General features: G+C 45.4%; 4 protein-coding genes and 1 long non-coding RNA gene across 9 annotated transcripts; 3 read left to right on the forward strand and 2 right to left on the reverse strand.

Annotated features, from left to right (window-relative positions):
- Window positions 1-4866: 4866 nt before the first annotated feature.
- LOC107136548 lies at window positions 4867-7728 on the reverse strand. Its single transcript, XR_001502723.2, has 2 exons — window positions 7322-7728; window positions 4867-5007 (listed from the first exon to the last, which is right to left on the reverse strand). It is a non-coding gene; the product is annotated as an uncharacterized LOC107136548 (long non-coding RNA).
- Window positions 7729-7744: 16 nt separating this feature from the next.
- On the forward strand, window positions 7745-12029 carry Sys1 (SYS1 golgi trafficking protein). Its single transcript, XM_015478851.1, is given in 5 exon segments — window positions 7745-7925; window positions 7927-7962; window positions 7964-7984; window positions 9550-9617; window positions 10801-12029. Coding segments are annotated over 5 exon segments (471 nt in total). The 5' UTR covers window positions 7745-7820; the 3' UTR covers window positions 11042-12029.
- On the forward strand, window positions 11121-50886 carry Dbndd2 (dysbindin domain containing 2). Of its 5 annotated transcripts, none has more exons than XM_048810732.1 (4): window positions 11121-11796; window positions 48477-48623; window positions 48818-48955; window positions 50215-50886. In XM_048810732.1, the coding sequence occupies exons 2-4, from the start codon at window positions 48485-48487 to the stop codon at window positions 50418-50420; spliced, it is 483 nt and encodes a 160-aa protein (XP_048666689.1). In that variant the 5' UTR covers window positions 11121-11796; window positions 48477-48484; the 3' UTR covers window positions 50421-50886. The 5 variants fall into 5 exon arrangements, with proteins under 5 accessions (XP_048666689.1, XP_048666688.1, XP_015334356.1 ...); XM_048810731.1 differs by lacking the exon at window positions 11121-11796 and adding an exon at window positions 46139-46264; XM_015478870.2 differs by lacking the exon at window positions 11121-11796 and adding an exon at window positions 46504-46866.
- On the reverse strand, window positions 18293-21554 carry Tp53tg5 (TP53 target 5). The gene is made up of 4 exons (XM_048811928.1): window positions 21510-21554; window positions 21150-21224; window positions 20827-20957; window positions 18293-18993 (listed from the first exon to the last, which is right to left on the reverse strand). The coding sequence occupies exons 1-4, from the start codon at window positions 21552-21554 to the stop codon at window positions 18459-18461; spliced, it is 786 nt and encodes a 261-aa protein (XP_048667885.1). The 3' UTR covers window positions 18293-18458.
- A 7576-nt stretch (window positions 50887-58462) lies between the features above and the next one.
- Pigt (phosphatidylinositol glycan anchor biosynthesis class T) lies at window positions 58463-68251 on the forward strand. Its single transcript, XM_015478893.2, has 12 exons — window positions 58463-58695; window positions 58873-59050; window positions 61233-61360; window positions 61659-61759; window positions 61925-62011; window positions 62555-62642; window positions 62751-62848; window positions 62939-63104; window positions 64075-64275; window positions 66261-66426; window positions 66539-66622; window positions 67393-68251. The coding sequence occupies exons 1-12, from the start codon at window positions 58509-58511 to the stop codon at window positions 67643-67645; spliced, it is 1737 nt and encodes a 578-aa protein (XP_015334379.1). The 5' UTR covers window positions 58463-58508; the 3' UTR covers window positions 67646-68251.
- The last annotated feature ends 1298 nt before the right edge of the window (window positions 68252-69549 follow it).

Below are 69549 nucleotides of genomic sequence, written 5' to 3' on the forward strand. Positions count from 1 at the left end.
TCTAGATGGGGAACATCTAGAACATACCATATCCTGAGAAGAGGGTATGATCAGTTAGAAGGGAATATCCAACATCATTCTCACCTTGGCGGTGCAAAATCAGCAGTATTATCCCTAAATTACAGATGAGAAAATAGTCTAAGAAATGATAATAAAGTGGTAATAAAGCTACCCTAGCTGTCCTGCTAACCCACTGGGGTTCTGGGGATGTTTGTTATGTAGTAAAAGCTAACTAGTACAGGATTCAATCCCAGGTCTCTTTGGTTTTTATGCCTTTCCATGTTGTCCCACTGAACTTACAGCCCAGATTCCCTTTGCATTTATATACCCCAAACAATCCTGGCAGGGAGTGGGGAAGGTAGGAAAGGGGCCTGTTGCAAACAGCTTATTTACAGTTGAGGAGACTAAATTTGGGAAAGGTGCAGGGAGTTGTCCAGACGAACAAGGCTTCATAGAAACTCAGTTCCCTTGGTTTCTAGCCCTGGGCTCTTTCCACAGAGTCTTTGATGGAGGCCATCATCTACTTACCATGTGGTAGACACGGTGCCACATGATTCACGAGCCATAACTCGTGGAGCTGCATTGCAGGGAGAACCAGAGGACACTCTGAACCAGACATTCAGCTGAACTTTCCTTTTCTTTGCAGTTTTCTCTGATCCCTAGTTGCTCTTCCCTAATCCAACATCTGATCAAGGTGGAGGCAGTGGACCTCTGGTCCAGGTGCCACAGAAGTTGGAACCTGCTCTTTGCAAACAGTAAGAATTATTGTTGCTGTGAAAAGGTAGCAGGGCAGCAAGATAAAGAGCACAGACTGAGCTGTGTGTAACCATGCCTGTAATCCCAGTTACCCAGGAGGTCGAAGCAGGAGGGTGGCAAGTTTGAGGCCAGCCTCTGTAACTTAACAAAACCCTGTCTCAAAATAAAGGGCTGGGGATGTAGCTCAGTGGTAAAATGGCCCTGGATTTAACCCCAGCCAAAAATAAAGAGAGAATGAAAGAATACACACAGAAGCCTGGTCCTACCATTTGACTTAGGTGCGTCCATAGTGAGTCACCTCCCATATCACCTCTTTGTTTCCTCCTCCTAAGAGAGCCATCATGTTATGACCCAAGGCTTCAAACAGGATGTCTCCCTAGCACCTTACATTCTTGCCCTGGCTCAGTTTACTAATCTTTCAGGACTTTGTCGAAATGCTACTTTCTCAGAGATGTTTCCCCCTGAGGCCAAGTTATTTTCCTGTCCAAATTCTTTTCTATAGCATCCTTCGCAGCATTCACTAAAATTCTTATGCACACAATTCACTGATTTCTTGCTGATTGTGTATATTCTCTACTAGACCATGAAGTTCTCCACAGGGAGGGACTGTTTCTGTTGCCATCACTGAGCCCAGCACCAGGGCCAGCTTCAAAGTAAACACTCAGTAACTATTTGCAGGACCCGGTGAATGATGAGTGAACCAACTTGCTTCCTCACGTTCCCTTCTCGAGAACTCCCTCCACACCTCCCCTCCGCTTGCCTCTCAGGAGTGTTATAAGCTGGTGATTGTTAAGGTGGCCACTGGTGAGTGTGGGTTGATGACCTCAGCCCTCCCCTTTCCCTCTGCCCACTCAGTTCCTGCCCCATTGACCTCCTTGCTCTTCCATGAATCTACCAATCTCATTCTTGCCTCAGAGTTTTGCACTTGAGTTCTTTGTATCTGGAATGTTCTCCCCAGATGTCCTATGGCTCCACCCTTCACTTCAGTCAGGTCTCTACGTAAGACCTTTTCAGAGAGCTCTTGCCATTTCTAAAGGAATCCCTCTCCCTCCGTCCTCCCTTCTCCTCCACCTCCCTGCCCACAGCTTGCTTCCTTGTACTGTTCATTACAAGATGGAAAATGTTACCTTGTTTATTGATTTGTTTATTGAGCATTTCCTCCTGAGGCCAGAGTTTTTCTCTTTATTCCGGTTATTCATTTATATTCACACCACCTGGATCAGCTCCTGGCACATAGTAAAAATGCTCAATGAATATTTATCAAATGGCTGACGGAATGAATAAGTGATTATGAAAAATGAAGGTGAAGAAAACAATTTGTCTTCGTAAAACTAAGCTCTGAGTCCTTCAAGGTCAGAGTAAAGAATAATTTCTAGGTAGGGACAGTGAATTTAGCACATGATGGGGTCAAAAATCAAGCTAAGGAAACTTGAAGGGTGAGGCCACTATTCAGACTTTGCCCCTCTCCTTCCTCTTCAGAGGGCCTCAGCCCAGGGTAGCCTACCCACGCATGGTTTGGAGAGCTTCTTAAGAGCAGCAATACCAGCGACTCAGAGATCCAGCCTCCTACTCCCATGTCTGGCATCATCCACCTCCAGGGAGTGATAATTAAGCCTGGAACACAAAACACCCATCTCTTGACCTGCTCCGGGTGTAAAGGAAAGAACAGGAGGTTGGAGTGGAAAGCCAGTACTCCAGGTGTTCCTTAATTTCTTTTCTTTTTTTTTTTTTTTTCTTTTTTGCTTGTTTGTTTTGCAGGGCTGGGGAGCAAACTGAGGGCCTTGTACCTATTAGGCAAGTGCTCTTCCCAGCCTTGGCCCTGGTGTTTCTTAATTTGAATGATTCCTGCTGACAAGATCCACCACACCCCAGTTGGGTATGGCTTGTGAGTCACTTCCTCTTCTGAGCCTCAGTTACCTTATCTGTAAAATGGGAAAAATGTTTATGCCTACGTTCCTGGGGCTGTGGGAACAAGATGAGGTCATGCAAGTGAAAGCTGTGTGTAAACTGCAACGTTTGGTGCACTTCACCAGGAAGAGGGAGAGCGTGGAGTCAGACAGGCCTTGGTTGGCAGCGTGGCCCTGGGTAAACAATGCCTCTTCTCTGAGCACCAGAGGGTGTCTCTTCTGTGAAGGGCAACTATTAATAGTATCTACAACTCCCAGGCTTATTTTGGAAATTAAATAAGGATTAAATGAGATAACATAAGTGTCTACAATAAGTGCTCAGCACAGGTTACTACTCAAACACACACACACTCTCACAGTCCTTAAAACAGACTGAATAACAAATTGTTCTCAGTCTGGAGAAGAAAACAGGCAGCCAATGAGCTCTTTCTCTAGTTTCCATTCTAAGAAAGGAACTCACTGGCCGGCATCCAGATGGTCACTGATGTGGAGGACTGCAGCCAAAGGCCAGCCTTCCACAGGGAGTTTCCAAAAAGTGTGAGTGCAGAGTTGTATAACCTGCCCCTGAGACGTGTCTCTGCTTAAGTATTTTCAAAAAATATCCCTGAAAGGAGACCTGTGAGGGGACCGTAGCGCCTAAGGGCAGAGAAAGGGAGGGAGGAAGGGAGCTGGTGAATCTTGAGAGGGGGGCAGTGGGATTGGGAAGAAAGAGATCACCTTTATTGAGCTCCTACTATGTGCCAGGCTTAGGCTCAGTCTGTCTGATACCTAGTAAGATCCTTGCCATATATCTGAGAGCTTAGGTATTTCCACTCCCACATTCTTGGGGAAGAAATAATAACAATATTACTAATGTTTATTTAGTACCAACTGCTTGTCAGGAAGTGGACTAAGCACATATTTGATCTTCAGGGCAGCCCTTGAGGGTGCTATTTTGATCCCTACTTTATAGAAGAGAAAACCGTCTGAGACTGACAAGGTGAAATGACTTCCCTAAGGTCACCCAGCAGGAAGTAATAGAGCCAGAATTTGAATTTAAGCTGGGATCCAAAGCCTGTGGTCCTACGTGAGAATATTTCCCAAGGGATTTATGGGGGTGGATCAGAAAATGACCCTAGTAGGAGTTGTCCTTACATGCTCACAGTGGGGCCCCAATGTGGGAGTGACGTCAGTGACCAAGTGACCAAATCATTCTCCTCCCTCCACCTGGAGGACAGTGTGTCCCGGCTTGTGACTGTCTGTCACTCTGCCTCTGACCTGAAGTTTAAAACTTCATTCATGAGTTTGGAACAACAGACTTGGCAGCTTGGGAAGGGCCCTTGAGACGCACCATGTTAGTCTAACCCCCTTATATTACAGAAAAAAAAAAGAAAGAAAAAAACAAAACAAAAAAACCCTGAAGCCCTGTGAGAGCCATGTACATGCCAAGGTCATAGAGAAATTTTCTGTTCAACGGAGGAATTGGTTTAAGGTTGACCACAGCTCATCTTGCTCTGCAGTTACCAATGTGGTCACACTTCTGATTCATTTAAGGAGCTCTTTAAATATACAGATGTTTGGCTTGGGATGAGGCTCAGTAGTAGAATGCTGGCCTGGCATATGCCAGGTGGTGGGTATGATCTCCAGCACTGTGAGGGGGCACGTGCACGAGTGCGCGTGCGCGCGCGCACCCACACCCACACCCACACCCAGTTTTCTCCATTTGGCTTTTGGAGGTTCAGACTTAAGTTCGCAATGAAGCTTGGGAATCTGAATGTACAGGGCTCCAATATGTTCTGGGGAAACTCAGATGGCCATGGGCTGCTTTAGGAAGTTGGAATCCAAAGTCCCTCTTTCATTTTATAGTTTGGGACCTAGCAAGTGTGACCCAGCACATTAGGACCTAGCAAGTGTGACCCCAAGGTCACAGAGCAAGTTGGTGGGACTCAGGTTTTGTGGTCTGAACCAGGATGTCTGTGGTCACAGTTTGCAGATAGGCCAAAAAGTTTTCCCAAAGGAACTGCTCTGGTTTTCCCCAGTTCTCAGTTTCCTCGTTGGGTTCAAATTAAGACATAGTATGGTAGACATTTCCCGGGGTTCAGAAAGGCGGGACTCCAAGGGAAGTGGAAACAAGATCCTGCCGGGTCCTGTCATGGGGTTTTCCCAGAGGCAAGCTCAAAGCTCCAGGATGACATCAGACACAAGCTTTCCAAACAGCCCTAACTTCAAGGTCTAGGCTGTGTATTTTCATTGTAGGAGAATTGGGTAGGGAGAGCCTTCCCTGTGGGGGAGGAAATAGGGGTGGAGTGTGCCCAGCTGTGCCGTGAAGGGGATGGACTCCAAGACAGGCCACACATTCCAGCACCTGGAAGGAAGATGGAACCGCCCTTAGAAATTAAGTTAGACCTCTCCAGCACACTCCCTGAACCCCACTTCTTATCTTCCTGATCCTTCACCCCAGGGCGACCTGAGTGAAGGATTCCTGTTCCTTTTCTACTTCCCACCATTCCACCACCTATTTCATGGTCTCCTTCTTTCCACTGCTTTTCTTCTGGAGTGGATGTTGGTGTTTGGAGTCAGATGTCCTGAGTTTGAATCCAGCTGAGTTTCCTATAAGCTCTCTGACTTAGGTAGCCATGCCCCTTCTCTAAGCATTGGTTTCCTCACCTATAAAAAGGGGGATAATATTATACCTTTTTGGATTATGAAGATTAAACAAGATCATGTAGGCACTTAATAAACAGATGTTTTCTCACAAACACTAGATAGTGTGAGTAATCCGAGGACTAGAGGAATTTGAATATGTCTTTTGTGAAACAAATTGTGAAGAGAATGGTTCACCTGGAAACCAGGTCAGACATCTTTGGGCCTTAATAACTCCAAAACTGAAAACCAAGTGAATTTCCAAATGATAAGGGAAACCACATACTTACACCCTTTGTCTTCCTTGTCTCCACTATTGGGGATTGAACCCAGGGCCTCCTGCATGCTAGGCAGTTGCTCCCCGACTGAGCTACATTTACAACCCTTTTTATTTTTGAGACATGATCTAGCTAAGTTGCCTAGGCTGGCCTCAAACTCCCACTCCTCCTGCCTCACCCCAGTAGCCAGGATTACAGGTGTATACCACTGCACCCGGCACATACTCACTCTTGATAAAGTCTCAAGTTTCTTTACTTTTGTCTGGAATTGTATCAACTCAAGGTGATAACATGGCTATCACATGCTGTTCAGAAATTCTGATTGGCAGTTACATGTGTCTCTGATAAATTTTTTAAATGAGAAAATAATTAGTGGAGGGTAGATAAAATGTTGGAAAAACGTTAATCTTGTCTAACTCCTAATTGCATAAACAGGGAAACTGAAGTTTAAAGAAGGTCACACAGCTAAGAAGTGATAGAGCTGGCTTTGAAACCCTGGTTCTTTTCCTACAAACCAGTTACTTCCCTTCTTTCCAACTCCAGAGAAAGGGAACCTAGGATCAATGAAGTTGAAGAGTTTTGGTCAGCTGGGGTGGAAATAAAGTGAGTCACCAATTTGCTATTGCCCTTTCTCTATACTTGACTCATTTGACAAATATTTACTGACTGTCCACTATTCAGACTCAGAGAAAGCAGAGATAAAATAATCATGGCGGCAGGCAAGGTCAGGATTTGATTCTAGATATGACATTAGTACTTGTGCTTTCTGCCTCTGGGTATCACATTATAAAACACCCACTACTCTGTCATCTAAAACAGTCACAGTGTGTCTGAGAGCAGACTAACCTTTTCCCCAGCATCAGGAAATCAACGTTGTAATGTTTGGAAACTCTTGAATTTTAATCTTAACTTTGCCCTTGGGCTTCTCCTGTCCTCTCTCCCAACCCCCCCCGCCCCCCTGCCTGTCACCCACCCCCAGCATGTGTGTGTCTGGTACTGGGGACTGAACCCAGCGATGCTCTACCACTGAGCTACACTTCCAGCCCTTTTTATTTTATTTTGAGACAGGGTCTTTTTAGATCGTGGAGGGTCTTGATGACTTGCTGAAGCTGGCCTTAAACTTGTCATCCTTCTGCCTCAGTCTCCGAGTAGCAGCGTGCGCCACAGTGCCCGGTGCCACTCAGTTTTTGAGGCAATATCTTGCTACCCTTCTGTGGCCCCTGATCACTTGTAAAACGGGAACATTGGCAAAATGATATATAGAACGTGCAGCTCCCCTCTCCCAACGCCAGTGCTTGGGATTAAACCCAAAGGTGCTCTACAATTGAGCATGAGCTACATCCCCAGCCCTTTTATTTTATTTATTTTTTGACAAGATCTCTTAAACTGCTCAGGCTGGCCTCGAACTTGAGAAACTCCTGCCCTCGCCTTCCTAATGGCTGGGATTACAGGCGTGTGCCCCGCTCTGCAAACTGTTTTCAATTTATCCTTGACTTTAAATCGAAGAAAACATTGAAAACCTAAGATAAAAATAGTTAACTGTTTATCATTTCGCTAGCACACACACCTTCTCCCCGCTCTCGGCCGTCCCGTTTCCCTTTCCCCAGTCGCTCTCCTTTTTCTCTAGCTTCCCCTCAAGAGGGCACGCAAGCTCCACAGCTTGGGTGCCTCACTTCCGTTCGCCTTCAACCTTCCTTCTGCGCATGTGCCCCGCTCCTCCTTTACCCTCTAGGTGGTTTAGGGAAAGGTTGCACATACTGCGCCTGCGCACTCTTAGTCCGGCCCTCTCCGCCGTCATCCCCGGAAACGCTTCTTTCCCACGCAGCATCTACAGCCCCTCGGGTCGCTGGGTCTTTGCCTCTCTAGGCCGTAGGGCCTCTCCTCCATGGTTCTGTCTGTCAGTCGGGTTTCGGGAGCCTGCCGATGAGGTCACGCCACGCGCGGATGCTTCATCCTTGAGTCCGTCACCGGTGAGTGAACCCCAGAAGAGTGTGTGTGCGGCGGAGGCCGAGCGGCCGGCAGGGGCAGGACCTCCCCTCACTCTGGGAATGGGTCTGTCCGCCCCGCCCTCCCCCCAACTCCCGGAATGGGCTCGCCGCTCGGTCCCAGTCCCTCCTCCTGGCCCGGCGGCGTTGCCAGGGCGACGGCCTGCCGGCTGAGGCCCGGCGTGTGTCCCCGCAGGTGGTGGGGCGGCCCGGGGCCCATGGCGCGGCGGTGCTGACAGAGGCGCGGGCGGCGGCCGGGCCGGAGGGCCGGCATGGCGGGCCAGTTCCGCAGCTACGTGTGGGACCCGTTGCTGATCCTGTCGCAGATCGTCCTCATGCAGACTGTCTATTACGGCTCGCTGGGCCTGTGGCTGGCGGCTGGTGGACGCGCTAGTGCGAAGCAGCCCCTCGCTCGGACCAGATGTTCGACGCCGAGGTAGGGTCCCCGGGCGGCGCGGGTGGGGTCTCGCCACACCGAGTAGCTCTGTGGACCGCGTTCCCGCTTCGTGGCCCTCGGGAAGGGCTTTTACCCTTCAAAGTCTCAGCTGCCCCATAGGTGACATGGAATGACAGACGACAGGCAGAGAGGTGAAAAGGAAAGGGCCTGGATAGCATCGTAAATAGGCCTGCGTCCCAGGCCACTCCATGGGTCTCCTCTCTGAGTCTCTGAATCCAGATTCTCGGGGCCCATCCTGGGGAGAGGAGTGGATGAAAAGGCATTCTTGGGGTTTCAGTGGAAACTGCCTAGCCTTTGGGTCATAGCTTCCATTTAAGTTCCACTTTACTTGCTGTGTGATGTGGGGCCAGTGTTACCTCTCTGAACTTGCTTTCATGTCTGCAAAATCATGAAACTGTTATCGGAGAGCATGAATTTCAGTACAGAGATCCTGTACTTAAAAGTCCAATCTAGGCCCAGACATGTCAGCTCTGGGAACTTGGGGAACTTGCTTCACTTTTTAGAGCCTTTTTGTTTTCCAGAAAGTGGACAAAATAGTCCGACCATGTCACTCTCAGTAAAAGGTTATCAAGCCCAGAGGAGCCTAGAAATAAGTACTTTATAAAGTAAAGGAGGCTGCATCTGAGAAGCAGCTATTGGTGTATGGTAATGAACACAGGTCATCACCTGTGCTCAGCCAGGAGACCTGGCTGGAGTTCTTGCCCCTGATGCATACTCTTTGCATAGCCTGTGGGCACTTTATTATTCTGATAGAGGTAGTAATAATAACAGAGGCCTTTTAGCAGAGTGACCAAGATCTCAGGCTTAGAGGCAGACTCACCTGACTGAATCTCAAGGTTTTTATAAGGATAATATGAGATAATGGATGTCATGGGCCTTTCTTTGTAAGCTGAAAGTGTGGTAGAGATATTTGGTCTTCATTAGTGTGTGCCAAGGGTAGCAGAGGTTCATACCTACCAGGCACAGAGTAGTAACCTTGTAGGAGCCTTCATTCTAGGAAGGGCACATGGAAATCCTAGGCTGTGTTGAAGAGTCAACTGATGTGCACAGTCTGAGTTCTAGGTCAGTTCTTGGAAAGGGGGAGGTAGTAAATATTTTAGGTTACAACTACTCAGCTCTGCCACCATAGTGCAAAAGCAGCCAGAGATGATAAGTAAGCGAATATCTGAGGACTGTGTTTCCATAAAACTTTATTTACAAAAGCAGGTGCTTCACCTGTGGTCCAATGGTTTGCTGAACCTCTTTTTCAATATATTGTATCATTTTGGGCAATTTAACTCCTTTGAGCTTTTATGTACTCCTCTGTAAACTAAGAATAGTAATTCCTTTCTTGCCTACTGTGAAGATCAAATGAGATACCATAATGGATGTATAAAAAAGAACCTTTTTGGAAATAGTCTGTTGAACAGTCCAGTCAAAGTGGGCATTGTCCTTGTGTGCTTTGGGAAGAATGCTTGTGCCTTAGGAGGCCTGCTGGGATCCTAGAGCCTGGGGCTCTGGCCAAGTCACTTCTCCAGCATATTTCCATTTGTGATTCCCCTCAGATCCTGGGCTTTTCTACCCCTCCAGGCCGGCTGTCCATGATGTCCTTCATCCTCAACGCTCTCACCTGGTGAGTATCACCAGTTTTATTGTCCAGCTTTGGGGGTCTTAGCACTGGGACTAACTTCCTAAATTTGGATATGAGACATGCTGGCACTTGTTCCTAGGGAGTGTGGACTGAAGTGGGTGGCAGAGATCAGTTCTGGGATTAATTCTATCATGGAACTCCTTCTGTTGCTGTTTTGACTTAGTTGCAAAGCTCTTGTCACTATGTGTGCTGCCTGCATGATAGCTTCCATCTCAGATTACTTTCCTGATATGACATGAAGTGAGGAGAGGGTTAGACTGGGAGTCAGGAGAACTCTCTATCCATCCTTGGTCCCTGTGCCATTGGCCTAGTTACTTCCCTCCTCTCTGAGCCTCAGGCTCCTTATCTGTACACAAGGAGTTGGACTCAGTGACGTGTAAGGTCACTCATGACCACTGCCAGTCTCTTGAGAGGTGGTTTAGTGTAGTGATCAAGATCTCAGGCTCAGAGGCAGACTCACTTGACTGAATCTCAGCTTTACCACTTTGGACAAGTTAAATCTATCTAAGCCCCATTTCCTCAGGGGCTAATAACATTGCCTGCCTCATAGTTGTAAGGATCAAGTGATTTAATTCACAGGAAAAACTTAGAATGATGCCTTGTACGTTGCTATTATTATTGACCTTACACTGGAATACTTGAATACTGCTAGGCTAATTTTGAACTAAATTTGTCTCCCACATATTTTCTGTTTGGCTTATACAGAGGTCAGCCCACACATGGAGTTTAACACATTTTTTCACTTAGTTGAATGTCAGTATGTTTTATAAAAGTGCAGATTTATGGCTTCTCTTGAATAATGGGAAGATGGATTGCAGGCTACCCTTCTAGTATGGTAACATTTGCCTAAATGCAAGTAGCTTTTGTCTCCTCTTAAGCTAGAACATGTATAGTTTTAGGATGCACCACCATTCCCTAGCTTCCTTCTGACAGTTGCCATTTATCATCAATCTCCTAGTTTTATTTTCTTCTATTTAGTGTGATTCACTCTTGATGTTACCTACCAGGTTCCTTTAGGCATCTAATATTGTAACACTTGCTTCACACTTAACCTTGCTCGCTTCTGACCACTATGCTGCCATCCTAATTTTTCCCTATCCCCCAAATAACCTAATCTAAGGCCAGGACAACCCAGTGACAACTCACTGCTGTCCTCTCCCAACAGTGCCCTGGGCTTGCTGTACTTCATCCGGCGAGGGAAGCAGTGTCTGGATTTCACTGTCACTGTCCATTTCTTTCACCTCCTGGGCTGCTGGTTCTACAGCTCCCGTTTCCCCTCGGCGCTGACCTGGTGGCTGGTCCAAGCCGTGTGCATTGCACTCATGGCTGTCATCGGGGAGTACCTGTGCATGCGGACGGAGCTCAAGGAGATCCCCCTCAACTCAGCCCCTAAATCCAATGTCTAGAATTGGGCCCTTTGGACACTCTACTGGCACTTGGGCTCCCCAACTTGGGCTAGTCAGACCTTCTGGATGAGGTCCAGCCCAGGTCTGAGAGGAACCCTGGAAATGTGAAGTCTCTGTTGGTGGAGAGATAGTGAGGTCCCATCAAGAAGGCAGGTAGCAGTCAGGATCACAGCTGCAAGAATGGCCTCTGTCTGCTGAAGCCTTGGTATCTGAGAGGTCTGGAAGGGGACCTCTTTGAGGGTCATATCAGATTTGGAACCATGACACTCTTGAGCCATCACACCTGTCACCAGCCTATTGTTTTAAAAAAGAAAAAAAAATCAAGGATATCTGATTGGAACAAACCACTCTTCTAGTCATCTGTCTTACCCCTGGACAGCTATTACCTTTGCCATGTTGCGGAACTACAGTGATTCTTTTTAGAGCAACAGATTTCTGGAGCCATAGCCACAGAAAGAGATCTAGTGCAAAGTACTATGCTACTGTCAGGGAGAGGGCGGCAGACACAGACATCAAGCGCAAGGAGAATGCAAAGCCTGTGCCCTGTTACACACATATATGTGTGCACCCAAGAACCCATGATTAATTTCCTTCAAGTTCCCACTCCTGGGTCCCCACCCTGATGCCAGCCTTCCTCAAAGCAGGTCATAGGACCCAGAGAAGAATCCCATCATCACTTCCAGTCTAACCCTCATATTGGGGTCACTGCCTGCTCTCTAGGAATGACCAGGTTCCCAAGCACCTACTGGATCTCGGTACTGGCAAGAGTTCCTTTTTCCTGTATTATTTGGAATTCTCTGGTGGGAAGGGCATGGTGGGTGCCCAGCTTTAGGAAGCCCAACTTTCTAGCCCAGGCTATGCTGATAGTGCTGAGGCAGATAAAAATTTGCTGCTAAGATTTTTCTTTGGGGGTAGAATTTCCTGTGAGGGGCTTGCAGCTCTCCTTCCTGTGTACAGAAATACAGTATTTTCCATGGTTCCGTCTGTACTTCCTTTGTAATGCGTGGTTGGAACGGAGATAGATGAATAGCTAGGCAAAGGATCTACAAAGAATTGTTAAGTTACCTTATCCTTTCCTGGACCTTCAAGTTATTCCTCCAATTGGTTAAAATACGAAACATGCAGGGAACTCTGCCTCACTCCATGTCCCCACCTCCCACACCTATAGCTCCTTTTACTATGCCTCTGGTTAATTGCCATGACTCTTGGGACTTCCCCCCACCCCCTCTTACTGCTGATTTCTGAACATGTGCAACAGAGCAACACCACTTCTGCACTGAAACCATCAGTGTTCTTTGATTTCTCTGGATTTTGCCCAAGAAAGCTGTCAGGGTTTAGCTTTTAGTATTAGAATTACATAGAAAAGTTTTGTCTCTCTAGGAGCCTTTCTAGCCTCCTGGCTCTGAGCCTTGTGTAGGGAACCAAACCTTACAGGGGCAAACATGCTTGGGTGGAAGCTGGGAAAGTGCTAGAGTGAGGCAGCTCAAGAACTCGAGAGTGCTGTGGCCAAAGTGGATGGAAACAGCTTGTTACTGGGGCATAGTAATCCTGGCTGCAGGGTCCGGGAGGTAAGACCAGGGGTTGGTGGATTTCCCCCTAGAGACCACAAATTCTACAGGCATGTGACTAACTTTTTGAAGGGCTTCAGACACACCCCATGTGGCAGCTCTCTCCCTTGATGAGCTGTGGTGGCTGTTGCTGCCGCTATGGTTGGACCACCTCTTTAGGATTTCCTTTGAGGACTGGTGCCACTTTTTTTCTGCATATCTTCTGTGATGACATGTCTTTGTCTCTTGAGTGTTACTTTAACTTTTGGAAAATGCCCCAAATCAGGAGAACCAGTCCCCCTCTCAAGAATATTGTAACCAAGTTGAGTGACAGGGATCAAAAATATGTGACTTTAAGCCAGACACAGTGGTACATGCCTGTGATCCCAGCTCTCTGGAGGCTGAGGCAGAAGGACTGCAAGTTTTTAAGGCCAGCCTGGGCAACTTAATGAGATTTTAAGAAAAAAAAAATGGCTGGGTATGTAGCTCAGTGGCAGAGCATCTAGCAGGTGTGAGTCTCTGGGTTCCATCCCTAGGGCCTCCCCCGGCCGCCCCCCTAAAAAAAAAAAACGTCACCTTAAAAGAGTTTTACAATTCTAAGTAACAAAAAACAATTTCTGGAACTAAGTTCCAGAGGACTGAGCAAGGCAGTGATATGTTTGTCATCTGAATAATCTATTAAGTACTTAATAGGTATCCAGGAGTGAGCTAAGGGCTATGTCTCCTTTCTCAATCTTCCCAACAACCCTCTAAAGTAGGAAATACCATCATCTGTATCTTATGTATGAGGAGACTGTTAAGAACTTACACAGGGTTACATTTTAGGAGCTGGCAGTATCAGGATTTGGGCTCTGGTAGTAACATTATTAAGCATCATTTTGATTGGTTAAACAATGTATCACCTTATAAGCATACCTCACCATCCCATTGTTTTAAATACTAAGGATGAATAGTGCTTTGTAAACATTACTTTCTAAGAAAAAACTAATAGGCATTGTACTAAATATGGCCAGAAGTTTCCCAAGTGGTTCTAGAAATGTAGAAAATGTCTTTATTTCGAAATTATAAAGGATAGTACCGAGGTCACAAAGCTATCTCCCTCCTATTTCAAGTTGATAATCATGACTTTCTACTTTCTAACCATTCAGAGAGAAAAGTGGACTGTTGCATAATTGCTTAGAATAATTTATAACTCTGAAGGAGGATGGGAAAGGAGAAAGTGATGTCTGGCTCAGAGGGCACCTCTAACCCCTTGCTCTAGGCAACCCTGTCCAAATCTGAGTCAAATGGGAGCCAGGATGTAGTCAAAAGATATCTGGGAGTGGAGATTGGTGGGAAGCTCCAGGTGTCCCTAAGTTCTGGTGGTACATAGCTCAAACAGGCTGTCCTAGAAGTTGAGTTTCTTGGTCTCCTTCCTCTGACTAGCAGATCAGGGTGGCTTTTGGGGGGGAGAGCAGTGAGCAATCAGGTATGGAATATCTCCCTGTACCTGTAGCACAGGGACCACAGATACTTGGGGGCGGGCTTCTGGGAACCCAGAGCAGGAGGAGTAGGGGTGGACTCAGGGTACCAGAGGAGCCTGAGGGATTAGAAGCCACATCTTGCTCAAGGAAGCTAAGCCATGTCCTGCCTCTGCCTGGGCAAGTCGGTGTTATAAGGGTCCAGTGCTGGAAGACTTTAAAGAGCAGCAGTGGAGTGCAGGGTTAAGTCCTGGAATCCTCATAATAGCTGTGAGATCTTGGGTAAGACACCCAACCTCTCACACTACCTTAGTTTCCTCATTTGTAAAACGAGGGTTAATTGTAGTCATCCCTCATTGTCCGTGGGAGATTGGTTTTAGGATCCCCAAGGTTATCAAATTCTGAAGATGCTCATCTCTTTTACAAAATGGCTCAGTAAAAAAAATAAATAAATAAATAAAGGGGAAAATAGCATATTATTTGCACATAATCTACATTCCTCCTGTTGTATACTTTAAATCATCTCCAGAGTACTTACAATTCCTAATACAATGTAAATGTTATGTAAATTATTGTTATACTATAGGGAAGGACAAGAAAAGGATCTGTACATTTTCTGTATGAACCCAGTATTGTGTTTTTCCCCAAGTAATTTTGGACTACAGTTGAATCCATGGATTTATAATTAGTAGGCTATTGCTTACCTCTCCATTTTACATAAGTGGACAAGACTTTCTTCTGAGCCTGTGTTATCTAATGTTAGATAGGCGGCTGGCTTGTCTGTGATATAGGTGCCATCACCCAGTATTGAGCTGTTTGTGCCATACCCTGCAAGTGGTTAATTTATATTCCTTTTTAATCTAATGAAACAGGCACCACCATTCCCTGCATTTTGCAGGCAACATTTGAAGATTAGGGAGTAAACAGCTTTCCCCAACAGGGGCTGCAGCTGTAGCTCAGTGGCAGAGTGCTTGCTTAGCACATGTGAGGCACTGGGTTCGATCCTCAGCACCACCTAAAAATAAGGCATGCTGTCCATCTACAACTGCAAAAAACAAAACAAAATAAACCCCACAAACTAGCCATGTCTGCCTTGAAGGCCTCATCCTCTTCACATTTCAGTTGTTTGAACTTACCTGGTCCAAATAATTGGGACAGTATTGAAATCCAGATGCCGCTTTAGCAAAATGTTGTGAATGTGAACATAAATTTGGCTTGTTAACAATCATCTAGTTCTCTAAAAGCTGACAAGTAAGATGCTTGAAAGCAAGAAAAAGGGTCAGTACTAGCCTCAGGGTTCATTATGGTAAAGGGCCAGGGAGAAGGTTTGGGGAGAGGCCAAACATTTGGTTCAATACCTGGCTTCATGTATTGGTCAATACCTTTCAAGCTGGCTTTATCTACATAAGCCTGATCTACTTAAGACCCTCTGAAATGGATATTAGTATCCCTATTTTAAAAACAGATTAAATAGTCTCTGAAAGCTCATGTGACTTATTAAACATCAATATAAGTTTAGATTCAAAAATTTAGTTTCCCCTCCTGCCCTGATTAACTGTTTGGGAACCATTTGTGAGATATCTTCCTTCCCAAATCAGGATCTCACAGAACCCAGAAGAGCCTCAGACTAAAGTGGTTAAATAAGAGGGTTGTGGTGGGGAGATCCCAACTGTGGGATTGTGAGAAGCAGGTTGTCAGAGGCATAAACGCCAGGGGGAGGTGGGGGTAAGGCTGGCAGGTACACTGCTGCTGGGAGTCACTCTTCCCTAGGACCTGCATGTTTTGCTCTCCTGGCCATGCTGGATCCCGCCCTCAGCACACAGACTCCCCTGTGCTGGGTGGCTCTTCTTGGGCAGGTGGGGACCAACTGCTTTCTGTGGAGCAAAGTGGGAGTTGCCAGTCTTGCCTAGGTCCACCCTATTTCCCCACTTGGGCTTCCACCTGGGGTCCCCTAGGCTATGTAGGGAAAGGGGAGGAGCAGAAAGGGTTTGGAATTTCTGTTTGGGTGCAAGGTGCCCTGACTGCCCACTGATGGCAGCTCAATCCTAAAATTCATTCAGAGGTTGATGGATCAGGTGCCTGGGAAGGAAGATTGAGTAAAGGTTATTTTCCAAGGTTGATGGGATTGATGGTGGGCTGCAGGGAACAGAAGTGCATACTACTGATGGAATGGGCTGGAGTAAAGCTGAGCCGGAAGTGGAAGAGGTTGCGCGGGAAGTGCTGGGGCGGGGGGGGGTAGGGTGGGGTGGGGTATGCTCTGTAAGGGGGTGCTATGCTTAGATCTCATTGGGAGGTAGGAAGCCTGCAGCAGAGGTGCCAACTGAGCCGTTCAGGCTGGGCCACGGGTCCCAGATTCCAGATCCACGGAGACCCAGTCGCCCAGCTGAGCACTTGTTGAGAGGAGGGGCGCTAGCAAGGGGGTTAAAGGGGGGAGCCCTCCCATAGGTCACTCTCTTCCAAAGGGAACTACCCTGTCTTCTCCTGGCAGGGTTCCGCGCCTCTTGACGGCTGCCGTCCTCTCTGGGAGGCACCCTCCCTGCACAGTGTGTCTCCTGGGAATATGGAGGATTATAGCTTTTGGAGAAAAAAACTCCCTGGGCTTCCCTTTCCCCAACTGCGTTCCAGATCCTTTGGCTCCTATCAACAGAGGGCGACGCCCACCAGATGGATTCGACATGGCTTGGATTCAAGGACGGACTTGCCATGTCACTGGAGCAGCAGAGATGTGGTGCCAACTCCCTGTCTACCTTGGTGTTTTCTGTTGTGACCCAGGTGGGCCATATATGGAGGTCCAGCCTTTCTTGAGGCGAATGCACTGATAATCAGGCTTGTTATGGACTAGATGCTGGAACTGCTTCACTGCCCAGTGACTTCCCCGCCTTCTTTCTGCACCTTCCCACCCTTTTGGGAAAATGGAATGGGGAGCAGCCTTCTCACTCCTAGCTGAGTGAGTCTCCGAGCAAGTCCCTTTTTCTATCTGGGCGCCAAGGTTTCCTCCAGTTTGCAGAGCCATTGTGAGGCACCTTGGGCCCAGGAAGCCCACGGCAAATGTCCTGCTCTGACTTCATAGAGAAGAGTGCAGCGCTCAGGAGACCCACTCGCAGAGGGGAGGGGGAGGGGGAGGGGGAGGGTGCAACCCCCAGCTCTAGACTGACCTTAGAACTTGGGGCTGGGCTTTGGGGATCCGGAAGTCGTGACACACACTCCCTTGGCCACCTTCACCAAGGGCCTTTTTTCTCCATCCTCCCAACCTCGCATGAACTGGCAGAGCCAGCGGCAGCATTTTTCGGTGCCATGTGGAAGATTTTATTTGTAGACTCGCAAATTTGCCCGCCCAACCCTCCCGTCCAGCTGATTGCGCCATCTCCGCCCTTTCCTCACACATCAGGCTCCCATCGGGTCACGCCACCTGCGTGCAGAGACCTCAGTGTTAGGCGCTAAGATCGCCCCTAGAGGGCGCTGTTGCTTGGTAAGAGGGCACAGGGACAAGTTGGAGATGCTGGTTTTGCTGAAGGGGAAGCCTTCCTTTAGCTGGACCGCCATAGCTAATGGTCCCCTTCTTTCAATGGGGCCTCATTGATTCCTTGGAGGGATTGAAGTAATGTGTTCTTCCTATTTTCTTTTTCTTTCCTTTTACTTTCTTCTCTTTTTTCTTAGTATTATTTTGCTAAGGAACTTAGAGTAAATTTCATTTGAAGCATGAAAAAAATCAAACAAATGGAGGGTTGATTTGGTAGGATTGGGGATGGGATGCAGCAAAGCCCAATCTGGCCACGTTCCTCCATAAACTGGTTCATTTAAACCTCTATGAGACTGAGAGCCACAGCAATTCTAGGCCATCCCGAGGCCTCCTGGCAACAAGATGACCCACCTTGGAGCCTACACTTTCAGTGTCTTTCTTTCCCCAGAGCCCCTAGTTGCATTCTGAGAAACCTAAGCCCTGCCACTATCCTGATGTTTGGCTTGGTCAGTGGCTTCCCCCTCTCTGGCAATAGAGACAGAGCCTCCCAGCCCTGCCAGTCACTGTCCTTAAGACTTGGGATCCCAACTGGGCATGGTGGCACATGTCTGTAGGCCCAGCACTTGGGAGGCTGAGGCAGGAGGAGTGCTTGAGCCCACTGAGTTTGAGACCAGCCTGAGCAACAGTGAGACCCCATCGCAAAAAAAAAGAATTTAAGATTGAGGCTGGGCCCAGTGCCGCATGCCTGTAATCCCAGCAATTTAGACTAAGGGAGGAGATCACAAGTTTCAGTCCAGCCTGGGCAACTTAACTCCATCTCAAATAAAAATAAAGGGCTGGGGATGTAGCTCTGTGTTAGAGCACCCCGGATTTAATCCCCAGTACCACACCAAAAATTAAAAAAAACCTTAGGATCCTGAGCCTACTGACTCTAGGGCTCTGCGTCTGGCTCAGGGTGTGCACCTCCCTGTCACACCCACCTTGTATGAATGGTACATAGGCACCTCAAGTGATGCAGAGCAAAAGCGGGTACAGCAGCGCTTGACCCAGCGCAGGCTAGAGGGTCTGCACATGACGCGGGGCCCTGGGAGGTGGATTCGTCTGGGCAGCCCCTCAAACCAGATATTCTGGCCACCTGTATCCAACTGCTTCATGTCCCCCATAGGACTTCTGTGGTAGTGGGTTTTCAGGAAGATGACTCTGCGGCTCCCAGTAGATAGTTGCTTCCCCCGTGTTCCAGTGTTCAAGCCTTGACTCCTCGATGTCCTTGGGACCTCAGGCTCCACCTGATCTAGTGGCACTGTTACAGTTGGCTCCTTTTCCTTGTTCCTTTTCTCTGATGCTATCTCGGGCTTCCAGTCTTCGGCCTTTGTCTCCTTAGATTCCTCCGTAGACTCTTCTTTCTTATTCTCCAGTGTCTTCTCAGGGAATCTAGCTTCCTGGAGTTTTTCGTTATTTTTTTTCACTTCATTGCAGACACTGTCTCTGGCAGAGAGAGAAAAGGCTGTCAGCAGAGCAGGACAGGCATGGTTTCCTGGCCCTGTCCTGAGGAGGTTGCTATGCAGCCAACTCAGGGGATCCTGTTGAGAAAGAAAGCTAGAGAGGGGCTGAAAAGGAACTTGTCCATCACCCAAAGGCCTGTGCCTAGTGACAGGGCGGTGGTTATGTATTGGCAGAGGGATGGGAGAGGCTGGGAAGGCAGAAGGCACAACAAGTAGTTACAACATCTAGGAATACATGATGTGCGTCGACCACCAGGTTAGGATCTGCCTCTGGATTTCAGTTGAGAGGGTGAACAGTCCAGAGGGTGTTTTGTTGTTGTTGTTGTTTTGTTTTTTGTTTTCAGATCATGTCTCAAGAAACATTAGGATTCTGAGGAGGTGTTTCCAAGGCCCTCACTTCCCCAGGGTGAGGACAGGATGAGGGCAAGATATTCCCTAACAAAAATATAGTTCGGGCCTGGGGATTGGTATTGGAGAGGTCCCACTGCTTTAAAAAAAGTTGGGAAGCAGGCATGGTGGCACATGCCTCTAATTCTAGCTACTGAGGAGGCTGAGGCAGGGGATTGAAAATTCAAGGCCAGCCTCAGCAACTTAGGGAGGCCCCAAACAATTTAGCGAGACCCTGTCTCAAAATAAAAAATAAAACGGACTGGGGGGCTCAGGGGTAGGGCACTTGCCTGGCACCTGTGAGGCACTGGGCTCAGCACCACATAAAAATAATAAAATAAAAGTATTGTGTCCATCTACAACTAAAAAAAAAAAAAAAAATTTAAAGGGACTGGAGATTCAATCCCTAGTACCAAAATAATAATAATTAACAACAACAATAATAATAATACCAAAATAATAAATAAAGAAAGTTGGGAAACTGATGCTTCTGATTCTGTACTTCCTGGTTGCCTGCATCTAGGAGGCCAAATCAGAGGACCCCAGAGGAGGACTTAATCCCCAGGGTGTCTAACAGACTGTAAACCCCTATCATAGCCCATTGTAACCACGTGGAGAGGCAGGCTCCAGATAGCAGCAATACTGGTGATGTAATGGATGCTGTTAATTGGAGGCCCACTGTCAGGCCCAGAATCCTCATGAGACTTCTGCTAAGTATGAGGCAGTGAAGTAGCAGAGTAGCTTGTAGAGCAGAGGCTTTGGAGTCAGACAAATGAGGGTTCAGAATCTGCTCCTTCCTCTTACCAACTATGGAACTAGGGTGAGAAGTTTAACCTCGGCTTTATTTGTAAAGCTGAAATAATTCTGTGTACCTATTAGGATTCTTGGGAAGAATAAACTAAATGGGCAAATACTTGTGTAGTGCTTAGCACAGTAGCTGGTGTTAGGTACTTAACAGGTTAGCTTTCTTAATATTCTGATGTGACTTATGAGGAAACTGAGCCTCACCAAGATATACTAATCCTCAGACTTCGGGGGCCAGTCTGCAGGTGAATCTCTGGGCTGGGTTAATGGGAGGGAGAGGAAGAGTGACCCCACCCACTCAGTGCTGCAGGTGGTGCTTAGGTTCATAATTGGATGACTACAGCAGTGTTATGGCCATAGCTTCAATATCAGATAGGAATGACTTCAAATCCTGGCTCCTCCGCTCTTCAGTTCAGCTAAGTGAGCTAAGTCTCTTCATCTCTTGAGTCTCGGTCCCCATCAGTAGTAAAACAGGTATAATAAATTCCTGTCTTAGGGAGCCTTTGAGAAAAATAGACCTATTCTCTATTTTCTTTAAATAGACCTATTCTCTATTTTCTTTAGCACACCCCTGTTCCAAGTAACAACAGCTATTGGGTCCATGGTGATGGTAACGCGGGCTCACCCAGAGGAAATACGGAGCATCTTCGGAACTCTGAGCACTGAATTCCAACACCCTCTTGCTAGGCTATGCAGTTCTTGGATCCTGTGGTTGGAGCTCCTGAGTAGCTTCAAGAGTGACAAATTTCTTAATACCTGTTGGGGGCAAGAAACCAGAGAAACAGAAGCTTCAGCTCTCCTGGGATAGCCTTCCCGTGCCCTGCCTCTGGGTCATCTCAGCTCAGGGCTGGGTCTGCTGACTCCTCTGGGTCATGTGGCCTGGCAAGCAGGAGCAGCTCTGCACCCGGAATCAGGCTCCCTTAAACTGGGGTCAAAATGAGCTCTCACCATTTTAAGTCGGTTCCGCTCAATTGTTTTGCAGACAGGCTGACTTATCTTGTCTTGTAGTTTCTCATCTTGCATCTGAGGGAGGGGGAGAGAGAGAGAGTCAGCTAGTGCAGGAGGAGTCCCCCGAATGCCTCCATTATGCCTCTCCATTTGACCAAATGTGGTTTGATCAGCCCCAGACTGGCAGTTTTGTCACCCTGGTTTGGGAGCAGAACTGGGTCTCCATTTTAACTCTCTAGATCTCCCTTCATCCTTCACCTTCCCTTCCCCCTAGGCTGGAAGGCCCCTGTCCTTGGTATGCCTGGACTCTGTTAAGGCCCCTTCTAGGGGCTAACTCCAGGGTCCAGTCCAAAGTCTGACCTTGGAAACCACTTTGTTCTTGGGCCCCTTTGCTGATGGACTCATGCTGGCGCTGTGAGGCCTCAAAGACTGAAGGAGCAAGACTGGTGCCAGGCACTGTCTGTGCCCTGCCCCTCGCAGTTCAGACAGCACTCAACCCAGCATCAGATAGTGGTGCTGGAGCTCCCAGGCAGGGGAGCTGTGACATCACTGAATGTGACAGCAACGGGGCAGGGTCTCCAGGGAGTTTGTGTGGGGGGCAGGAGTAGAGGGTGGAGGATGAGAAGGAAACTCCCATCTGTGGAGAAACACACACAGTAGGGGACAGGCAGCTGCATACGTGATCAAAACCTCCCTGGTGATCATAACCTCCCTTCGAGGTAAGAGGATTATCCCCTCTTTTTAAATGAGGAGGCCAGGGTTCAAAAAGGTTCAAAATGGCTCAAAAATTTACAGCTCAATGATGGTGGAGCTGGAAACCTGACCAAGGTCTCACAGCTCAGGAAACCTGGCTTCTCAAATCATGCTCATCTATTCTATTGTGTCACTTGTGTTGACTGCACTTGCTACATGCCAGGTGCTGATATCAAAATTTTCTATTTTGAGACAGGGTCTTACTAGGTTGCTTAGGGCCTTCCTAAATTGCTGAGGCTGCCTTTGAACTTGTGATTCTCCAGTCCCAGCCTCCAAGTTCCTATCATAGGCCTGTGCACCACGCCCAGCTTCTCCATTACTTTCTTAAGGCTAGACCTCAGTCAATAATATTTTCTTCTGTAAATATGTTAGGATTTGGGGGCCACAGAGTTATGGCCCCAAACTCAACTGCTCAATTCTGTTGTTACAGAGCAAAAGCAGCCATATGTAATAAGTAAGTGAATGGGCATGTCGGTATTGTAATAAAACTTTATTTGCAAGAACAGTCATGGATTTGATCCATGCCAACCCTAGTCCAGTCAACAACAATAAATTAAAAGCCAATTTGTCATGCTTACCTATTTCTGTGATATCAATACTTCTATCACATTTGATTTAAAGTTACCAGTTGAGGGACTAGGGTGTACCTCAGTGGTAGAGTGTTTGCCTAGCATACACAAGGCCATGGGTTTGATCCCCAGTGCCACAATGACAAAAACAAACAACACAAACAAAAAACGAACCCCAGTACCAAAAAAGAAAAAGGAAAGTAATAGAGAAAAATGTTAATAATGTAAATTAAACAAAAAAGCTATTCCATTGTACATAGAAAAAATATCTGAGAAAATTTACTATCACTATTTATTATATCACTAAACTCAGAATAGGGCCAAAATGCCCTGTAGCATGCCATTTTATGTTCTATGTTTCTACTGTATATAAATAAGGTCCAGAAGATGCACATGACTGTAATCCCAGGCCTTGGGAAGCTGAGGTAGGGGGATTGCAAGTTCAAAGGTCAGGCTCAATAATTTAGGGAGGCCCTAAGCAACTTAGCAAGATCCTGTCTCAAAAAATAAAAAGTGCTGGAGATGTGACTCTATGTTAGAGCACCCTTGAGTTTAATGCCCCCTCCCCCGTATCCACCCCTCAAAAAAATTCTAAAAGATGGTTACAAAGGTTAGAAAGTGATGGGTTTGAGGATTTTTTTCACATTTTTATTATCATTTATGTAATTGTAAATTTCCATACTTTAATTTTTAATGATGGCCATGGTTAACAACTAGCCTGCAGAGTTTCTCAAGATGTAACAATTGACTTTTGTGAGCCTTTATGAGTCAGCCCACCACTGTTAGGTCAGATGGAAATAAGTGCTTGGAACAAAGTAAACAGGTTGAAGGGGACAAGGCGGGCAAAGGTAGAGGGTTTGCTGCATTAAAAAGTGATGTCAAGGGGCTGGGGATGCAGCTCAGTTGGCAGAGCGCTTACCTCGCACATGTGAGGCACTGGGTTTGATCCTCAGCACCACATAAAAATAAAGTATTGTGCCATCTACTACAAAAAATATGTATTTTTAAAAAGTGTGGTCTGGAAAGAGTCACCTACAAGATGAGATCTGAGCAGGACGTGGAGGAAAGAGGGAGAGGAGAATGGTGGTGGCAGCAAGAGGAAGATAAAAACAAAGAGGAAGTTGCAGTGGGCTGGGGATAGATTGTGGCAGGCTTCGAAGGACAGTGGTGGCTCTGGAGCTCTGGTGCCTAGCTGGCTGCATCAAAGGGGTCCAAGAGCTTGTGAGAAACAGCCTCCTGGGCACCAGCCTCTGTAGGCCGGTCCAGCACCCAACCAAGGTTTGGGACCACTCCACACCGCTGATGGGGACAGAGGGTACAGGCACAGGAGTGCTTGGCTCTGCCTTTGAGGGTGACGGACCAAGCCAAGACTATGGGACGTAGTTCTTCATAGTTTTACCTTTTCCAGAATGTCCCATAATTGGAATCCTACGGTATGTAGCCTTTTTGGATTGGCTTTTTTCTCTTAGTAATCTGCATTTAAATTTATTCTATGCCTTTTCTTTCTTTCGTTCTTTCTTTTTTATGCTTTTAGTTGTAGGTGGACACAATACCTTTATTGAGTTTATTTTAGTTTTATGTGGTGCTGGGGATCGGACCCAGGGCCGCACACATGCTAGGCGAGTGCTCTACTACTGAGCCTCAGTCCCAGCCCTCTCTATGCCTTTTCATGGCTCATCAGCTCATTTTAGAGCTTAGTAATATTCTATTGTCTGGATTTATCACTGTTTATCTTTCACCTACTGAAGAACATCCTGATTGATTCCAAGTTTTGACAATTATGAATAAAGCTGCTGTAAACATCTGTGTGCAGGTTTTTGGGTGGACATAAGTTTTTGATTCCTTTGGATAAATACCAAGGAGTGCAACTGCTAGTCATATATTTAGTTTTCTAAGAGACCACCAAATTATCTTCCAAACTGGCTCTACCTGGTACATACCTTTCAATGCCCACCCATTTGCTTCCTTTCTGAAGTTGTGCCCACCTAAGCAGCTCATCAACAAAGGACCAGATTCTGTACATCCACAGTGGCTCCCAAAAGCAATTTTTCATAGTCCATCTTGTTTGATTCTTCTATTTACATGGGAAAAAACCAGCATTCATAACCAGCAATGCACAGCTGGAAAATCTTGGGGATTAAATCTAAGGATCTTGCATGAGAAAATTCTACTCTTTAAAAAAAAATGGTAAAATACACATAACATGCTGGGCATTGTGGTACAAGTCTGTAATCCCAGTGGCTCAAGGCTGAGACAGGAGGATTGCAAGTTTGAGGCCAGCCTCAGCAATTTAGCAAGACCCTGTCTCAAAATTTTAAAAAATAGGGCTGGGGATGTGGCTCAAGCGGTAGCGTGCTTGCCTGGCATGTGTGCAGCCCGGGTTCGATCCTCAGCACCACATACAAAGATGTTGTGTCTGCCGAAAACTAAATAATAAATATTAAAAAATAAAAAAATGGTTATGATGGTAAATTTTGTGTTATATGATTTGTTTTGGGTAGTAGGGGATTGAAGTCAGAGGTGCTCTACCTCTGAGCTATATACCTGACCCTTTTTATTTTTTATTTTGAGGCAGGATCTTGCTAAATGGCTCAGGAAAGCTTGGAACTTGTGATTCTCTTGCCTTGGCCTCCCAAATTGCTGGGATTACAGCCCTGTGCCACTGCACACCCAGCTCTTCAATGTGACCTTTTTTTTTTTTTTCTTAATTTTATTTATTTATTTTTTTGGTACTGGAGATCAAACCCAGAGGCATGCTTTCCCACTGAACCACATCCCATCCATTTTTATTTTTTTAGACAGGGTCATGCTGAGTTACTTAGGGCCTTGCTAAATATTGAAGGTAGCTTCAAACTTGTGATCCTCCTGTCTCAGCCTCCCAGGTTGCTGGGACATTAGGCATGTTAGGCCAGTGTTTGTCTTTTTGGGCCTGATTTTAATTCACTTAGCATAACGTCTTCAGAGTTCCTTCATGTTGTAGCTCATGTCAGAATTTCCTTCTTTTTAAGGCTGAGTAATATTTCTATTGTGTATATACCACATTTTGTTTATACATCTATCAGTCAAAGGACATTTGAACTGTTTCTACCTTTTGGCTAATGCTGCTATGAACATGAATATACAAATATCTCTTCCAGACCTTGCATTTTAATTCTTTTGAGTATATACCTGGAAGTTGAGTTGTTGGATTATATGGTAATTCTATTTGTGTGTGTGTGTGTGTGTGTGTGTGTGTGTGATCAAACCCAGAACCACACATGCCAAGCATGCACTGTACCATGGAACTATACAGCCAGTCCAGTAATGCTGTTTTTAACCTCATAGTAACCACCACATTGCTTTCCCCAGTGGTAATCCATTTTATATTCCCACCAGCTGTGCACAAGGGTTCCAGTGTCCCCACACCCCCACCCACACTTGATATTTTCTGGTTTTTTTTTTTTTTTCAATAGTAGTCATCCTAATGAGTATGAGTTTCCACTCTTTTGTTGCTTCTTATACTTTGTGCTTTTGTTCTTTAGGTTTTTTGAGGTATATTTTATTTTATATACAGTAAAATTCACCTTTTTTAATATACCATTCTATAATTTTAAACAAATGTGTATTATTGTATAGCCACAACAATCAATAGAGAGAATGTTTTCATAACACCACTAAGTTCCTTCAAGTCATCTCTGTGTAGTTAACCTCTCCTCCCACGCCCAGCCTGGAAGCAAATGATGTGTTTTTCAGTCCCTGAAACATTTGCCTTTTTCAGAAAATCATATAGTCATGCAGTATGTAGCCTTTTGAACTGGGATTTCTTTCTTTCTTTCTTTCTTTCTTTCTTTCTTTCTTTCTTTCTTTCTTTCTTTCTTTCTTTCTTTCTTTCTTTCTTTCCTTCCTTCCTTCCTTCCTTCCTTCCTTCCTTCCTTCCTTCTTTCCTTCTTTCTTTTCTTTTCTTCTCTTCTCTTTTCTTTTCTTTCTTTTCTTTCTCCAGTACCAGGGATTGAACCCAAGGGTCCTTAACCACTGAGCCAAGTCTCCAGCCCTTTTGAGACAGGATTTCAATAGATTGCTTACAGGCCTTTCAAAATTGCTGAAGCTGGCTTTGAACCTCTGATCCTCTTGAGCTGCTGGGATTTCAAGTGTCCACTGGGATTACTTTTATTTGAGGTTCACACTTTGTTGAATATTAGTTATTTGTCTCCTCTTCTTATCGTAGTATTTCATTCTATAAATATATTTAATCATTAAAGGATATCTGGGCTAGTTTCTCATATTCAATGACTATAAATAAAGTTAATAAACCCATTTGTGCACAGGTTTTTGAGGGAGTACAGGTTTTTACTTCACTTGGATACCTGCTAGAAATGGGATTACTGAGTCATATGGTAATTGTATGTTTAACTTTCTAAGAAACTGCCAAACCATCTTCTGAAGGAGCTACACTAGTTTGTATTCCCACTAGCAATGTATGAGAGGACTAGTTGTCCCATATCCTGGATACAATACACTTGGTATTGTTAGGTGATTAGATTTTACTAATAGATATGTAGTTGTATCTCACAGTATTGGTAATTTGCATTTTATCTAATGACTAATAGTGTTGAGCATCTATTCATGTGCTCATTTGAAAGTTGTCTTCTTTGATAAAGTATCTATTCTTTTGCTCTCATTTGTTTGTCCCATCACCAGAAAGATCTCTCTGTGCTACTCCTGCCCCTCAGCCCACTCCTAATCCCTAGAAACCGATGATAATTATCTCCATCTCTATAATTTCTTTCAATTTATTTTGTGAGCTGGGTGTGGTCGTGCATTCCTGTAATCCCAGTGTCTGGGAGGCTGAGGCGGGAGGAGTCTGAGTTCAAAGCCAGCCTTGGCAATTTAGCAAGGTCCTAACCAACTTAGTGAGACCTTACCTCTAAATAAAAAATAAAAAAGGGCTGGGGATATGGCTCAGTGGTTCATCACCCCTGAGTGCGATCCCTGGTACCCAAAACCAACAAAAAAATTATTTTGTGAATGGACTCATGTAGTATAGGACTTCTGAGGTGGTTTTTTTTTTTTTTTTGTTTCAGCACAGTGCTCTTGAAATCCAGGTTGCTGCATGTATTGATAGTTTATTCCCATTTACAAACTCAAAAAACATTATAGAATCACAGAAGGTTTCCAGAAAATATAGAAAGAGATGTCCTGAGTACCCTTCACTCATTTTCCTTCAGTCGTAACATCTTTCGTACCTTTTGTGCTATGTCCAAGCCATTTGACAATTCATGTGGCCACCATAATCAAGATGCAGAACTGTCCTGTTATTCCAAGGGTCCTTCACGCAGCTTACAGCCACAGCCAGTCCCTCCTTATCTCACTGCTAACCGCTGGCAGCCTCACTCTGTCTGTATAATTTTATCATGTCAAGAATATTATATGAGGGCTGGGGATGTGGCTCAAGCGGTAGCGCGCTCGCCTGGCATGCGAGCGGCCTGGGTTCGATCCTCAGCACCACATACAAACAAAGATGTTGTGTCCGCGGATAACTAAAAAAATAAATATTAAAATTCTCTCTCTCTCTCTCTCTCTTTTTTTAAAAAAAAGAATATTATATGAGTGACAGGGCTGTGGCTCAGTGGTAGAGCGCTTGCCTAGCATGCGTGAGGCACTGTTTTCTTTTCTTGTCCTACGGTGCAGTTAAAACTCCCAAAACTCCCGTACCACATAAATATAAACAAATAAAGTAAGGTATTGTGTCCATCTACAACTAAAAAATATTTTTTAAAAAAGAATATGAGTGGAATCATATAGTATATAACCTTTCAAGATTATTTTTTATTTAGAATAATGCCCTTTATATCCTCCAAGTTCTTAAGTGAATAAGTGATTTGCTCATTTTATTTCATTTTAAAGGAAAAAGACACCTTACTGCTTTTCTAGCAAAGAACGTGAACTTGTTCCTTTTTTTGCTGCTCCATGGTGTGGATGCACCATTTTGTTTTACCATTCACCTGTGGAGGAACATTTAGATCATTTCCAACTCAGGGCTATTACAAATAAAGCTGCTGTAGACATTTACACACAAGGTTTTGTGTGAACAGAGTTTTCATTTTGACAGTTTTCATTTCTCTGAAATAAATGCCAAGTCGTGTGATTGCTGGATAATATGGTAAATGTATGTTTAGTTTTCCAAGAAACTGCCAAACTGTTTTCCAGGGTGACTATAATATCATTTGACATTCCCACCAGCAATTTATGAGTGATATAACTTCTCTACATCCTGACTTGCTTTTAGAATGGTCACTGTATTTTTTTTTATTTTAGCTGTCTACTAGGTATGTAGTAATATCTCATCATGGCTTTTTTTAAAGCTTTTTTTTATTGTAGGTAGACACAATACCTTTATTTTATTTATTTATTTTTATGTGGCACTGAGAATTGAACCCAGTGCCTTGTACATATGAAGTAAGTGCTCCACCACTGAGCACAACTCCAGCCCTCATCACGGCTTTAATTTGCATTTAGGGAAATGTTGACATGGAATATATTTGAATGTGTTTATTTGCCATCTCTGCATTCCCTTTGGTGAAATATCTGTTCATGTCTTTTGCTCATTTTCCAATTAGATTTTTGTTTGCTGTTTTTTTTTAACTATTTAGTTTTGAGAGTTTTTTTTATATTCCAAATATGAGTCCTTTGTAGGATATGTGATTTATAGATGTTTCTTCAAATTTGTATACCTTTTCTTTTCTTTTCTTGTCATACAGTGCAGTTAAAACTTCCAGTACTCTGTTGAATAAAAGTAGTGAGAGCAGATATTTTTGTCTTGTTTTTGAAATATAAATCTGAGTACACACATACACATACATACACATACACATGCATACATGTGCACATATATTTGGTACTGGGTATTGAACCCAGGGCACTTTACCATGAGCTACATCCCCTAGTCTTTTTTTACTTTTATTTTGAGATAGGGTCTTGCTAGTTGTTGAGGGGCTTGTTTATGCTGAGGCTGGCCTTGAACTTGGGATCCTCCTGTTTCAGCCTCCTAAGTTACTGGGGTTTCAGATGTGTACCACCATACCTGGCTTTGTTCTTGCTCTTAAGGTTAAACAATCTTTCACCATTAAGTATAATGTTAGCTTTGGGGTTTTTGCAGGTGGTCTTTATCAAGTTCAAATTCTCTATTCCTAGTTTCTTGAGTTTTTTAAAATATTTTTTTTAGTTGTAAATGGATACAATACCTTAATTTTATTTATTTTATTTTTATGTGGTGCTGAGGATTGAACCCATTGCCTCAAACATGCTAGGTGAGTGCAATATTCAACCAGGCTTGCATTCCTGAATAACTCCACTTCGTGTTATTTGTTTTATGTATTGCTGGACTCAGTTTGCTAATAGAGTAGTTCCCTCTCCACCCCTCTCCTTTCACTTTCTGTGGTTTCAGTTATCAATTTAAGCCTAAACTTAACTGTGTTACAAAATTATTAAATGGAAAATTCCAATATAAAAATATTAAATTATCGGTCATTCTGGTAGCATGAAGACCAGGTGCCGTCGGGTTCCATCTGCACAGAATGAATCATCCCTTTGTCCAGCATATTTACACTGTGTATGTTTTCTGTTCCTTAGTCACCTAGTAGCCATCTCATGTATCAATAAGATCAACTATCTTGGTATTGCTTGTGTTCAGGTAACTTATTTTACTTAATAATGGCCCCACAGCACAAGAGTTGTGATGCTGGCACCTTAGATCTGTCTATTTTGAGAAGAGAGAAGGGGGGAGAGAGAGAACAGATATACAACATTTATTGTAGCATATTATTGCCGCAGCCCGGCTGGCTGGGCAAAATAAGCGGAGGGTGACGAATAACTTGTGTACTTGATACAGCAGGAGTGGAAGCCGTTTATTGCAGGATAGGAGCAGTATTTATACATTCCACACAGCTTATCTAATTAGCATAAACTAGATACATCAGTCAACCAATAAGGAATCTCCACACTTAATGGCTCGCTTTTGTTACTTCTCAAACCACTCCCTCTGGCATTTTGCCAGGCACCATCCAGACTTGTTTACGAACTCTAACATTCCCCTGGCAAAATGCCAGGTGTTATTTTGACTTGTTTACAGACTCTAACATTTCCCCCTTTTGTTTAATTTAAATAACGACCATAGTGGTTTTTACAGAAACACCATAAATAACCTGCTACAAACAGAAAGGGAGGATACAAAATGCCACAATACCAAGCCAATTGATGGCTCCATGCAAGAAGCCCTTGGAAAAATTATACCAGCAATGACACTGTTAGCAAAGATACCGAGTTACAATTTGTTGTAGATTACAGTTTGTTGTCTCAGTCCAGGTAAAGCAGTGTCTCAATAGATTAACTCACAGTCCAGGTAAATCACAGTCCAGGTAAGTTCTGCAGGCAGCTAGCTTAAGCTGTAGCAGCAGAAACAGCACTAGCTCCGAAGTCTCGTCCGTTTCTCAGCCGAAGTCTCGTCCGGTTTTCAGCAACACTGGAAATTCTTCCACCTTGGTCTTTACCGGCACTGGGACGAAGGCAGGAACTCCGGATGGCTAAAGAAAATCCTGTAGCATTCTACTAAGAAAACAACCTTCTGAACAATTTAGTACATTATCTCAAGGTTTTTTACATTTGAAATAAGCCTTAATAGTGCTCATTACTCATTAGCTTCCAGGTGTGGGAGAACCATTGTAGCTTAGTTATTGGCATTGAAAATGACCAAACATCAGGGACACCAGTAGCGTCTTCTGCTGGCTGTAGTGCCTGGGCAGCCCCAGATGGCCCTGGGGAGTGTCCCGGACTCAAACTGCTACTGGGCACAGGGAGCAAGAGCCTGCGAGACTGTGCCTCCAGGTCAGGTCTAGATTTGGGCTCGCGGCAGTGGAAGAGCCAGCTCCCCGGCCAGGAGGCGGGGAAGGGCCAGTCGCCACTGCCTCTTGGAAAATCCTTGCTGCGCTGTGACCGGCTTGCACACTCGGCAGCCGCCTCTCCGCTTCACGCACCCTCCGGTAACGAAAAGTATTTAGTAATAGCCTTTTGCTGCAACTTTTTTCCTGATAATCCTTCTTCTTCTGAACTTTCTTTTTCTTTCTGACTAGAGTTCCTGGGCTCTTATCAACACATGCCCTAACTATTCTTGGTTCCACTGGGGTGCCTTCTTCCCTTAGTAATTTACTTCTCACCCCTTCCATATTTTCATCACAAAGACAATACAATACACTGAGACAAAACAAGACACAAACATACTGTATCAATCTTCTCCATTTTCTCGAAATGGCCATTTTTCCTCTCGCCCTATCTGTCTAGGGACGAGCAGATTTGCTCCCGTCCTATCTATGGATGGGCAGCTTTTTTTCGTCACTTACCCCCGAGTGTCCCGGGGCTCCCCGTAACGGGCCACCATCTGCCGCAGCCCGGCTGGCTGGGCAAAATAAGCGGAGGGTGACGAATAACTTGTGTACTTGATACAGCAGGAGTGGAAGCCGTTTATTGCAGGATAGGAGCAGTATTTATACATTCCACACAGCTTATCTAATTAGCATAAACTAGATACATCAGTCAACCAATAAGGAATCTCTACACTTAATGGCTCTCTTTTGTTACTTCTCAAACCACTCCCTCTGGCATTTTGCCAGGCACCATCCAGACTTGTTTATGAACTCTAACATTCCCCTGGCAAAATGCCAGGTGTTATTTTGACTTGTTTACAGACTCTAACATATTATATTTTATTAGTTATTGTTAATCTCTTATTGTGCCTAATTTATAAATTAAACTTTATCACTGGCATGTATGTATAGAAAAAATATAGTCTATATACAGTTTCAGGCATCCATTGGGGGGGTCTTGGAATACATCCTCCACAGATAAGAGGAGACTACTGTATTCTGTTGAAGATTTTTGTGGGCTATTTTTATGAGGGCTATGGGTCCCTGTTATATGGTACCTTTGAAATGGCATAGTTCTATATAAGAGTGGATTTAAATTAGTTATAAATGTATATTGCAGACTCTAGGACAACCATTTAAAATTTTTAAAAACAAGTGTAGTTGCAAGCTGAGAGAGAAAACAGAATTATGTAAAAAATGCTCAATTTTAGCTGGGTGAGGTGGTGGCACATGCCTTGTAATCCCAGTGACTTGGATCCCAAGTTCAAGGCCAGACTCAGCAATTTAGTGAATTGACTCAAAAATCAAATAAAACAGCTGGGTATTAACTCCCAGGTACATGCCCCTGGGTTCAATCCCCAGTACTAAGAGGGGTAAAAGCTCAATTGAAACCAGAGAAAAAGGCAGAAAAGGGGGAAGGAAGAAAAAAGAACCAAAGAACAAGTGCAGCAAATAGAAAAGTTCCAAACCTGGTAAATATTAAGCCAGTTACATGAACAGCTCTATGCCCTGGAATTCCACAACCTGGATGACATGTATCTATAAAGTGTTTTGTTACATTTTATTTTGGAACTACCTTCAACTGGTTTGGTATCAAGGTAATACTGGCGGTTTCCTCATAAACCCTCATAAAAATAAGTTGAGAAGTGTCTCTCCTCTTCTGTTTTCTTTTTTTTTTTAAATATCTTGTTATGGCTTTAATTTTCATTCTTTTTTTTTTTTTTTAATATTTATTTATTTATTTTAGTTTTCGGCGGACACAACATCTTTGTTTGTATGTGGTGCTGAGGATCGAACCCGGGCCGCATGCATGCCAGGCGAGCACGCTACCGCTTGAGCCACATCCCCAGTCCCTCTCCTCTTCTGTTTTCTGAAAGATATTGTATAGAGCAGCCTAGCTATACCAGTTAAAAGATCAGGATTGTTAGAGAATATTAAAGAAAAAAAAAACAAGACCCAACTAACTATATGTTACCTAAAAAGCCTACTTTAAACACTAATCATAAGAAACCTGGAGTGATTATATTAATCTCAGAGAAAGCAGACTTAAATAAATTTTTTTTAGTTGTATATGGACACAATACCTTTATTTTACTTATTTATTTTTATGTGCTGCTGAGGATGGAACCTAGTGCCTCACACATGCTAGGTAAGGGTGCTACCACTGAGCTACAACCACAGCCCTGCAAAGCAGACTTTAGAACAAGGAACATCAGTAGGGATAAAGTCATTAAATGATAATAAAGGGATCCATTCTCTTAGAAGACATAACAATCTTCCATGCATAAGCCCTTATCAATAGAGTGCCAAAATGTATGAGGCAAAAGTTGGTAGAGTTCCAGGGGAGATAGAGAAATCCTACTCTAGTGGGAGACTTCAACAACCTTCTTTATAACTAACTGATAAATCAAACAGGCAGAAAATCAGTAAGAATATAGATGCCTGATGCTACCATCAATCAACTTGATCTAACAGGCATTTGTAGAGTAATTTAACCAATAATAGCAGAATATACATTCTTGTCAAGCTCACCTGGAACATTCTAGAGAACATATTCTGGACCATAAAATATACCGGAACAAATGTGAAAGAATAGAAATCATACAATGTATGTTCTCAAGTCACAATGGAATCAAACTAAAAACCAAGATATTTGTAGATTAAACACCACACCACTAAATTATACATAGATCAAAGAAGAAATTGCAAGAGATATTTTTAAATATTTTAAACTAAATGCAAATGACACTATAGTTTATCCAATATGTGGGATGCAGAATAAACTATGCTCAGAGGAAATTTGGTATTAAATGCATATATGTTAGAAAAGAAGAAAGATCTAAAACTGATCTGAGCTTTCAATCTTCTGAGATTAAAAAAATAAGAACAATTTAAGGCCTAAAGAAAGAAAAAGAGGGGCTGGGGATGTGGCTCAAGCGGTAGCGTGCTCGCCTGGCATGAGTGCGGCCCGGGTTCGATCCTCAGCACCACATACAAACAAAGATGTTGTATCCGCCGAAAACTAAAAAGTAAATATTTTAAAAAATTCTCTCTCTCTCTCTCTCTCTCTGTCTCTCACTCTCTCAAAGAAAAAGAAAATAAAGAATTAAAAAGTAGAGGACTGGCTGGATGGCCCACGCCTGTAATCCAGCGGCTCCAGAGGCTGAGGCAGGGAGGATCTCAAGTTCAAAGCCAACTTTAGCAATGGTGAGGCACTAAGCAACTCAGTGAGACCCTGTCTCTAAACAAAATACAAAATAGTGCTGTGGATGTGACTCAGTGGTTGAGTGCCCTGGATTTGAACTTTGCTAGGAAGCTCTTTCTTACTTTGCCGTCTTGCTATTGGGGAGGAATTTTCTAACCCACGAAGCTCTCTCATGTTTAACAGTCCTTCCTTTTAATTCACAGCTTCTCAACCTCAGCACTGTGGACATCTTTGTGTGTGTACAGTGGGGACGGGTGGTTGTTTGAGAGGGGCTCCTCTGTGCATGGTGGGATGTTCAGTAGCATCCCTGGCCTCTACTAATTAGATGGCAGTAGCAACCTCCCCAGCTTTGACAACTAAAACTGTCTCCAGACATTGCCAGCTCTCCCCTGGGATAGTTCTGTCTTCTGAAAATTGTTGCTTTAGTTTCTCTCTCCATCTGCACTTTACTATAAGCAGCAAGAAACCAGGTGGTTCCTTCCATGCTTTGCTAGGAAATATCCTTATCTAGATCACCCATGCGTTAGCACATTTTGTGTTTTCCATTTTACTGCAGGTAACAGGATTGCTAAACTTTGTGCTTCAACATAGTTTCCTATAGTATTTACCTGGCTTTTCTGCCTGTCCCCACTGTAATTGTATCAAAGGCCGAGGCTTGTGTTTACAGCTTCTTCCAAGCACTTGATGCTCACTGTATTATTCTGAAAGACCACTCTCCGGTTCCTGTGCCACGACACATTTTAGAGTACTGGGACTAGCAACACCCAACTCCAGTACCAACATCTCTATGTTGTCAATTGCTGCATAACAAATGAACCCAAATTTAGCAGGTTAAAAGAACCTGCTTTTTTGTATCTCAAAGTGTTTGAGCATCAGGTATCCAGAAGCGGTTTATCTGAGTAGTGGCTCTGCCTCCAGTCTCTCTCAGGTTTCAGTCAAGCTAACTTGCCAGGGTTGCGGTCATCTCAAGGTTCTTATGGTGACTGTTTTTAGAGTCACTCCTGGATGATGGCAAGCCTTAATTTGTCACTGGCTGGTGACTAGAAGCTTCTGTTCCTTGCCCTGTGGGCCTCTATAGGGTTGCTGACAGTAGAGCAGCTTGCTTGCCTTAGAGTGAGTGTCAAGCAATAAAGTGCGCACCTGAGACAGAGGCTGTGCTTTTTAAAGCCTGGATTTTAGAGGTAACATACCATTAATTCTGCCATACTGGTTGGTTACCCAGCATAACCATGATACAGTAAAGGACTGCAGAGGGAATGAACACTGAGAAGTGTTTGGGGGGCTAACTGCTGCATTTTAGTTTTATTCAATTCAAGATATTTTTTTTCTAATTTCCCTCTGGACTTTGTCTGATTCGTGTTTTCTTTCTTTCTTTCTTCTTCTTCTTCTTCTTTTGGTGCCAGGGATTGAACCCAGGGGTGCTTAACCACTGAACCACATCCCCAGCTCTTTTTTCTTTTTATTTTATTTTATTTGAGACAGAATCTTGCTAAGTTGCTGAGACTGGCTTTGAACTTGCCATCCTCTTACCTCAACCTCCTGAGTCACCAGTATTACAGGTAGGTGCCACCAGGCCAGGCTGACTCATGTTTTATTTCTAAGGAATAGGGGTATTTTTCAGATATCTTTGTTATTATTTTTATTTTAACTCTGCTTAATTCTTCTAAATTTGTTGAGGGTTGTTTTTATGTCTCAGAATATGATAGATATCATTAAATGTGAATATGCAGTTGAAATGAAGAATTATTCTGCTATTGTTGGGCAAGGTGTTATGAAAATGTAAATCAGGACAAGTTAGTGATGCTGTTAAGGTTTTCTTCTTTTAGACTGCTTGTTTTATTGATTACTGAGAGAAAAGTGTTGCATTCTCTAAGCATTGAATTCTCTGGATTTTTCTATTTCTTTTTTCAAGTCTAGTGGTTTTTACTTTGTCTTTTTGAAGCTCTTTTATTAGGTGTGTATGTACTTATGATTATTAAGATTTCTTGGTGAACTGAACATTTATCTTTTTATAATTTCCTTCTTCATCCTGGAAATATTCCTTCTTCTGACACCTACTTTGTCTGATATTAATATTGTGACTCTGAACTTGTCTGATATTAACATTGCCACCTGTAATACCAGTGACTTGGGAGGTGGAGATAGGAGGATGGCAAGTTCAAGACTAATCTTAGCAAATCAGTCAGGGCCCTAAGCAACTTAGCAAGCCCCTGTCTCAAAATAAAAAATAAATTTAAAAAGGGCTGGGGATTTTGCTCAGTGGTAAAGCACACCTGGCCTAAATCCTGAGTACCCCTGCTCCCCAAAATCACAAATCATATATATATAGCCACTCCANTAAAAAAAAAAAAAAAAAAGTAGTGCAAACTGGGTGTGGTGGTGCACCCCTATAGTCCTGGATACTTGGGAGGCTGAGAAAGAAGGATCACTCCGCGCCTGGGGAACAGAGTGAGAACCTGTCACTAAATAAATAAAGTAGAACATAAATCAATGAAATTAAAAACAGGATGACAATGGAGAAAATCAGAGAAAATCAGTGAAACCAAAAATTGATTATTTGAAAGATAAATAAAATTAACAGACCTTTAGCCAGGGTAACCAAGAAAAAAAGAAAGAAATCACAATCTATTATTAATATTAGAAATGAAAGAAGAGTCATTATAACTGATCCCATGGACAATCAATAGGATAATAAAGGAATATTTTGGACAATTATATGTTCTCAAATTTGACAACTTAGATGATATGTGTCTATTGTGTTTCATTATATATATTTTTTGGTACGGTCTTAACTGGTTTCGCTATCAAGGTAATACTGGTCTCATAAAACAAGTTAGGAGGTATTCCCTCCTCTTCTGTTTTCTGAAAGACATTGAATAGAGTTGTCATTAATTCTGCTATAAAAGTTGGAAAGAATTCTCTAGTGATACCGTCTAGGCCTGAAGATTTTTCTTTCAAGAGTTGTATGTTGCTGCATGTGGTGGTGCACACCTGTAATCCCAGCAACGCAGGAAGCTGAGGCAGGAGGATCACAAGTTCAAGGCTAGCCTCAGCAATTAAAGAGAGGCCCTAAGCAACTTAGCAAGACCCTGCCTCAAAATAAAAGCATAAAAAAGGGCTAGGAATGTAGCTCAGTAGTAAAGTGCCCCTGGGTTCAATCCCCAGGATACTCTCCACCAAAAAGAACTAATTTTTTAAAAAAGACTTGTTTGGGATTTTTAAAACTATAAATTTCATTTTTTTCATAGTCATGGGGCTACTTAAACTACCTGTTTCATACTGGGTGAGTTTGGGGAATTCGTGCTTTTCAAGGAATTGGGCCTTTTCAACAAAATTGTCAAATTGACGTGTATAGAGCTGTTCCTAATCATCCTTTTTTGTCTTTTAACATCTGGGGGAGTCTGTAGGATATACTGTTTCATTCCTGATATTCATAATTGGGGTCTTCTCTCCTTGTTCTTTGTCAATCTTTTTTTTTTTGGGGGGGGGGTGTTTTATAAATGATCCAGTCCAGAACCAGAAATCTTCTTTTAACTTTTAATCCCTTTATCCCTATTTATTATCCCTTTCTGATAATAAACCTTTTAAAAATGTGTGGATCACTTTGGGTATTATTGAACCTCACTGACTTACACTAACTTGAGACCAGCCTTGCTCCACCTTAGGTTTCTGCTGAGATGGCCAAGTGACAACAAACGCCTTCAGGCTTCCTAAGGATCCCTGTTGTTCAATTCAGAGGGTCTGTGGGGTGTCCTTCAAATTTGTTGGAGCTCTTTATCTGACTGAGTCTTACTCTGGGGCACTGCCTTAAATCTCTCTGAGATGTTAACAAAAGATTTGATTGTTATATTCCCAACAGGGTTTCCCGGCAGTGCCCTGGATTTGAACTTTGCTAGGAAGCTCTTTCTTACTTTGCCGTCTTGCTATTGGGGAGGAATTTTCTAACCCACGAAGCTCTCTCATGTTTAACAGTCCTTCCTTTTAATTCACAGCTTCTCAACCTCAGCACTGTGGACATCTTTGTGTGTGTACAGTGGGGACGGGTGGTTGTTTGAGAGGGGCTCCTCTGTGCATGGTGGGATGTTCAGTAGCATCCCTGGCCTCTACTAATTAGATGGCAGTAGCAACCTCCCCAGCTTTGACAACTAAAACTGTCTCCAGACATTGCCAGCTCTCCCCTGGGATAGTTCTGTCTTCTGAAAATTGTTGCTTTAGTTTCTCTCTCCATCTGCACTTTACTATAAGCAGCAAGAAACCAGGTGGTTCCTTCCATGCTTTGCTAGGAAATATCCTTATCTAGATCACCCATGCGTTAGCACATTTTGTGTTTTCCATTTTACTGCAGGTAACAGGATTGCTAAACTTTGTGCTTCAACATAGTTTCCTATAGTATTTACCTGGCTTTTCTGCCTGTCCCCACTGTAATTGTATCAAAGGCCGAGGCTTGTGTTTACAGCTTCTTCCAAGCACTTGATGCTCACTGTATTATTCTGAAAGACCACTCTCCGGTTCCTGTGCCACGACACATTTTAGAGTACTGGGACTAGCAACACCCAACTCCAGTACCAACATCTCTATGTTGTCAATTGCTGCATAACAAATGAACCCAAATTTAGCAGGTTAAAAGAACCTGCTTTTTTGTATCTCAAAGTGTTTGAGCATCAGGTATCCAGAAGCGGTTTATCTGAGTAGTGGCTCTGCCTCCAGTCTCTCTCAGGTTTCAGTCAAGCTAACTTGCCAGGGTTGCGGTCATCTCAAGGTTCTTATGGTGACTGTTTTTAGAGTCACTCCTGGATGATGGCAAGCCTTAATTTGTCACTGGCTGGTGACTAGAAGCTTCTGTTCCTTGCCCTGTGGGCCTCTATAGGGTTGCTGACAGTAGAGCAGCTTGCTTGCCTTAGAGTGAGTGTCAAGCAATAAAGTGCGCACCTGAGACAGAGGCTGTGCTTTTTAAAGCCTGGATTTTAGAGGTAACATACCATTAATTCTGCCATACTGGTTGGTTACCCAGCATAACCATGATACAGTAAAGGACTGCAGAGGGAATGAACACTGAGAAGTGTTTGGGGGGCTAACTGCTGCATTTTAGTTTTATTCAATTCAAGATATTTTTTTTCTAATTTCCCTCTGGACTTTGTCTGATTCGTGTTTTCTTTCTTTCTTTCTTCTTCTTCTTCTTCTTTTGGTGCCAGGGATTGAACCCAGGGGTGCTTAACCACTGAACCACATCCCCAGCTCTTTTTTCTTTTTATTTTATTTTATTTGAGACAGAATCTTGCTAAGTTGCTGAGACTGGCTTTGAACTTGCCATCCTCTTACCTCAACCTCCTGAGTCACCAGTATTACAGGTAGGTGCCACCAGGCCAGGCTGACTCATGTTTTATTTCTAAGGAATAGGGGTATTTTTCAGATATCTTTGTTATTATTTTTATTTTAACTCTGCTTAATTCTTCTAAATTTGTTGAGGGTTGTTTTTATGTCTCAGAATATGATAGATATCATTAAATGTGAATATGCAGTTGAAATGAAGAATTATTCTGCTATTGTTGGGCAAGGTGTTATGAAAATGTAAATCAGGACAAGTTAGTGATGCTGTTAAGGTTTTCTTCTTTTAGACTGCTTGTTTTATTGATTACTGAGAGAAAAGTGTTGCATTCTCTAAGCATTGAATTCTCTGGATTTTTCTATTTCTTTTTTCAAGTCTAGTGGTTTTTACTTTGTCTTTTTGAAGCTCTTTTATTAGGTGTGTATGTACTTATGATTATTAAGATTTCTTGGTGAACTGAACATTTATCTTTTTATAATTTCCTTCTTCATCCTGGAAATATTCCTTCTTCTGACACCTACTTTGTCTGATATTAATATTGTGACTCTGAACTTGTCTGATATTAACATTGCCACCTGTAATACCAGTGACTTGGGAGGTGGAGATAGGAGGATGGCAAGTTCAAGACTAATCTTAGCAAATCAGTCAGGGCCCTAAGCAACTTAGCAAGCCCCTGTCTCAAAATAAAAAATAAATTTAAAAAGGGCTGGGGATTTTGCTCAGTGGTAAAGCACACCTGGCCTAAATCCTGAGTACCCCTGCTCCCCAAAATCACAAATCATATATATATAGCCACTCCAACTGCTTTGACTATATTGGTATGGTTTATCTTATTCCGTCCATGTACTTTTTTTGTAGTATTGGGAATTGAACCTAGGGCCTCATGTATGCCAGGAAAGTGTTCTTGCCTGAATCACATCCCAAGCCCTTCACCCGTTTACTTTTTTTAAAAAATATATATTTTTTAGTTGTTGATGGGCCTTTATTTTTTTTTCTTAATTTATATGCAGGGCTGAGAATCGAACTTGGTGCCTCACACATGCTAGGTAAGCGCTCTACCATGAGCCACAACCCCAGGCCCACCCATCCATTTACTTTCTTCTTTTTTTTTTTTTTAATATATTTATTTTATTTTTATGTGGTGCTGAGAATCAAACCCAGCACCCCGCGCATGCCAGGCAAGCGTGCTACCGCTTGAGCCACATCCTCAGCCCCCCATCCATTTACTTTCATCTCATATATATTTCTTTATGTGTAAAGTGCTCTTATAAACAGCATATTATTGCCTCTTATTTTTTTCCCAATCTAATTTCTTCTAATTGGTTGTCTTTTTATTAATACACTTGGATTAAAATTCAAGTCCATCTTGCTATTTGTTTTTATCTTTTCATTCTGTGCTTTTTTCCTTTTTACTTTCTTTACCAAATTTGGGTTGATTGATTATATTTTGTCATTGCATTGAGGCAGTTTATTATTCATAGCACAACAGACAACTTGAACATCAGAATACTTGCATGGGTTCCCCTGGCCCCGCGTGCCTCAGGTGGTGCAGTGGGTGCAGATGTGTGGCACATACACATGGTACACAGGTGGGGGAGTGCTATAGCTCAAGAACTTGCTGTTTCTTGCCAAGTCATAAGCAAGCCTTCCTTGGTCTAGGAAAGACATTCTCATCTCACAAAATTTCCAGCTGTATTATACAATTTTGAGCAAGGACCCAGGTGAAAAAGATGACCTTGGCATCTCAACAGATTCAGCTAGGCACACTGAACACAAGAGGCCCAGGTAGAATGCCTCCCAACATTTATTATTATGTAATATTTATTTATATAATTACTTACTTTTTCACAGTCATTAATTTTTTTGAAATAAATTTTATTGTGTACATACTTAAGGTATACAACCTGTAGATAGTAAAATGGTTACTATTGTGAAGCAATTAACATGTCTATCACTCACATGGTTATACATTTTAACATTTTTATGATTTTATGTTATCTGTTCATCATTGGCTTATTACTTAATACTTTAAAAAATTTTAGTGGTCACCTTTGCATTTATTATATATACCTATATATATGTACATATGTATAACATACAAATTTTTTTTAGACAGATTCTTACTTAGTTGGTGAGGCTGGCCTCAAACTTGAGAGTCTCCTGCCTCAGCCTTATAAGTCACTGAGATTGCAGGAGAATGCCACTGTACCCAGCTATAATATATATATCTTTAATCAGTTTATTTTCCAATAATATTATACTACTTCTTATGTAAGATAAAGGCTCTTCAATAGCATATTTCCAATTCTCAAACCTATCATTTTTATATTGTTTTTGCCATACATTTTACTTTTACAATATATGTGCTATAAACCCACAATGCCTTGCTATTTTTTTTAAATTTTTTTTAGTTCTACATGGACACAATATTTTTATTTTGTTTACTGATTTTTATGTGGTGCTGAGGATCCAACCCAGTGCCTCACATGTGTGAGGCAAACGCTCTGCCACTGAGCCAGAACCCCAGCCCATGCCTTGTTACTCTTGCTTAAGACAAGCAATTATCTTTTAAGGTGATTAAAAAAAAGAAAAGGGGCTGGGGATGTGGCTCAAGCGGTAGCGCGCTCGCCTGGCATGGGTGCGGCCCGGGTTCGATCCTCAGCACCACATACAAACAAAGATGTTGTGTCCGCCGATAACTAAATATTAAAATTCTCTCTCTCTCTCTCTCTCTCTCTCTTTAAAAAAAAAAAGAAAAATATCTCTTATATTTACCTTTATCTACTCATTTACGAGGACCTTCACTTCTTTATTTAGATTCAGGTTACTCTCTGATACTTTATTCCTTCTACAGAACTTCCTTTACCATTGCTTCGAATGCTAATTTGCTGGCAATTAATTTTCTGTTATTGTTTACCAGAAAAAGTGTATCTCCTTAAAATTTTTCACTTGGCTATGAGCCAAAGCTCAGGAGTATGTGCCCTTTGTCTCTATAGTGGTCCCTGACTGTCTTGTTGGTATTTACTCTTTTTTGGATTCCTTGAGTTTCTCAGCTCTGTGGTTTAATATCTTTCGTTATTTTTGGAAAATTCCTGGTTATTATATCTACATATATATTTTTTTCTCTGTCTCTTCTTCTGGAATCAGAATTACTTACATTTTAGCTCTTAGAGTTAGTTCTGGTTTGGTTTCACTTTTCTCTTTCTGTTTCAGCTTCAGTCTTATGATTTGATCTGTCTTTAAGTTCACCAGTTCTTTCCTTAGCTGTGTTGAGTTTACTGACCAGTCTGTCAAAAGTGTCCTTCAAACCTCTGGGGTATATGGGTTTATTTCTAGCATTGCTGTATGACTCTTCCCCCCACCCCCTTAGTACTAAGGATTGAACCTAGGGGCACTTTACAACTAAGCTACATCCCCAACCCTTTTTATTTGAGTGAGGATCTCTCTAAGAGGCTTAGGGCCTCACTAATTTGCTGGGACTGACCTGGAACCTGTGATCCTCCTGCCTCAGCCTCCTAAGCCACTGGGATTACGGGCATGTGCCACCATGCCCAGCCACACGACTCCTTTTTATAGTTTCCATATCTCTGTTAAAATTCCTCTTCTGTTCATTTGTGTTATCTACATTTTCATGTTAGGTAGATATCATCTTACATTCTGTCAGGTAACTACAATATCTGGGTTTTGCATCTGGTCCTGCTGATTGCTTTGTCTCTTGATAGAAGGGTTTTGTTTTGTAGTTGTAGATGGACAGCATGCCTTTATTTTGATTTGTTTATTTTTATGTGGTGCTAAGAATCAAACCCAGTGCCTCACACGTGCTAGGCAAGCACTCCACCACTCAGCCACAGCCACAGCCCAAGGTTTTTTGGTTTTTAATGTGTATGTGTGTAGTGATTTTTTTTTTACTGATTTCTGGACATACAGTACATAGAACAGTAAAAACTGAATACAGTTGAGTATAGCATTATTTATGCCTGGAAATTGTCCTGTCTCTTCTGTTGGGCCATTAGTGTGAGGAATTGAGTCAGTCTTGTGAGGAGTTGAATTAAGTTTGGGTTTTGTTGTTTCTCTCATTATTTCATTGTCTGCAATTCCCATGGGTTTTTTGCTTTCAAGTTAGCCGCAATGGGCTAACTGGGCATTTAGCAATTCAGTGAAAATGTTAGTGAACTCTTCTTGCCCTCCTGCATAGAGACTTCAACTCCTGCTTTACAAGGATCCAGTGCCTATATCCCATCTCTTCTTGGAGGCTCCTGTTCCCGCTTTGAAATTCAGGTTAATTGTTCACTCTGCAACCTCAACTCTGATGGTTTTGACAGCAGTTATGATTTTGTAGATTACTCAACACTCCTTAACAATTGTTATTAGTGTGTTAACAATGCTCTTCCCAGCTTTCTGCATCCTGGATGGGAGCCAGAGTATCAAGCCATCTACTCTTCTGCTCTTTTCAACTCCTTTGGCCACCAGCTCCTGGCCTGCTGCCTGGGTCTTTCTCTTGAGAGATGCACTTCCAGCTTAGCAGCCTGAATTATTTTCAGCTTGGATACCCCCTGCCTCTGACTACTCTTGTGGCAAACAACTGACAAAGAGAAGGAGCGGAGGTTCCTGATCTTTCATCATCTTGAGTTCAAAATAATCCATGGAGTCCTGTTCCCAGGGGGAACATGGGAAAGGTGACTTTGGGAGCTGAGCTCCATCTACTGTATTCCTGGCTTGATTCCATTCTTCTGTGCTAGAAAATGGACCACATATCTCTTCATCTATCCATTAATGAGAAATAGGAATCAAAGTTATTAAAATATTTCTTGGAAGATAAAAATTACAGCAGGGTAAAAAAGAAATAGTCTAGGCTAGTGGTTACAAGCAGTCTCTGGGTTGAAATTCCAGCTCCATCGAGCTGTAGGACCCTGAACATGCTCCTTTACCTCCCTGTATCTCAGTTTCTGTACTGGTAAAGTAACGATAGCAATTATCTCATAGGAGTGTTAAGAGACTTAATATACGTAAGCACTTATAATAGAAGTAACTGGCACATAATAAGCTCTGTAGCAGTGCTGGTTAGGACTCCCTTTCTATAATTTCAGAAATTGGTGGCACAGCGCAGTTCCTCTCAAAACAGCTAAGGTTCATTGAGTATCTCTGAAGCGTCCAAGTCCTGTACAATGCATTTTGTATGAATTATCTTATAAAAGGTAGGGTTTGATTATTCCTGGTTCATAAGAAAGAAAATCAAGGATCAGAGAAGTTAAATGCTTTCCCAGCTGGACAGAGACTGCAGTAGGTTTACAACCCAAAATGGATTGACTACAGTGGTGGAGCTCTTAACTACTTAATTTGTCACCTCCCACAACCTAATTTCCATTCTGGTAAACTAGTGGGAGAGCTGCTTGCTGTATTTATCTCACGGGGTTGTTTGGAGGTCCCAAAACATAATAGAAGAGACAGTAACTTAGTATTTGTAGCACGCTGTTCCCCTGACAGGAAAACCTGATATGGTTTTCCACACTTCTGTCCATCTCTTTACACATGCCCCTCTCCCTTTCTGTTGGTTGAACTCATTTCTTCAAGACTCCGTGCCTGGATTTTTGTCTAACAATGGAGGGAATTTGAGCTGAGGGTGGCACAACATCCTAGTGCTCTGAAGTGACAGTTGACTGTTGTGTGGGGAATGGAGTGTGACAGGGCCAAAGTGCACAGAAAAAATAGATAGAAGCTACTGTAGTGGAGGGCCAAGAGAGGGTGGTGGAAACGGAGAGGAATGGTTTATTGGAAAGTTACTTAGGAAAGAGATTCGACAGGAAATGGAGGTGCATTTTAATGTGGGCGGTGAGCGAGAGGGAGGTGCTAGTTTCTCTTGTTTGTTGAATGAATTATCGAGTGATTCCCCCAACCCAGAGTCATCTCGGACGGACATCTCACACACAGCCCGGGCACTGGCCGTTCCCCATCACAGCTCCGGAGCTCGGGCTACAAGGGAATGGGTGCGAACACAGTCTAGGTCCAGGAGCTGCTAGGTTGGAAACTGCTAGCACTCCTCTGAGCCGGGATGTGCTGCGAAGGGGGAAAGCATTTTTCCTCCGCCCGCAGTTTCCTCCTGGCACCTCCATTCCTGCCAAACCGGAGGTCCAGCAACCCCCTTAGCACCGAGGAGGTGTTGGCTCCTTGCCGGCGTCTAGGGGCGAGGCACAGCTGCACATCCCCTCCAGGCCTGATCCGCCCAATCCCTGGTCCACCCCACCCAATGCACTGGTAGCTGGGGCGGCGGCTCTGCCTTCTCCGGAAACCAGGAATCAGGGGCAACAGGGTGAATTCCCGGGTCAGGGGCTCGTCCCCTGCGACGCACCTGCCTCGCTGGGCTGCACGGGGTCAGTGCCCCTCCCCCCTTCTGCAGGTCCCCATCCTGCGTTCTTCAGCGTGCGCCGGCCGGACAAGTGCGCGCATAAGCGTGGCAAGTGCGGCCGAGGGTGCCGCGAGTTGGGGAACGGATGCGTGCGCGTAGTGGTTGCGTGGGCGCTGCCCGGGAGTCGGAGAGCACAAGATGCGTGGGCAGGGAGCCCGTGCGGGTGCCCGCAGCGGGTCTGCGTTGGGCGGGGGCGCCGCAAGTGCAGCGCAGCTGGCGCAGACCGTGCGCGGCGTCGGTGGCGAGGTGGTGCGCGGAGGAGTGCGGCTGGTAGGAGGGAGGAAGGATGCGTGCCGGTAACTTTTTGCCGGCCTTGCAAGTGCGAGTAGTCGCGCTCCACCGAGCTGCCGCCGGGCGAGCGCAGAGCGAGTGTGCCCGCCGCTGCCCCTCCCCCACTTCCGCCTCCTGCCTCTTCCTCGTTCCCGGCTCCCAGGGCTGTCGGTCCCGGGGGCAGACCCGGAGGCGCAGCCCCACCCCGGCCGGCGCGGCTCGCTCCCACGCCCCGCCGCCGCCGCCGCCTAGCTGGAGCCGGACAGACTGAGTCAGCGGGGGCGCCGGGCGCTGCAGGTAGGGGCTCCGGCGACGGTGGGCGCAGGTGACTCCAGGGACAACGGAGGGGACCCGAGCACCAGTGGAAGTGCCAGGGGTGGGTAGCGCCCTCTTTTGACCCCTCCCTTCCCCCCGCGGACGCGGCGTGTCCCTTTTTGGGGAATTCTTCTTCTGCTTACTCTAGTGCGGGTGGGGCTGAGACAGAGAGGGAGTTCTCCATTTCACTGCTCCTGCCTGGTCCCCTGGCAGCCTCCTGCCCCAAATCTCTTCACTCTTTCCCCAGCACCTGTGGTCGCGTAAACAACTCCCTTGCTCCAGTCACGGCTCTGTGGCCCCAGGTGGCCAGCCCGGTCAATCTGGTGAAACCAATGGGGTCAGGGGGAGGGGAAAGAGAGGGGGCGTCCCGGAGCCCCCGGTCCTGTCAGTTCCCCCTGGGTTTCTCCCTCCCCTTCCCCCCTGCAAGCGCAGACGGCCCCAGGGGCCCTGGATATTTTTAGCGTTGTGACCTGGGCGGCAGCTCTAAGAGCCTTTCCCAGGAATCGGCGTCAGCGCCTCCCTTCTCCGTGGCCGAATCGTGGCCACACTGGCTCCCCGTCGTAGCACTCCCTGGCCCGCTCGGGTTTGGATCCGTCTTGAGCTGGCCCCAGCGCCTTTGGAGCAGGCCCTAGCCTGAGATAGACTGAGTCCAGATGAGATGGCCCGTGGAGGATGCAGATGTGGTCCCAAGCTGGAAACTACCCTGCCCTGGTGATGGGTTCAGAGCAGAATGCTAGGAATGAGATTGAATGAATGGAAGTGAATGCACAGGGCCTGGACTGGCCTGGAACTTTTGGTATTCTGGAAAGCTCTCAGCCCTGGGAGTCAAGAGGCCTGGCCTGAATTGGACCCACAATCTGCCTTTCCAATTCCTACTCATTGGCCAGTAGGGAGATAAGATGGTGAGATGTGTCGGAAGAGGGGAACAAATAAAGAACTGTTGGAGTTCAGAGACAAGATGGTGGTTCTCTAAATAGCTCACCTTCACAAGCCGTGTTCTCAGGAAGGTAGGACCACTATACCTTTTCAGATGGGGAGACTGCGAAAGATATTTTCCTTAGGGCATCCAAGTCTGAAAGATAGGTGACTTCAAAGCAAGAGTTTGGAGATGATGGGGATGATGTGTATGTGTTTAAGAGGGGAGAGAAGAGGGGTTGCACTAATGGAAGAGGACTTTCTACCCTACCATCTCCATCCTATCCTCTTCCCTGGCCTTCTGAAGGGACTTGGGTCCGTTAAATGGAGAAAATATCATTTGGGCTGGACTAGCCTCCCCAACCCGGTCAGAAGGGCATACTATGAGAGTTGGCCTTTGGCTGCCTTCCCTGAATACAGAGAGCCTTTTCTGGTGCCTGGAACTGGCATCCCCTTTGTAGAGCTGGGGCAGGCTCTGCCTCTACATAGGACTTGAAGCTTGTAGGAAGGACTTTGTTTCAGAGCAGGGGAAAGAGTAGCTGAGGCCAGAGTCGTCCAGCTGGAACCAGAAACCCCACTGCTGGGATGCTGGCTGCTGTGGGGTTCCCGAGGCCCAGGTCCCACTGTTGTTTTTCTCAACTTCACAGCTGTACTTGTCTTGCTTATTATCTTTCCAGGGGCTGACATGGACCCAAATCCTCGGGCAGCCCTGGAGCGGCAACAGCTCCGCCTTCGGGAGAGGCAGAAATTCTTCGAGGACATTTTACAGCCAGAGACAGAATTTGTCTTCCCTCTGTCCCACCTGCATCTTGAGTCACAGAGGCGTAAGTTCCATGTCCTGAGGTGCAGTTTTGGGGTAGTGTGAGGAGGGTATCCAGGGGGTCCTGCATCTCTGGGGCCATATCCCTCTTGTGTTCTTAGCTGGATGAACTTGTAACTTGTAATCTGATGGGTAACTCTGAGCATCCTGTCAGCTTCATCCTAGGTCCTCCTGACTTATCCCCTTTTTGATCCACAGCCCCCATAGGTAGTATCTCATCCATGGAAGTGAATGTAGACACACTGGAACAAGTAGAACTTATTGATCTCGGGGATCAGGATGGAACAGACGTGTTCTTGCCTTGTGAAGATCCTCCACCAACGCCCCAGACTTCTGGTATGCCTCTGCTTTAGGGACTTGGGAACCAGTTTACTGGAGCTGAATATTGAGGCTGCACAGCTGAACTGGGGAAGAATTCAAGTAGGGACTGGAAGTGGGTGTCTGCCAGTGAAATAGCTTTCAGTTCTGATTTTAAGGAAGTTGACCCTGAGGGGAAACTGGGTTATAGATTCCTAGGCCAAAATTCTAGGATTGGCCAACCTCCTTAGCCTTTTTAATTTTATATTTGTGAAACTAATGTAATTACTACAATAAAAATAATGTAAAATATAATTTTTAATTAGACTAGTGATTTTAGTCATTATTTACTGAGCACTTTACTAGGTTCCTAATACTGTGGTAACATCCTTTATATATAAGTTATTTCAATACTTAAAATTTCCTTTCAGGGCAGGTATATAATCTCCATTTATTTTCTTTCTTTCTCTCTTTCTCTATCTCTTTCTTTCTTTCTTTCTTCCCCCAGAAGAATGGAAATAGTCTCCATTTGGGGGCGTGGGGTACTAGGGATTGAAACCAGGGTGCTTAACCACTGAGCCACATCCCCAGCCCTTTTTATATTTTGTTTAGTGACAGGGTCTCACAAGTTGCTTAGGGCCTTGCTAAGTTGCTGAGGCTGGTTTTGAACACGCCATTTTCCTACCTCAGCCTCCTGAGGTGTTTTCAGGCTTGAGCCATCGCACCTGGCAATACTCCATTTTATAAGAAGGAAATAAGGCTCAGAGAAGTTCAGTTACACTGTAGCCTTAAAGTGGAAAAAAGGATCACCTGACTCAACGGCCCCTGTGCTTAACTTTAAGATACTGTCTTATTTAAACCTGCTCCTGTTCCCTGATGGCCTGCTATACCAGGTATTGTTTAAGCATTATCAGGTTTTATTCTCAAAACCTTTTGGGAATGTAGGTAACCTCCCCCCTTTATTTATTTATTTGTTTATTTATTTATTTTTACATAGGAAGAGTAGAGTCCTTAGGAGGGAAAGTGACTTGTCCAAAGCTCTTCACCAGAAAGTGAATGATGTACATAGAACTTGAACTCTTTCATTAACTGACCTGACTCAAGTCCAGACACGGTGTAATGATGTGGAAGGATCTGGGAGCCAGGAGATGAAGGTCCTAATCCTGGTTCTTCACCGGACTGGCAGATGATTTTGGACAACTACCTGCCCTCTCTGGGGTTCAGTTTCTCTGGCCAGATAGCTCTTAAAAGTCCTCTGAAACCATTTGTGGCTCTAACCAGTTCTTCTCTCTGGGCAGGGGTGGATGACCATCTAGAGGAGCTGAGCCTGCCATTGCCAGCGCCAGACAGGACTACATCCCGGACCTCCTCCTTGTCTTCTGACTCTTCCACCAACCTGCATAGTCCAAATCCAAGTGATGGTGGAGCAGATACACCCTTGGCACAGTCTGATGAGGAGGAAGATGGGGGTGATAGAGGAGCAGAGCCTGGAACCTGCAGCTAGCAGCGGCCCCCTGCTGCAGACTGACCAAGCTGGCTATTCTCCAAGTGGGACCCCAGGCCCAGCCAGAGCTCTTCAGGAGAAGACCAGACACTACGCTTACAGTCAGCACCAAAAGGAGGGGAGGATGGTGGGATAGTGTACCTCTCTGAGCGTTAACCCTCTCCTGCTTTTCTGCTAACCTTTTCCCGCTGCAACCCTTCCTCCAGTTTTTGGCTTACTTCTGAGGTAGGACTTTTAAATGGGGAGTTGGAAGATGAGGAAGGACAAGATGCTATTGCTTTTCTTAGCACTCCTCCCTCCCTCAAATCATCCTGTAGTTTTCCAGTAGAGCCTCCTAAACCAGTGTCTCTAAGTGGATGTGAACTCCTTAGCACTCCATATGAGGTGGAACGCCAGTTATCCTGCCTCCTTACATCCTTTTTGGAACAAGACACAGTATAAATAATAAACAAAAATAATATACCAACCATTCCACTTCATTTTTCACGTCATAGAGATATCCAACCCACTCTATGTCTACTTTCTCACCAACATCATATCCCCATCACTCATTGACTCCATTTTGGGGGGGGAGGGGCCGGGTACCAGGGATTGAACTCAGGGGCACCCCACCACTGAGCCATATCCACAGCCCTATTTTGTATTTTATTACAGACAGGGTCTCACTGAGTTGCGTAGTGCCTCGCTAAATTGCTGAGGCTGGCTTTGAACTCGGGATCCTCCTGCCTCCGCTTCTCAGGCTTCTGGGATTATAGATGTGCGCCACCATGTCTAGCAACCCCATTTTTTTTTTTTTAAAGAAATATTGATTGAATACCTGCTAGGTGTGTGGAATGCAGTTCTGAGGAAGACAAGCTATATCTCTGCCTTCATGGACACAGAAGGGAAAATTCACAGTGTATTAAGTAGCAAGATGAAGTACTACTCTGGTAACAGAAAATAGAAGCATTTTATCCTAACTTGGTTGATTATTGAAGAGTTGAGGTTTTTAGCAGAGATGTGAAGGATGCTTAGGAGTTAGGCCAGGAAGGGGCAAGGGCTAGGCAAGCAGCAGAAGCAGCTTGTAGAGACTTTAAATGGGGAGAATGTATCCTTGAGGACCTGAAAAGCATTTGGTTTGGCTAAATTGTTGGATTTGAGGACAAAATGGGAAAGGGAAAGATTGACAAAGGTACCAGTTGTGTTGTGTGTGTCTGTAATCCCAGCTTGGGATGCTGAGGCAGGAAGATTTCAAGAATGAGGCCAGACTGGGCAACTTAGACCCTGTCTCAAAAAATACAAAGGTCTAGAGGGATATAGCTTAGTAGTAGCGCACCTCTGGGTTTAATCTCCAGTACTGGGGGGAAAAAGATTGATAAAGGTCAGGTGCTTTGAAGCCTGTTCCAGGTTTCAGTTGGACTGCCAGTGAAGATCATGACTTAAGATATAAATATATTTCCTCATATGAAAGAAGTCCAGGGGCTGGGTTGTGGCTCAGTGGGAGGCACTGGGTTTGATTCTCAGCACCACATTAAATAAATAATAAAGGTTAAGAAAAAAAAAGTCCAAGGATGCAGGGCTATAGCTGTATGGAAGCTCTATCACTGAGAACTGGGCTCCTTTTTGGTTTTTTGCTCAATTGTTCAGGACACATGATTTTCATGCTTATGGATACTTCATGTATAGGATGGCTGCCAAAGCCCCAGCCATCATGACTTTGAAACTGACAGCAGAAGAAATGGATTTAGGCAAAGAGGGCATAGCCTGATGTCTTTTCTCAATTTATGAAGCATTTTTCGAAATTCTGAGCAATCGCATCTATTTTCGTCTCATTGGCCAGAACTTGGAAACACAGGAAATGTTTCATTTGTGGATATTTTATAGACAGGGACACAGCATTAACTAAAAGAAAGGAAATTCTGGGTTTTGGAAATAAAATAACCCTTTCAAGTTCCTGAATTACCAATGCATCTGATTTTTGTACTTCCTGTCATCTCTGAGAAATATCCTGGCTGGTGGAGAGCTGGAATAGTCCTTTGACAGGGTACTCTGCTGTCTTGACAGAATCAGGGTTTTGTTACTAGGGAACAAGAGGACAGTAGTCGTTGGGTAGGTAATGAGCAGTTTACATGTTAAGAGCTGAACTTTATTGGAAGTAATGAAGGATTATAAGTGGCTGGATTTGCATATTTAAAAGCTAATTCTGACAGCAGTGTAGAGAGTATTGGAGGACAGGCTCAAGACAGATAACCTGTGTGTGTGAGAGAGAGTGGTGGCCCAGAAGACAGCAGTGATGATTAGCTTACTTGGGTTGAATTGGGGTGTAAACAAGTGATATTATTCATTGAACAGATATTAACTTTTGGGATTTAGCATGTGCAAGACACTGAGCATGACCTTATAGATGGGGTTGGGATGGTTGGGTGGACAGAGTCTCTGGCTGTCATGAAGTTATTGTCTAGAGGGGGCCCAAATGTAAAGGTGTAACTATGACAAGTTCTAGGAAGGAGTTAGCCTATTCAGAGAGGTCCCCAGGGTATTTCCCTTGAGGAAATGGCACTTGAGCTAAGATTTGCTTGAAGAGTAGGAATAAATGAGGGAAGAATGGCTGGAAGGTCTCTTGTGGAATAAAGATTCAAGGAGTTCGGAAGGAATCCCTGGAAACCAGAAGATGATCACAGCCATTCAGCCAAGAGATAAGGCGCTAGGGTGGAGAAAAGTGGAATGAAAGAAGATTCAGGGGGCAAATTCCAAAAATTTAAAGGGTGAATGTGAAAGGAGGAGGAGTCAAAAGTGCCACCATTATTTCTAGCCTCCTACATCAGAATGGGTTGGAGTGCTCTTTACCAAGATGGGAGTTTAGGAGAGAACCATGTTTGGGAAGGTTATAAGTTTGTTTTAGACATGTTGAGTGGGAACCTGGATCCATGCATGTGGAATCTGGGTGAGAGGATTGAGCTGGAAGAATAAATAGATAAGTTACCAGTGTACAGGTGGTAAGTGAAGCCAGGGAGTGTCGAATGAAAGGGGGACCTGGCCTTAAGGAACATCAGTTCATGTCTCACGTTCTAAAAAGTCATTCCACTTCTCTTCATGTATCAAACACCAGCCATGGATCAGTGACCTTCAGCCTAAAATCCTAAAGTTCTTTGTGTTTTCCGGTCTGAGTGACAGGGCCTCCATCTTCCTATTGTCTCATCCTGCTTCTTCCTCTTCAGGAGGCCATTATAAATTACCATTCCTAAGTGCTTTTCCTAAAGAGAAACTCATGCGAGCTCCAGGGATGTAGTCATGTCCATTAGTCTTTCCCTGTCTCTAGGAAGCTTGTGGAATGAGTACCTTTTTGTCCAAAAGTCTCTGGGTCCATGTTGAGATCATTCACTAAACTGGGCCAAGGCCCAGTCTCATAATAACCTTGGGGATTTTTCTGGGTTGCTTATGACTTTTCTGGACTCAGAAGAGTCTTTGTCCTCTGGTGCCTTCTCACGTCCTGACCCTTTCTTTAGCAAGGCTCTACCTCCAATCTGACTGGCCAAGCCTTCTCTTGGGCTCTGGATATGCAGTACTTCCCAGATCTGGAATCAACCCCCTCCCCTCCAGGGTGAATGATGGGAATCTGTACTGGTTTGGTGGCTGTCAACATTCCAATAAATTTTTAGTACCCCAAGCGCACAATGCTAAGATTGTGGGGTTTGGGACAGGGATCCTGACTGGAGAGAGAGCTGCAGGCCTCTTGAGGAGCGGAATTGTTTGTGAGTCTATGGGAAGCCTTCATTTACTACTATGAGCCCAGGCTCTGTCTGGAAAAAGTCTAGGGTCAACTGAGACCACAGGACCACTTCCTGGTTGAGACAATGACCTCTCCTGGTTGAGACAATGACCTCTCCTCCTGCCAAACCACAGCCAGTTGGCTGGCCTTCAGAGGCATCATCTCCAGCTGACTGTTTTATTGAGGCCACAAAGTGCCCTTGGAGATGGGATGATTTGGAGCCAATTCCAATTCAAGGAGCCTAGCTTTCAGTCTCCAAGCCACAGTGTGGCTTCTTTCTGTTGCTTAGACTTATGACTGGGTGGACATCCTGACAGACTCTGGAGAGGAGGGAAGAAGACAAGTCATCGTCATAGAACTCTATATTTTGGAGGAAATTCGAGGGACTACAGCTTAGAAGATTTCCTTGAAAGCTCACTGCAGCAATCCTCAGGAGAACTTGACTCTCAAAACAGCATGGCAATGTGGGGACAAGACAGGACTGTGGGGATGTTGTCTTGCTCCTTTGCTCATTCAGTGTTGAGTACATTGCTGGGTGCTAGTCACTTGCACAGGCAACCAAAATACTAAGGTGACCAAGAGCTCTTCTAGGAACAGATACGGCCACAGACTATGGAAATATAAGGTGATGAGTGCTAGAGCAGAAATACCCCAGGAACTGTAGCCCACTAGTGGGCGGAGTCTTCATTGGAGGTGGCTGGGTTATGAATGATGGGGACAGTTCATTTCAAAGAGAAACAGTAGAGCACAGAAATACAAAATATCAATGTTGGCAGCTGCCTTTAAAAAAAAAAAAAAAAGTTATTTTGAAGTTGGTAATGTAGACTCTGGTTCCACCACTTACTGCAATCAAAATGGAGATAATACCTACCTGATAAGAAAATGGTATTATTAGTCACATATTACATTCCAGATCCTACATGTACATAATTTCTAATCCTAACAGTGACTCTGAAAGTATGTTTCTCCATTTTGCAGATGAGGAAGTAACACTGGGGTTGCTTTTGCTTATATGGATTAAAGGCTGGTAGGGATTTGGCCTTCCTACTATTCCAGGAACAGTAAATGCAGGCAGAAATGAGGACATGAGATAAGGACATCTTTTTGACATGTCCTTCCTCATTGGTTGGGATATATTTTGGCAGACTTGCCAGATACCAAATTTGGATCTTGATAGAAAATATGGCTGTTTACCTAAAGACCATTTAAAAACTCCTTCATGAATATATTCCCCATAGGGCATATTAAATTCCAAAGAGGAATGGTATTAAATTCCTCTTCAGAATTTAACATTGGAACTCCTACAACTCAACAATAAAAAGGAAAACAAAGCCAGGCATGGTGGGCTGTAATCCCAGTCACTCAGGATGCTGAGGCAGGAGGATCACAAGTTTGAGGCCAGACTCTGCTACTTAGTGAGACCCTGTCCCAAAATATAAAAGAAGTCTGGAAATGTGGCTCTGTGGCAGTGCCCCTGTGATCAATGTCCAGTGCCCCTCACAGACACAAACACCAGAAGGCAGGCCAGTTAAAAAAAAAAAGAAAGAAGAAAAATGGATTGGGCACAAAAGATTTTTAACAGACTCTTTCACAACAGACGCTATCTGAATGGTAATAAGCACATGTATAGATGCCCAGCATCCTTGTTACCAGGGAAATGCAAATTAAAACCACAATGAGATAACTCTACATGTATATCCAAGTAGATGAAATTAAAAGATCCCCAAAATTAAAAACATGAAATGTTGACCAGGATGTGGAACAACCAGAACTCTCACATTATTGTTGGTGGGAGAATAAAAGGATACATTTTGGAGAAAGATCTGAGTTTCTTTTTTTACCCCTTTTATTTTCTCCCCCCTTCATTTTTTTCCCCACTGACCCGCATCCCCATCCCTTTTTTATATTTTATTTAGAGACAGGGTCTCACTGAGTTGCTTATGGCCTCTCTAAATTCCAGAGGCTGGTTTTGAACTCGTGATCTCCTGCCTTGGCCTCCTGAGCTACTGAGATTACATGGTGTGGGCCATTGTGCCTGATAGCCCTTTTCATATTTTATTTTGAGACAGGGTCTCACAAAGTTGCCCAGGCTAACCTTGAATTTGCAATCTTCCTGTCCAGCATCCTAAGTAGCTAGGATTTCAGGCATGTGCCACCAAGCCAAACCCAACAGTTTCTTATAAAATTAAACATACTCCTTTTTTTTTTTTTTTAATGGTACCAGAGATTGAATCCAGGGGCATTTAACCACTGAGCCACATCCCCAGCCCTATTTTGTATTTTACTTGGAGACAGGGTCTCGCTGAGTTGCTTAGGGCCTTGCTAAGTTGCTGAGGCTGGCTTTGAACTCACAATCCTTCTGCCTCAGCCTCCCAAACTGCTGGGATTACAGGTGTGCCCTGCTCATACTCCTCCTCTTTGACCCACACTTCCACTCGTAAATATTTGCCGAAGTGATGTGATAAACACATCTACAAAGCAGCTTGTATACATAATAGCCTGGTTCCTAATATCCCCAAACTTCAAAGAACTCAGATGCCTATCAACAGAATAGATAAATTATGGCTTATTCATACAAGGTAATACTGCACAGCAATTAACAGTAAAATCTGCTGATACAAGAACATGGATGAGTCTCAAAAATATTTGCCCCATAAAAAAAGCTTCACCGGGCTGGGGATGTGGCTCAAGCAGTAGCGCGCTTGCCTGGCGTGCGTGCGGCCTGGGTTCGATCCTCAGCACCACATACAAACAAAGATGTTGTGTCCGCCGAAAACTAAAAAATAAATATTAAAATTCTCTCAAAAAAAAAAAAAAAGCTTTACCCCCAAAATATATGTGATAATTTCATTTATATTCAGTTCTAGAATATATTACTATGGGGAGAAAATCACAACATTGTTTACCTCTGGATTGTAGAGTAGGGATTGTGTGGGAATAGGAATTAGCCAACTTTCTGGGGTTTGGGGAAAAATTATTTGGATAGGAGTTAGGATTACACAGGTACATATATTGGTCAAAACTCAATGTGGGGGCTGGGAGTATATACTCAGTTGGTAGAGTGCTTGCCTTGCACGCACAGGGCCCTGGGTTCAATCCCTAGCACCACCAAAACAAACAAAAAAACTCAATGTGCACTTCAGACATGCACATCTCACTGTATGTGAGCTTTTTTGTTTTGTTTGGGCTCTAGGGATTGAACCCAGGAGCACTTATTACATTCCAGATCCTGCAAGTACATAATTTCTAACCCTAGCAATGACTCTGAAAGTAGGTCTCTCTATTTTGCAGATGAGGAAACATCTACATCCCCATATTTATTTATTTATTTATTTGAGACAGGGTTTCCAGGGCCTGGCCAAATTGCTGAGGCTGGCTCCCAATTTGCCATCCTCCTGCCTCCAATGTCACTGGGATTGCAGACATGATTCCCTCAAACCCAGACACATACACACCATCCACCCCTGCTACCCACTGCCACCCACCGCCACTGGCCCTGTAGGTGAGCTTTACATCAAAAGAAAAATGTACATGGCTGGCTGGGGATATAGCTCAGTGGTCTAGTGCTTCCTGCTAGCTGGAGGCTCTGACTTCAACCCCCATTCGTGTATGTGTGTGTGTTTCGGGGTGGTGAGAGAGCTGGAGAAAGAAAAATGTGAATACTGAACTCATTAATGATATGCATTCTGAACTATTTAGATAGAAATATACTAATGTCTGGTTATTTTGAAACGCATTAAAACCAGATGGATTAATGGATTCTAGAAAGTTATGTGATCAAGTACAAGAATGGTAAAATGTTAATAGTGTCGTCTAGGTGAGGGGGAAACAGGTGCTCATTCTTTCAATTTTGCTGTCAGTTAGAAATTTTTCATACCAAATAACCAGTTAGTTATTTGGGGATTCTGCAGCAAAACTGTCCTCTGAGGAGGTAGGTTTGGATCAAGCAAATCCAGACAATCTGAAGCCGAGGGCAGCCCAACCCCAGCTGCGTGACCTTGCAAAAATAATGGACCTTTTTCACTGTTTCCTTAACTATCAAGCGGCAAGGCCGCGCTCCGTATTATTAAGCACTTTCTGGTGGGTGGAAACACCTCGAAGTGGACGGGTCCTCAAGCCAGCCCCTAGCCCCCTCACCTGCCCATCCCCTCCCGCGTCCTCTAGGTCGCGGACACCCCTCGGCCCAGGAGGAAATCACTTTGGCTCTCGGGGCGGTAGCTGTGGCAACCGTACCCCAGCTTCCGGGACTGAACCGGAAGTCACTTCTCACACGCTCTTCTTATTGGTCGCCGGCCTTTCGTGGGAGCGGGCGCCGCTGGGAGGCGGAAGCGGCCCCGGGCATGGCGGCCGCCGTGCCGCTGGGTTTGCTTGTGCTGCTGCTCCTGGGGCCTGGCGGTTGGGGCCATGCAGAGCCCCCACGCGACAGCCTGCGGGAGGAGCTCGTCATCACCCCGCTGCCCTCCGGGGATGTAGCCGCCACGTTCCAGTTCCGCACACGCTGGGATTCGGAGCTGCAGCGGGAAGGAGGTGAGAGGGTGAGGTCTGGCCGGAGAAAGGTTTCTGTGGCGCCTGCTCTGTTGGGAAGGCGGGGCTCATCCCTCGGTGGAGTTCTGGACCCTGGGTGTGGGCCCTATGCGTGGGCCACACAGGTAAGGCTCTCGATTAGGCGAGGGGCTCACCACTCACCTGCTTTCTCTCCCCCAGTGTCTCATTACCGGCTCTTCCCCAAAGCCTTGGGGCAGCTGATCTCCAAGTATTCTCTGCGGGAGCTGCATCTGTCATTCACGCAAGGCTTTTGGAGAACCCGCTACTGGGGGCCACCGTACCTGCAGGCCCCATCAGGTGCAGAGCTCTGGGTCTGGTTCCAAGACACTGTCACTGAGTGAGTGTCTACTTTCCGTCCTATTGCATACCATGGAATGTGGCAGGGAAAGATGTTTCATTCTGCCACTGCTTGGGCGTAAGAATTCCAGTGGACTGCGACTCATGGGACTGGAGCTGGCTTTGGAAGTAACAAATGGGATTATCTTTGAGTGGCCTGCTTTACTTTGCTGAATAAACTTACTTCCCCTAATTCTTTCAGACTTGAGGTAGCACATATGTATCCTTACAGAGGCAATAAATGGTGCTTTTTGAATGTAAGTCTGTAGAAACCTGGCGAACTGATTACCTTTTTAAAAGGTGTTCATATTTTCATATTCATATTCAAGTACCATCAAAATAATAAGGCCAAAAAAAACATGTTTGTGGGCTAGAATTGACCTTCAGGATGCTAGATCTCTGTGTTAGAGGAATTGCTGTTTGGTGGGGTTGGGGGGGGGGGCACAGGCACATCCAATGACTGCTGTGGCAGTTCTGTTAAGAGTACAGCCTTTTTTGGTTGCAGAGATTGCATGGTATGCATGGGCCACACAGATAAGTAAATTGGTAAAGGTATAAAAACATTGATAGAGCCAGGCACTGTGGCACATGCCTGTAATCTCAGTGTCACTGAAGGCTGAGGCAGGAGGATTGGAAGTTCAGATTCAGCCTCAGCAACTTTGAGAGGCCCTAAGCAACTTAGTGAGACCCTTTGTTCTGAAAACAAAACAAAACACCCAAACAAACAAACAAGGGCTGGGGATGTGGCTCAGTAGTTAAGCACCCTTGGGAGCTTGCAGACAGGAACACTTTGAATTTTCCTTGGTACTCCCCTGCAAAAAATTGGTAGAAGCATAGGAATGAGAATTATAAAATGAGTGTGGCAGACCTAAGAGCTTGTGTGACAATCTGAAAAGGACAGCCATCACCTATGATTTGTTGCCATGTAGCAATAGAGGCTTAGTGTGGTCAGACTCATTAAGCAAGAGATACCAGAATTTAATGTGAAAACTGACATATTTAAATATCAAAAAGTAATTTAAATTTTTTAATAATGCTATTTGGGTCAGTGTTGTGCACTTTCAATAAAGCATGGTTAAGGAGAGTTTGGATAAAACTTTCAGGCTTCAAGGATTGGAGTAATGGAAAAGTACTGAACAAAGGATTATCAAAAACTTCAGTTGGTAGAATGCTTGCCTCAAATGCACATGGCCCAGCACCACAAAACAGCAAAACTCCACTACAGCACCAAAGCAATCTTAGACAAGGAGCAAGCAGTGATAGCCCCCACTCCCCACCCCACACACAATTGGCCAAAGTTTCTGCTCTTGCCTTGACTCTGGCTCCCGTGCCTTTACTGCTCTGTTGTCACTGTCTACCCTCGGTGATACTTGCCTATGCTATTAAGCTGAAGTTCAGAATTCTAGTGCTTATTGAATGTTATGCTTTTCATTATTTATCTAGAGAATAAATCCCTTAATATTTCTATAAGAAAAGATACCCCATTTAATAGGAATAGGTGTTTTCCCCTTGTTCACGGAGATTTTTGGATATAAGCCTTCCCACCTGAGGAGAGGACCAGGACTTACCTTCCTGCCCCTAGTATCCACAGGGCAGACTCTTGCTTTGCCTGACTGAGCACACTCGGGGAGGCTCAGTGAGCTGATGTCTGCTCTGAAGTAATAGAACACTCTGCATGGTACTGTGGAAAGTGCAAAGATGACCCACACTAGTTCTTGTCAAATTGCACACTGCCTCGTTGAGGGGAAAAGGTACTTAGGACAAGATGCTACTGATAACCAGGCCGTCTCCCAGAGTGGACCTTGGATGCTCAGAACTACAGCAGCACAGAGGAGGCTATGCTTAAGGAAGGCCGGAAAGGCTTCCTGCATGAGGGGCCAGGACGCCGAGCCTGAAAGATGGGCAGAGAAGAGTGAGGAGGGCAGTCCTAGGCAGGAATCCACCTGAGCAGAGATCCATGGTGATGAGGGCTGTCCAGAGGAGAGAGGACGAAGAGGCTGAGCACGGTGAGGCCAAGAAGTGGCTGAGCCGGGCAGGGATGTTGCTCTGACTCTATCCTCTGGCCTGTCTAATGATTGAGAATCCAGCCTCCTTTTACCAAGGGTTTGGTGGCTTGCTGCAGGCTCTGGGTAAGAGAGCCAAGGCAGCCCTGTGACAGTGATTGGGTTTGTGTCTCCATCCAGTGTGGATAAGTCCTGGAAGGAGCTCAGTAATGTCCTCTCAGGAATCTTCTGCGCCTCTCTCAACTTCATCGACTCCACCAACACAGTCACCCCCACAGCCTCCTTCAAACCCCTGGGGCTGGCCAATGGTGAGATAGTCCCTGCAGTCCTCCTTCCTGGAACCTCTGCCCAACCTTCTCCTCCTTTCTCCTCAGTTTCTTCCCTCCTCAGCCTGGGCTTGATCTAAAATCCCTCCAATGTGCAGGCCTCTGGAAACTCTGCTCTCTCTGTCCCTATGTTGCTTCCCGCTGCCCCAGGGATCAGTGAGACTGTTTGGATGGTGGTGCTAGAGAGGGGTGTAGAGAGCAGGGGTGGTCTCCCCAGTCTCTGGAGTGGGTCCTGAGGGGCAGGGCCCCAGGCCTCCCTGACAGTATCTATTTCCCTCAGATACTGACCACTACTTTCTGCGATATGCTGTGCTGCCGCGGGAGGTGGTCTGCACTGAGAACCTCACCCCATGGAAGAAGCTCTTGCCCTGTAGTTCCAAGGTGAGGCCAGAGTGGTCTTAGTGTGGGTGGGAGCCCCAGAGAGGGGACAGAATTGGCAGTGCCCGTTTGTAGCCTGGTAGCCAGGGGGCATTTAAGAGAACTGGTGCCCCATGCCAGGTGCTCCATGTAGGTCTCTGACCTTTCGTCTCTTCTTGCCTTGTCTAGGCAGGCCTCTCTGTGCTGCTGAAGGCTGACCGCTTGTTCCACACCAGCTACCACTCCCAGGCAGTGCACATCCGCCCTGTCTGCAGAGTAAGTCAGTGGAGGAAGAGGGTGACCACCATATGGGGGCTCTGAGAGAAGGTGTAGGTACAGATGTAGCCCATTGTCTGGCTCTGGCTGAATGAGAAGTAAGTGGCAGATATGATAATTATGTGGGGCATTGTCCATGCACCAAGGAAACTGCGTGGTTGCCAGGCGAGTACTCAGTAAATCTTTATCATGGAGCATTGTGGTTAGGAACAGAGCTGTGTGAGTACAACTGCTGGCCCCGTGCCTTGCCAGCTGGCATGACCTTGAGTGAGTCATTCTGTTTCCCTGAGCCTCGTTCTCTTCTCTGTATGTGAGAATGGTAGGAGAATCAGCTCCTGGGCTGCTGTGACAGTTCATCAAAGTGATGCACAGAAAGCTGTCAGGGTCTGGCTCAGGGTCAAGTGCTCAGTAGTGAATGGGAGCAGATCGATAGATGTGAATATGCATGCACAGATGAGGGTTGTGTCCGATTCAGAGTCCTTGAGGCTGTGTGGTTGGATGAGAGTGAGGCCCCTCACTGCTGCCATCTGGCCCCTGTGGTAGAATGCGCGCTGTACCAGCATCTCCTGGGAGCTGAGGCAGACCCTTACGGTTGTATTTGACGCCTTCATCACAGGGCAGGGGAAAAAAGGTAAGCTGCCCTGGCAACTTGTCTCCACCTGCCCACCCATCCCTACCCTGCCTTATCTGTGTGGCCACCCTTACTAGGCCCTGCTCAGCCCTGCTTTCTGATCCTCAGACTGGTCCCTCTTCCGGATGTTCTCCCGAACCCTCACAGAGCCCTGCCCCCTGGCTTCAGAGAGCCGAGTCTATGTGGATGTCACTAGCTACAACCAGGTATCGAGGTCTCCAGCTACACCCCTTCTCCCCAGGGCCAGCCTGCCCCTCTGCTTGCTTCTCAGCCCTTTGTGGCTTTTGTATTCCCAGGACAATGAGACACTGGAGGTGAACCCACCCCCCACCACCACATACCAAGACGTTATCCTTGGCACCCGGAAGACCTATGCTGTCTATGACTTGCTTGACACAACCATGATCAATAACTCCCGCAACCTCAACCTTCAGCTCAAGTGGAAGAGACCCCCGGAGAATGGTGAGTGGGCACGTGGGCAGGCCACCAGGGCCCCCAAAGGCTAGAGGGATTCTTTCTCCTAGGGAAACACTCACTGTCCTGTCTTTGCTAGAAGATCTTAGGGCAGGCAGGGGGCAAAGAAGGGAGGACAAGAGGTGGGAGGTAGACATGATCAAAGCATGACATACGTGTTGGAAGTGCTGCAGCAGAGCCTCTCAATCTGTACAATTAATGACTTTATAATCATTTTTAGAAGTCATAGGGTTGCTGGGCATTGTGGCACCGTCCTATAATCCCAGCAATCCAAGAGGCTGAGACAGGATTGCTAGTTTGAGACTAGCTTCAGCAACTTAGTGAGACCCTGTCTCAAAAATAAAAAGGACTGGGATGTGGCTCAGTGCTCCAGGGCCTGTGGGTTCAATCCCTAGAACCCCAAACAAAAAAAGAATCCCATTAAGACCAGATCTCTGGGGTCATGTGTTCCTGTTCTGACTGCAGCTCTTCCAAGCTGTGTGACTTTGGGCAGTTCCTAACCCTGTATTCAACTGCAAAACAGGGACAGTAGTACCTGGTGGATTGGATGTGATACTTAATGTGAAATGTGGAGTTCATTCATGTATTCATAGGTATTTTTGAATTTGTGCCATGTGCCTAGATATAGAATGGTAAAAAAGAGGACGCTGCATTCAAGAAACAATATGTGTGGGACAAGGGAGGCATCAGTTCCTTCGGACCCTGTGCAGTATTACCCAGGGAACCGGAAGGATGTCCTGAGCACACCTGGTTTGGGTTGGAAGGGGGCACAATGTTGGGCACATAAGCACTTTGTAGGTAATAGTAATCCAGTTGTCATCTCTTGGGGGCCCAGGCAAGAGGGGTGATTCCAGAGCCCAGGTTTTCTAGTTCTAATGGCAGAACTTTTCCCCATCTGCTCCCTGGCTTAGCCCTGACCTTGTCTTTAGGAGCTAACAGGTGCTTCTTTTCTCTGCAGAAGCCCCACCAGTGCCCTTCCTCCACGCCCAGCGCTACGTGAGCGGCTATGGGCTGCAGAAGGGGGAGCTGAGCACGCTGCTCTACAACAACCACCCCTACCGGGCCTTCCCGGTGCTGCTGCTGGACACTGTGCCCTGGTACCTACGGCTGTATGTGCACACCCTCACCATCACCTCCAAGGGCAAGGAGAACAAACCAAGTGAGGAGCTGAGTCCCAGCCAGACCCCCCAGCTCATTTCTCTCCAGGACCCCAAGACTCTCATTTTTCAGGGTAGTTCCTGAAATACCTCTGAAGGCCTGCACAGGCATGAAGAGTTAGGAATCATTTGGAAAATGGAGCAGAAAGCCTCAGTGTGTCGTATTTGGAAGTTGCTTATAAAGCAATATAATGAAAACACGCAGCACTGGTGATTCTTGATAGCACAGTCTGAGGGCAGCAGCTTCCTGATCTTTTTCACTGACTTTCTCTTCCTGGAGCCTTGGGCACATCCTTGTGTTCCACGATGACTCACAGCCTCATTAAGACAAGAAAGAGTTGGCAAGAGAAATAGGTCTTGGAAGCTAAGAAGATGGCAGAGCTCAGGGAGATGGCTTTCACCTCTTAGGAGGGTAAAGAGGTGCAGATTTAAAATTTAGTTTTTACTTTCTGAGGAGATGTTGATATGTGCTGAGTGCTTTCTGTCAAGTGTCCAGCACAGGCTCATTCAATGCCCTTGTTTTTCCTTCATGTTGGGGGAGATTGATTTAGGAACAGGCTGTATCGTGTCCCAATGAAAAACTAAAAATCTTTAAATAGTTCTGTTGCTTCCCATAATTTTAAACCTCTTTTTGCTTATTTTCAGCATCATTATTTGTGCCATCTTCACAATATCAATTTCAAACATCCTCCCCAGATATTTTGTTTGGGGTTTTGCCTTTTACTTTGGAGAACTTCAAACACGTACTGCTAGTGTGACAAACTCCCCTCCACCCATCACCCAGCTTCAGTGGTCCCCAGCTGCCTGGCATTTATATTCATCTTTCTCCTCTTTTTAATCTTTTTAAAAAAAAATATCTTTATTTTGTTTATTTGTTTTTATGTGGTACTAAGGATCGAATCTAGTGCCTCACTCTGACACTGAGCCATAACCCAGCCCTCTTTTTTTTTTTTGTAATAAGTTGGTTTGGTTATTTTTTTGCTGACACTTGTTAAATAAATCTTAGATGTCGTGTCAACTCATCTTTAAGTATTCAGAAAAAGGACTTTCAAAAACCATAACCGTATCATTAACACTCCTGCTTTCCCCTCCGGTTTTTTTTTTTTTTTTTTTTTTTATTTTATTTATTTATTTTTTTTAGTTTTCGGCGGACACAACATCTTTGTATGTGGTGCTGAGGATCGAACCCAGGCCGCACGCATGCCAGGCGAGCGTGCTACCGCTTGAGCCACATCCCCAGCCCCCCCTCTGGTCTTAAACATAACCTTGTATAATTGTTCATTTGAATTGGGATCTAAACAAGGTTCTTGCATCACATTTGCTTAATGGGTCTCTTAAATGTCTCATTTTTTAAAAAATAAACTTGAGAGTTTTAGGTTTAGAGAAAAATCGAGCAGAAAGTGCAGAGTTCCCCTCCTCCTCTCCTTCCCGATTTCCCTTCTTATTCCCGTCTTGTGTTTGGTGTGGCACACTTAAGTCTCTCTAATCTCGAGCAGTTTGCTTGGCTCTCTCCACCCCCCCAGTGCAGTGTGTTTGTTGGAGGAATGAGGTCATTTGTGGTACAGAATGTTCTACATTCTGGATTTGTCCTTGTGCTGGTGTTCAACGTGTCCCTCCATCCCCTACATTTCTTGTGCATTGGTGATTAGATTTAGAAACTTGATTAGATTTTTGTCCCATATTTTTGACAAGAATCCCCAGGTGGTCCTGTGAATTTCCTTGCATCAGCATTAGGTGTCTGCACCCCAGTTTTAGGGATGTGGAGAGTGGGTAGCAGCCTGCAGCATTCCTGACCCATCCAGGACTGCTTCCTGGGAATGTGCTCTCCCTCTCTGAGACCTTGCTTCTTTCCCTACCTGCCTGGCTTCCGTGATCCAAAGCCCACCTCTTAGGCATCCAGATTGTGGCCCTCAGGCAAATGGTAGGAATAGGTGTGGGTAGGAGTCTGACCCAGGAGTGAGGGATGGTGGACCTTTGTCTGTCTCAGGTTACATCCACTATGAGCCTGCCCAGGACCGGCTGCAGCCCCACCTCCTAGAGATGCTGATCCAGCTCCCAGCCAACTCAGTCACCAAGGTCTCCATCCAGTTTGAGCGGGCACTGCTCAAGTGGACTGAGTACACCCCAGACCCCAACCACGGCTTCTATGTCAGGTGAGATCCATCCCCACAGGCTGTCCCCCACCTTCCTGATCTGCCCTATGCCACTTACCCCTTTGTCAGGGAACCAGTGAGGAACATGAGCCATGTCTCTGCTTCTCTGCAGCCCATCTGTCCTCAGCGCCCTGGTGCCCAGCATGGTGGCAGCCAAACCAGTGGATTGGGAAGGGAGCCCCCTCTTCAACACCCTGTAAGTGACCAGGCCCTTCTGATGCACTGCCCTCAGCTGCCTGCTGGGCATTGCGCAGGTTCCTCTTCCAAAGTAACATGTAGGTTCCACCCAATGCTAGTGAAAATTCCAGCAGTCCCTGGTTCTTGTAAAGACTTTATAAAATGATCCTGAAGTGCTTCTAGAAGAGAAAGTAGGTGACAGTGGCAGTGCTTCAGCCCTCATTTCCTCCCTGACTCTCGAGTGGCTGTCTAATGCAGCACCTCCCAACTGTTTCAGAGCACATCAGGGAAACAACAGCGAAGAAATCAGCCTTGTTCCTCTCCTCCCTGTGCCACAGTCAGAGCGGAGACTGTTCTGGAAGGGATAGATGGAGGGTGTTTGGAGAGCAGCCCGTGGGGTTATTTAGGAACTTCTTTAAGGAGCATCATTTAGGCTGAGGCTGGGCTCAGAGAGGCAGCCGCGCACCGGCAGGCCCAGGCCCTTTCCTCCCGGGCAGCACCTGGCGGCTCTCCTTTGATGAGGCTTAGGTGTTGGCTGTCCTGTAAGGTGCCTTCTGTTGAAAGATTTTGAGGCTCAGCAATTTAGCGAGACCCTGTCTCAAAATAAAAGATTTTTTAAAAAGGGGCTGGGGATGTGGTTCAGGGGTTAAGCACTGCTGAGTTCAATCCCTGGTATTAAAAAAAAAAAGATTTCAAGGCTGAGAGAACCTTGGTGCACTGGCCACCAAGGCTGCGAATGACCTTGGGGGGAAGCACCCCGTCCTGCTTCAGCACTCCTGCCCTGCCCAGGTTCCCAGTCTCCGATGGCTCCAACTACTTCATACGCCTCTACACCGAGCCGCTGCTGGTGAGCCTGCCGACGCCTGACTTCAGCATGCCCTACAACGTGATCTGCCTCACGTGCACTGTGGTGGCCGTGTGCTACGGCTCCTTCTACAACCTCCTCACCAGAACCTTCCACATCGAGGAGCCCCGCACTGGCGGCCTGGCTAAGCGCCTGGCCAACCTCATCCGCCGTGCTCGCGGGGTCCCCCCACTCTGAGACGTCCCTCAGCAACTGCAGCTGCCGTTTGTCTCTGGGATGGGTGGTGACCCCAGGGTTCTTCCGTCACTTGCTCTCCTCAGAGTTGGCTTCTGAACCAAACTGCCCCAGACCAGGCCAGGGTCTAGAGCTGGGCCGTCCAGTATAATAGCCGTGAGCCAAATGTGGCATTGAAATTTAAATTAAACTAAAAATGTGTTTACTCAGCTGTGGTAGCCACACTTCAAGTGCTCAGTAGCCAAAAGGGTTAGTGCCACTCCATTGGACGGTACAGAACAGTGTTTCTGTCATTGCAGAAAGTTTGGTTAGGGAACCAGGCGTGGTGGCATGTACCTGTGATCCCAGTGACTTGGGAGACTGAGGCAGAATTGCACATTTGAGGCCATCTGTGCAATTTAGCAAGACCCTGTTTCACAGTACAAAATAATAAGGACTGGGAATTGGCTCAGTGGTAGCATGCCCCTGGGCTCAGTCCCCAGTACTGCGCGCGCACACACAGTTCTGTTGGTGCGGTACTGGCTTGGGTAGTAGAGTCTGCTGGAGAGTTTGTATCACTGTGGTGGTGGGATTTACTGACTGTGGAATAAAGATGGCTACTCTTCTCGTTCTTTGACTCCTCTCCTTAAGGCCCTGGATGAGTTAGGGACTAGGGCTTGTATGCTGGGTGACCCAACAGGACCTCCTACCTCCCCCACCCCACTGTCACCAGAATGCCGCTGTCTCCTCATCTGCTCCTGCTTCTTGCCTGTCTCTCTGATGTGATTCCCAGAACTCCCCCGGCTTGGCTGTTAGTATTTCTATAAGCATAATCCCTGACTGAGTCATTCTGTCCTTGGTTGGGGGTGGGATGGAGGGGTGGAGGGGTCTTAAGAACCAGTCCTGTCACCAGGGCAGAGGGTAGAGGCAGGAGTGGCGCTCTCACCTTGGTGTGCCTCAGAATCACTGGGGTGCTTGCAAAGTAATGTGGCCCAGGCTTGGAATATTTAGCAGGCTCCTCAGGAGCTTGTGCTGTGGGTGGTCCTTAGACCACCCACGGGGTGTGAAGCCCGCCCTGCCCCCTCCTTATGCAACCAAATCCCTGTAAAACACGTCCCTGGGCAGTGGCCTCCCCCGCTCTGCCTTCCATCTCCCTCTGACATGTGGGCGTCATCCTGTCAGGAAGCTTGGGGTTCCCCTCCACCCCGACCACTGAGTTCCCCTGGGTGGCAGTTTGGCCTAGGATGCCCCTCGACTGCCTGTTTGCTTTTACAAAGCCAGATGGCACCCTGCTGCTCCTGGGAAGTCCCCTCCCACTGCAGCCTGCTGCCAGAGCCTCTGCTCCCTGAGCCCCACCTGCCCTCTGCACACTCCTATCACCTGGCTTCCCTTAGACGGCTTCCTGGAGGCTCAGGGCTGTTCTTCCTCAAGTACAATCAACCCGAAGTGGCACAGGCCGAGTGGGGTGTGCTTTGCTGGCCTGGGGAGGGGGCGGGGCTCTCCGGAAGCTCCCCTGGGCAATGCTGCTGTGGAGGTAGTGCCCAGGCTTCTATAGAAACCGCATGGGCACTTGGGTTGCCTTGGAGGGTTTTCTGCAAGCCCCCAGAACGGAGGCCATGATGCTTGTGTGTGCATGTCTGGGGAGGAAAAGTGGCCTGCTCTTCTAGAACACGGCAAAAGCCCCTTGATGGAGTCGCTTTCACCTGAGTTTACTGGCCAGGTAGTAAATAAGCAGCTATAAAAGGTGGGAATGCAGGGGTGGGTCACCAGAGCTCAGTGGCCGGGCAGCCTGCATATGTGGCATGTCTTCGAAGTCAGAAGAGCAGAGTCAGGGCCTGTGCTTTCACCCCCATGGCTGTTAACCCACCCCACCCCACCCAAGTCAGTCCCTGGAAACAACCTCAGCTGCCAGGTCTGATGTAATCTAC

This window comes from Marmota marmota, unplaced genomic scaffold (genome assembly GCF_001458135.2).
Source record: "Marmota marmota marmota unplaced genomic scaffold, marMar, whole genome shotgun sequence".
Classification (NCBI taxonomy): domain Eukaryota; kingdom Metazoa; phylum Chordata; class Mammalia; order Rodentia; family Sciuridae; genus Marmota; species Marmota marmota.

What these genes read in the sequence shown, in the direction of transcription:
- Tp53tg5 (XM_048811928.1), bottom strand. Translation starts at nt 21,554, where the DNA reads ATGAGTCCATCAGCAAAGGGGCCCAAGAACAAAGTGGTTTCCAAG. An exon ending in AGCGGAACCGACTTAAAATG is followed by an intron (nt 20,958 to 21,149) that starts GTGAGAGCTCAT and finishes TGCCCCCAACAG; the next exon opens with GTATTAAGAAATTTGTCACT. An exon ending in ATGCTCCGTATTTCCTCTGG is followed by an intron (nt 18,994 to 20,826) that starts GTGAGCCCGCGT and finishes TCTCTCTGCCAG; the next exon opens with AGACAGTGTCTGCAATGAAG.
- Dbndd2 (XM_048810732.1), top strand. Translation starts at nt 48,485, where the DNA reads ATGGACCCAAATCCTCGGGCAGCCCTGGAGCGGCAACAGCTCCGCCTT. An exon ending in GCATCTTGAGTCACAGAGGC is followed by an intron (nt 48,624 to 48,817) that starts GTAAGTTCCATG and finishes TTTGATCCACAG; the next exon opens with CCCCCATAGGTAGTATCTCA. An exon ending in ACCAACGCCCCAGACTTCTG is followed by an intron (nt 48,956 to 50,214) that starts GTATGCCTCTGC and finishes CTCTCTGGGCAG; the next exon opens with GGGTGGATGACCATCTAGAG.
- Pigt (XM_015478893.2), top strand. Translation starts at nt 58,509, where the DNA reads ATGGCGGCCGCCGTGCCGCTGGGTTTGCTTGTGCTGCTGCTCCTGGGG. An exon ending in GAAGAGACCCCCGGAGAATG is followed by an intron (nt 63,105 to 64,074) that starts GTGAGTGGGCAC and finishes TTTTCTCTGCAG; the next exon opens with AAGCCCCACCAGTGCCCTTC. An exon ending in AGCCCCCTCTTCAACACCCT is followed by an intron (nt 66,623 to 67,392) that starts GTAAGTGACCAG and finishes TGCCCTGCCCAG; the next exon opens with GTTCCCAGTCTCCGATGGCT.